Source organism: Brachyistius frenatus, unplaced genomic scaffold (assembly GCF_029030835.1).
Source record: "Brachyistius frenatus isolate BFR_SWC_R1_liver_20210118 unplaced genomic scaffold, ASM2903083v1 Contig_44, whole genome shotgun sequence".
Lineage (NCBI taxonomy): Eukaryota > Metazoa > Chordata > Actinopteri > Embiotocidae > Brachyistius > Brachyistius frenatus.
This window is the reverse complement of record NW_027210643.1, coordinates 1,136,208-1,207,426: the sequence shown is the minus strand read 5'-3', so window position 1 is coordinate 1,207,426 and position 71,219 is coordinate 1,136,208. Positions and strand designations below refer to the sequence as shown.

General features: G+C 42.1%; 4 protein-coding genes across 11 annotated transcripts in view; 3 read left to right on the top strand and 1 right to left on the bottom strand.

Moving 5' to 3' along the window:
- Positions 1-6,814, bottom strand: part of hnrnpub (heterogeneous nuclear ribonucleoprotein Ub) — a 9,144-nt gene extending 2,330 nt beyond the window's left edge. The window contains exons 1-10 of the mRNA XM_069703100.1: positions 6,156-6,814; positions 4,613-4,727; positions 2,556-2,632; positions 2,280-2,419; positions 2,053-2,152; positions 1,110-1,222; positions 586-849; positions 344-463; positions 111-239; positions 1-6 (exon numbers count right to left, since the gene is read on the bottom strand). The exon at positions 1-6 is cut by the window's left edge and continues 163 nt beyond it. Coding sequence (XP_069559201.1) covers positions 1-6; positions 111-239; positions 344-463; positions 586-849; positions 1,110-1,222; positions 2,053-2,152; positions 2,280-2,419; positions 2,556-2,632; positions 4,613-4,727; positions 6,156-6,657 — 1,566 coding nt within the window. The 5' untranslated portion in view covers positions 6,658-6,814. The remainder of the gene's footprint in view (positions 7-110; positions 240-343; positions 464-585; positions 850-1,109; positions 1,223-2,052; positions 2,153-2,279; positions 2,420-2,555; positions 2,633-4,612; positions 4,728-6,155) is intronic.
- A 4,400-nt stretch (positions 6,815-11,214) lies between these two features.
- Positions 11,215-37,534, top strand: kif26bb (kinesin family member 26Bb). Of its 7 annotated transcripts, none has more exons than XM_069703096.1 (15): positions 11,215-11,455; positions 11,662-12,024; positions 14,097-14,576; positions 17,331-17,452; positions 17,553-17,724; positions 21,320-21,529; positions 21,966-22,059; positions 24,260-24,531; positions 26,243-26,420; positions 26,616-26,754; positions 27,014-27,173; positions 27,375-30,540; positions 32,687-32,842; positions 35,329-35,479; positions 37,075-37,534. In XM_069703096.1, exons 1-15 carry the CDS (start codon positions 11,396-11,398, stop codon positions 37,199-37,201), a joined length of 5,850 nt encoding a protein of 1,949 aa, XP_069559197.1. In that variant the 5' UTR covers positions 11,215-11,395; the 3' UTR covers positions 37,202-37,534. The 7 variants fall into 7 exon arrangements, with proteins under 7 accessions (XP_069559197.1, XP_069559195.1, XP_069559196.1 ...); XM_069703094.1 differs by having other exon boundaries at positions 32,687-32,856; XM_069703095.1 differs by having other exon boundaries at positions 17,328-17,452.
- A 3,933-nt stretch (positions 37,535-41,467) lies between these two features.
- cnstb (consortin, connexin sorting protein b) lies at positions 41,468-60,214 on the top strand. The gene is made up of 11 exons (XM_069703147.1): positions 41,468-41,749; positions 46,071-46,561; positions 48,275-48,384; positions 50,842-50,872; positions 52,765-52,851; positions 52,989-53,100; positions 53,767-53,788; positions 53,884-53,944; positions 54,614-54,870; positions 57,966-58,110; positions 58,352-60,214. The coding sequence occupies exons 2-11, from the start codon at positions 46,474-46,476 to the stop codon at positions 58,558-58,560; spliced, it is 1,122 nt and encodes a 373-aa protein (XP_069559248.1). The 5' UTR covers positions 41,468-41,749; positions 46,071-46,473; the 3' UTR covers positions 58,561-60,214.
- Positions 60,215-60,940: 726 nt separating this feature from the next.
- Positions 60,941-70,168, top strand: sccpdhb (saccharopine dehydrogenase b). Of its 2 annotated transcripts, none has more exons than XM_069703138.1 (12): positions 60,941-61,154; positions 62,178-62,290; positions 62,780-62,860; positions 63,024-63,153; positions 63,388-63,437; positions 63,871-64,001; positions 64,693-64,810; positions 66,376-66,495; positions 66,921-66,977; positions 68,316-68,427; positions 68,990-69,071; positions 69,229-70,168. In XM_069703138.1, the coding sequence occupies exons 1-12, from the start codon at positions 60,959-60,961 to the stop codon at positions 69,326-69,328; spliced, it is 1,290 nt and encodes a 429-aa protein (XP_069559239.1). In that variant the 5' UTR covers positions 60,941-60,958; the 3' UTR covers positions 69,329-70,168. The 2 variants fall into 2 exon arrangements, with proteins under 2 accessions (XP_069559239.1, XP_069559240.1); XM_069703139.1 differs by having other exon boundaries at positions 61,062-61,179.
- The last annotated feature ends 1,051 nt before the right edge of the window (positions 70,169-71,219 follow it).

Here is a 71,219-nt window from a genome sequence, read left to right as displayed (position 1 = left end):
GTTAGTCTGGAGAGGAGGAAGAGGATGCTCGGTCATATTATTGGATTTTACAGTCACATTTGTATAATATTTGACAAGTATGGCAAGCAGATCGAGCAGACGCCACTTACATGATCCAGGATGTAGTTCCTCTTCTTGCGGGCAGCGATCTCAATGAACTTTCCCAAGAAAAGTGGTGCTCGCTGGGAGATGGCGGTCAGTTTTGTGATGTCCTTTGACTGGCGCTTCAGGCTGTTGATCTGCATTAAAAGGAGATCAGACAACATGATTTAAAAAAAGAAAAAAGAGGAAGAGAAATTGTAAGATTATCCAGCTAAGCCAAAGAGCTGGAATCAGTACTGACCATCATCTTTTCCACAATGGTGTCACTGCCCAGGATGTAGTACTTCCCAGGGTTCTCTTGGACTTGGTTCTTGACCCATGTGGTCTTCCCAGAGCCAGGCAGACCAACTATCACTATGATCTGCATGACAAATAAGACAGAAATCAGATCACCGTGTCCACAAACTGACGTTAAAACTCAATACCATGACACTGTGAATAATAACTTGGATGCACATCTGATGATCTGATCCATCTGCCTACCTCGCAGTCAGCTTTGGTCTGTGGCCCCTTGAGTCCACGGACTCGGTCACTGACTTCGACCTGCTGCAGGAAGGTGTAGTCCTGAGCCTGGGGGAAATACGGAGTCTCCATCTGACCGAAGTTGAACTCCACAGCACAGTTGTGGCAGATGACGTGGGGGAAAAGGGCCTGGCCGTTCAGGGAGTCCTTGCCGACCTGGAAAGCGACAGCCGGCTCTCCGCCGTTCTTGGAGAAGGACATGACCACCTCGTCCCCCTCGAAGTCCTGAGCAAAAACAGAAAAATGGAAAGCTAGAAAAACAGAACACGTCCACTTTGAAACTTCATTTTCAAAATGAAAAAGGTGTCAATTCTTTGACGTGTATAATATTTATGATGTACATAAAACGTCGGAGCTACATATTCTGCAGAGCATCAGTCTATTCGTTTCCAATTTATCCCTGCGTATTCTCTGAGGCATGATAATCATAATCTTCGTTTGGCTCTTATAAAAACAAATACTATTTGATCAGAGTTATGTCTTACAATAAGGCAGCAGATGACATCATTCTCCTCATAGGTTTCTCCAAAGTCCTCCGTCACACAGTTGGTGGTCTTCTTGCCTTTCCCAGAGTAGGCGTAGGAATGCTCCTCCTCCCCTAAACATTAAGAGGAGAACATTCACTGTCAAAAACACTGGTGATATACAACAGATGACATCATATTTCTAAATTTGGAGGACACAATTTAGACACTGGGACTTCATCACTCCTGGTAGACCTCAGACATAAGGCTGGGCAATATGGACAAAAACAAATATCACAAAATCTTTAAACCAACACCTCAGTATGGCTACCATATTGTAGTGATTACTATTCGTGCTTTCACGAAATTTCAAAATATCTTTAATTTTTTGGGGGAAATAATCCTCAGTAATGTGAATCTAGTGGGTAAAGCAAATAATTAAATGGTCTGGAAAACAAAATCTAAGTGTCACACCACAATAGCAACATAATATTGATATATTGGCCAGCCTGTCTGGACATCATTGCCATGTTGCAGCCAGAGCTGAAGCCATTTTAAATGAGCATGTCATGCTGCTCACAGCCCTCCAGAGGGAGCTCTCCAGACACGTTATGTTTTACAGAACATCTTTGCAGCCTCAGATTGTAAAGCCTGTCACTGTTTTATTACAAGGCTCTCAGTCTTGCAGACATTTAATGGATGAAGCAGTAATTGTGCTTAAAAGTATGACTCACTGCAAATGGCTGCATTGATATAATAGTGAGGAGTGATAGAGTCAATGATAGCCAATCATGTTTTAGTCCTTACAAACATAAAATGGTCAAAACACTACAGTTTCCGGTGCACCAGACCAATAAATAAATGTTGCCAAGACTAAATGGAAAGTCACTGTTGGCCACAACCCCTTGTTCTGCTGATACTGAATGAAATAATTCAACTATATAATAAGTATGACGGTACTGACCCAGGAGCAGTGTCCCGGTTGCCAGGGACCAGCCGACCTGCACATCATGAATCTCCATGTTCTTGCCAGAAATGTGCTTCACTGGAATCTTCTCTGTGATCTGTACAAACAATGACGAACACGTTATCAAAATGTTGCCTACAAAACAATTAGGGATGTAATAAGAAAAAAATGAAGGTCTACAGCAGGAGGTGTATTGACACAAAACGTAGGCATTGTTATTGTACCTTCATCTCAAAGCAGGCTTTGCCTTTGTTCACGCCGTAGGTGGCCTTGCCTCCGGACCACAGATAAGCAAAACTCTCCATTGTGAGAGATGAGGCGCTGTAACGGTCTCGTGACACCTTAAAGTGCAGGTCACAGTTGTCTAAAGCACACAAAAAAAAGAAAAAAAAGTTTAAAAACAAAACACAACCATAATTCTCGTTACTTGTTATTTAGGTCTTTGCCAAGCCATTTATTGATCTTGAAATACAATCAACCCAATGAAATGAGAAACTTACAGGTATCCAGGCAGACTTTTGTGTCATCAAACTCTTCATCTTCCTCCTCCAAGGGGGGAACAGGGGACTTAAAGGCCCTGAAAAGAGATACCAACATGCCAGTTAGAGGATTCGCATGTCAGTGCTGAAACATATTGAGGGGTGGGGGGGGGGGGGGAAGAAGTGGAGAGACAGACTAGGGGAAACAAAATAAAAACAGTGAATTGGGCAAGAGAATCGCCAAACTTGTGGGATAGTCAGCTGTATTGTAGGCCGTGGCAGACAACGCTTACCTTGCAGCATCCAGCGAAATCTAAAACGTGAGAGATACACAGAAAGAGAGCACCTCCACTAGCTTTAGCATGCGAGGCTGTCCCTGGGTGAGAGTGATAAACTCAAAACAGACCTCTCCCCTTTCAGATGAGTGTGTTTGTGTCTGGAGGATCGCTGTGAGTTCACAGCAATAGTGAGTTATATTTAACTTCCTATGTGTGGAATTCTAGATCAAAAGGTCATGACTGATCACTTTCTCTGTCTAACTATGCAGTAGAAGTTGTCACCATGCTTAACTGCTTAAAAAGAGCAATAGCAGTGTACTGAGAGCTACAGCAACTTACCAACTCTGCAGCTTGAGTAGAGATCCCCAAATCTCTAATGAGAAGTTGTAGAAACTAGTCCAGATTTAGGGTAGACATTTAAATGATGCTTAAGCATGGTTTCACCTGAAATAATGATGCAACTGCAGTGGAGTAAATACATAGTAGGAAGAAGCAGATTCTCATCTGCAGCTGTGTTAACATCTCCAAGTCCAGAGGCATCTGTCACTGTCATTTGTCCCCAATCAGCCCTGAATGTTGTACAAATAGCTGCAGTGGGGAGATTTATGGCAGCTCTGGACAGCACACAGCCTCAGCTTGAGCATATGGTCAGTGCAGGCTGCCAGCAAGTCACATATTGGCTGCCACTATGGACCTGTGGCTGTTTGGGGGGCACTGGTTTTACACACGGTACATTAAAGCTCTACAACTTTATTAGGGTAAAATCAAAAAAAAAAAAAAAAAAAAAAAAAATCAGTGATGGGTTAAAACTGGACTTTCAATTGTAAATGAATGAATCCTTAAAAAAAAAAAAAAGTTTATGAAAAGATCCAGATTTCTCCAAGTTTAAAAAAGCAAAAACAAACAACAAAAAGAAAAATCCTAAAAAAGCTATTCCATTTTCTGCCCTTTAATCCTTACAGTGTGTCAACATCGCAATGAAAACAAAACACTGACCAGGAAGTAGGTACATGTACACACACACACCCATGCACGCCATGCATGATGCCACCTATGCAGGGATATAAAAAGAGCCTTGCAAACGCACACATCCATGCTCTCACACCATGATAACACACACACGCACACACACACACGCGCACGCACGCACACACACACACAAGACATGAGACAGAAATAGCAATTTGACATCATACAACCAGTGAAATAAAAGAAACAAAAAACAAAACAAAAAAATAAGACCATTGCGAGGCAAAACGATGGACGGTCAATAGCGAGTTCCTCCGTGGACGTTCCAAACACTCTGGGAATTTTGCTAGATCCTTGTGTGCTACGCTGCAGCAGTGGACCCCTCATCCCACACCTCTGAGCTATTGCTCCCCACCCGCCCTCAGTTCACAAGTGCACATCTGCTACTTTCCTCTGGGTTTCTCTGTGAGCAGCCTCGATTCACCTTGAGGACACAACGGGCTTTCCAAAACAATAAGTGGCATGAGGAACAGATGTGAAAATTCATAGAGACTTGATAGATGCACTTCTGCTACAGAATGCAGTCCAGTAAAGACACAATGTGAGTGGGCACTGTAGAAAGTAAATGGTAAGGCTCTTTAAGTAGTCAGGGATGACCCTCAAAGCATGTGTGTGAACATAATGTTATTAATAAATAGTATCATACTTGAAAATGAGGATTTTCCTCTTGCTAGTTATGTGCATTGGCACTTAAAGCCAATACAGTTCAACAAAGCTACTGATGGCGTTTCAGGGATGCTGAAGGCCATTTTTGCTCTGTCCCATCCTTACCAGCTGTATTTGTTCTCTTCAATAAATTCAAAGTAGCCCCTTCCATGTTCCTCCCGGCGTCTCTTAACACCCTTCTTATTCTTCTGATCAGCATTCGTGTCTTTGTCCGCATCCCCTTTGAAAATAGAACAAAGATATAGAATGAGGTGCTCCTTTTTGAGAGAGAGAGGTCGGACTGGCAGTGGGGTTCTGGCCCACATAGCCCGTTCATTAGTTACATCGTGTCGACCATAATCATCAATATTAAGGTTACCAAGAGGCAACACCTCATAATTACATTTAATACAAGACAATCATAAAATGTAACAGCTCTACAGACCAGGTAGTAATTACAATTCAAACTGGCCCAAATGAACAATGTGAACAGTGTTTACTGGGGCTGGAAAAAAACAAGTCTCTGAAAAGTAAAGGGTAATTAACCCTAATACAGGGCTCAATATATACTGTTTCAGTGAGGTTCAGATACAAGTCTAACTCATTAAGGAGGGCAAGTCTACTCTTGCCAGGGACAAATGAATCATGCAGGGAAACCTACTTAGACCTGGATTACCCTCCTCCTCCTCCTCCCCCCCCCCGCCTCCCCCGTATATTGCACTGAAATACATAAGAGGGCTAATCGTTGTAAATCCACATTGTCTATGTTCATCCAACAAGATCCCAATTTCTATTCAAACCACGAACAAACTAAACCACGTGCTAACGAGACAAACAGGTGAGCGCGAGCCCCTTCTTCCGCACAGAGGTTAGCTACTCAGACGTCCCCGGGCCTCGGACACGAGAGGCCGCAGTAATCCCATGTGACGAGCATCAATAAGAGGCCGACATTTGATTTTAACGGCGGTTTTTTTTTTTGTTGTTGTTGTAATTATTATTATTTATTTTATTTTGGGAGGGTGTTCACCAAAACTGCTCTGCGCCAACTGTAATTAACGAGACAGAAATGGAGGCTAGCTTTTGCATTCACGTTGGGCCGTGTTTCCCCCTCCAACACATCGGTCCAGTCAAACCTCAACGTGGGAACCTCTGAAGTAGCTAAACAACGTTGTTTTTTTTTAGTTTTTTTTTTTTTAGCGAGTTAGCACTGCACCTCAGACACAAAGGAAGAGATGCTAGCTGGCAAGCTAATACGTTAACCAACGAAACGAAACGAAAAGCCAGACGAAATTAAAAAACAAAAACAAAAAAAACCAATACGCCATTGCTTCCCCTCTTGTCTCTTAACATTAGTAAATTGTAAGTAACTGCATTCAGCTCCGAGGTGATAGGTTATCGTTTGAGGGACCGGGCTACGTATACGTAACGTTACAACATGACCGATGCTAAACTTAAGCTAGCTGGCGGAGCTAACGGTTTCAGTTTGAAGCTAACGCTAGCTCGCTAGCCTCGTAGTGAGGTCACGCTGTCTGCCTCAACATGGACGTCGTATTCACATCGACTCGTTCCCCTCCGGCTCCCTCCCGCGGTAACGTTATAGCCAAAAACCGACACCCAGCCACAGTCCATCCAACCAGTCACATTTTCAGAAGCCACTCGGTGGACTCACCCTCAGCGGCCTGGTCCTCAGGCTCACCGTCCTCTGCGTCTATTTTCTCCATGTCGTCCACATCTGCCTTTAGCATGGGGTCCATCTCGTCTTCCTCGTCCTCTTCCCCCTCACCCATCTCTTCGTCTTCGGCGACGGCGACGCCATTGCCGTCACCGTCGCCGGCCCCGCCGCCGCTTTTGCCCTCATTCTCGGGCTGCTGCTCTTCTTCCTCCTCGTCTTCCTCCTCCTCCTCCTCCTCGTTGGCCTCCATGCTTTCTTCTATCGGGCCGTCGCCCTCTTCTTCCTCCCCCATGCCCTCCTGGTCGCCCGCCTGGTCGGAACCATCGCTGGCCGCCGCATCTTGGACCAGCGGAGAATCTCCGGCGAGGGCCTCCTCGTCCAGCGCGGCCTGCAGGCGGTCCATCAGATCGGCCTTCAGCCCCTTGTCCGAAAGATTACGCTTTTTCAGCTCATCCTTCAGCTCGTTCACTTTAAGCTTTTTCACGTTAATTGCGCTCATTGTGAATATTTTTTGACGAAAAGATGCGTTTAAAATACGACGATGAATAAATAACTGGACGCCCTTTGTTAACGGATGTAGCTCAAAACTGCGCCAAATGGCACCCGCTGTCCAACCAATCCTTCACCGGCAGAGAGCTGCGCTGAGCTGCGGTGTGGGGGAGGAGAATGACGTCTCCGCCGTAATTACCCAGAAAGCAGCGCAGCTTGGTTACACGGCCCGCCGACCATCTGTCACTGCCACCAAACAATCCCGTTCTAAGGCATTGTTGTGGGAAAAAGTAGGGCTCAATGTGGAGAAAAACAGTCCCCGTAGACAAGTCGCAGGATATTACTTAGCTTTATTTGCTCAGCAGCCTCTTTTTTTTTTTAGAGAGAGAGAGGATTGTTATCAAGGCCGGAGTCAGACAAAAAAAAGAAAAGAAAACAAGTTTCCTGCCCCTCCAATATTTTTAAGAAAACCACCAACACATGAACGTATAGATATTTGTTTACAGCAATATCTAATAGCGGTTTGTATTACAGTTGTTTTTTTTCTTTTTCTTTTTCTTGTTTCATTGCATGTCAGAGATTGGGGATGAACAAAGTACAAGCAGAAACCTTCATTATTAGATAAGTACAGATATTGTGGTGAATAAAAAGAAAGCTGAACATGGCCTTCACTTTCACTCAGTATTGTTGCCTATTATATTTAATGTTGTATATTGAAATTGTAAACTAACAACCTACAGAAGTAAAAACCCATCAGCTCTTTTGTGTTTTATTGAGGCCTTCAAAGCCTTTTATCAAGTTAATCGTAAAAAGTATTTTGTCAAACTGAGTCAAAGAGAGGTGCCCAAATACACAGATTTCTTTGACTATGCAGGTATCATCAGGCAATTGTGTCTCAGCCCCATTTGAGTTTAGCAATAGTGTCGGTCATGGAAAAGTTCTGTCTGGTTGTTTTTTAATCTTTATATTGATGATCTGTCCCACTGATTGAAATCATGTAATACCTAAAGTATACCTTAGTAAACGATGTTATGTACGCAGATGATCTTGTTGTCATTATTTCATGTAGTGAGAAGCAGCTCCTTCAAATATGTTCCATGGTGTTGAACATGACATCAAATACATTGCCAGTAAGAGTGTTATTATGATCTGCAGAACCAAAGTGGACAAAAATCGAACATTTCCTGACTTGACATCGTCTGATAATCTTCTTGGTGTCTGTATAAGGTGAAATATCTCGGCCATTTTCTCACAGAACAATTGACTGATAATTATGATATTTATAGGCGATGCCGTATGATGTATGTGCACGCAAATATTCTTGTGCACAGATGAAGTGAAGACGTCTCTGTTCAGAGCAGCTTGCACATCGCTCTATACTGCACACTTGTGGGCAAACTAGAAAAAGACGAGCTTACAAAGACTTCAGGTAGCTTCTAATGATGCCGTGATAGCAGGCGGAAACTCAAGAGTGCAAGATGTGAAATGTTTTATGCAGGAGTCATTAAATAAATAGTAAAATTTTAAAAATGTTAACTAATATGACCAACAGTGATATAACCTGCGAAACACTCACATCTTTTCCACTTGTTGACACCTGTTGATTTGAAAGTGATGAAAGAGAGACAGTTTGACATTTATTATAAAATAGTGGTTGAGAAATGCTTCTGTTGGGGTATGTGAGGCAACAAAACTTGGGACAAACCACACAAGAACAGGCTATTTGAATATTGTGGAGGAGCTGGTGGGGAGTGTCCCCCTCGATATATATTATAATTACAGCTCTTGTTGTTATAAAAGCTGAGGAGTTTAAGATAGGCCCGCATCAGGCTTTCAACGATAAAAGGAGTCTGTTGTGGAATATTTCTTTATATACTCACCGATATCTTTATACTCAAGATTTATTTGAATATTTATTTTCATTGCTTCGTGAATAGGAGTATTGATTTTGTGTAATTCACAGTATAAGTCCTGGATATGTGTCAGTTACGAGTCAGCCACAAAGTCAGCTGTGATGTCAGTGGGTCACTCAAAGTGACAAGACCCATTGTGTCACTACACAGGAAACAGCAGTTAATGAGCAGAAGCGTGCATTTTTGATTATAGTCAATATGAATCATGAAAGACGTGTTGTCGTATGATTTACGACAAATGTGTTCAGTAAATAGGATTAATAAGAGCTGTGTGACGGCACATGACTGCCTGGGGGAAAGCCCATAATAGAAACAATGAGACCTGAACAGTTTATAAGGTTCTTGACAATTTCACATCAGTTGCTCTCGTGAGATCACTCAGTTTATTGAGACCCTTGATTTTCAATAAACCATCAGACTCTGAAAACTGTTTGATTATGACGACTGTGAGCGGTGTGAAGGGACCAGGCCAATTAAGACCGAAGAATTTACACCACACTATTAAGACATAGAATATCATAATGTACAATATTATCTACCTATTATCAATCTATGTAAGCTATATCAATGCAGTATTATGCTCCTTTTTAATGAATAAGAAACAAAGTCAGGGGCCTTATTCATAAATATTCTTACAGTCATCTCAGAGAACTCCTAACTGAGCCCAAACATTTCTGGCAGGGAGTCTTAATTTAGGAGGAATTTAAGAAACTTTTCAGAGCAACTGAGAGTAAAGAAGGACAGAAACTTTCATCTTAGTGAGATTTAGTTGACCCTGTTGCCAGGTATGATTGATTGATAGATAGATAGATAGATAGATAGATAGATAGATAGATAGATAGATAGATAGATAGATAGATAGATAGATAGATAGATAGATAGATAGATAGATAGATAGATAGATAGATAGATAGATAGATAGATAGATAGATAGATAGATAGATAGATAGATAGATAGATAGATAGATAGATAGATAGATAGATAGATAGATAGATAGATAGATAGATAGATAGATAGATAGATAGATAGATAGATAGATAGATAGATAGATAGATAGATAGATAGATAGATAGATAGATAGATAGATAGATAGATAGATAGATAGATAGATAGATAGATAGATAGATAGATAGATAGATAGATAGATAGATAGATAGATAGATAGATAGATAGATAGATAGATAGATAGATAGATAGATAGATAGATAGATAGATAGATAGATAGATAGATAGATAGATAGATAGATAGATAGATAGATAGATAGATAGATAGATAGATAGATAGATAGATAGATAGATAGATAGATAGATAGATAGATAGATAGATAGATAGATAGATAGATAGATAGATAGATAGATAGATAGATAGATAGATAGATAGATAGATAGATAGATAGATAGATAGATAGATAGATAGATAGATAGATAGATAGATAGATAGATAGATAGATAGATAGATAGATAGATAGATAGATAGATAGATAGATAGATAGATAGATAGATAGATAGATAGATAGATAGATAGATAGATAGATAGATAGATAGATAGATAGATAGATAGATAGATAGATAGATAGATAGATAGATAGATAGATAGATAGATAGATAGATAGATAGATAGATAGATAGATAGATAGATAGATAGATAGATAGATAGATAGATAGATAGATAGATAGATAGATAGATAGATAGATACTTTATTCATCCCAGCAGGCTGTGGAGGTTTTTTCAGGAACTATTAAAACAACCAATGGTTTCATCCCAGTTACTGTATCTCAGTGTTTGCTTGAGATTTAATATTTTGAACAGAAAGCCTTAATTACAAGTTAAGAAAATAGTATCTAACAAGTGTGATCCTGTGTGGCGTAAAAGGCACCACACGCCAGGATCCTCAGTCAGTTTATTGTTTATTTAGTGTTTTCCCAGAACTGTTCTCAAACATGTACTTTCAGAAATGCTCTCATCAACATTTTAAACTGGGAAGAATGTGTCATTAAAGGCAAACACAAAAGTGGCAGAACACCACACTACAAATACACACCTGTACACATGTGATAGGCTTAATGGCAGGTGGAAGCATTATGGACTGTGTTGTATATTGAAGTGCATTTTGGAAAATGTAGGATCCACTTAAGTATAAAGAGTATAAAGAGCACAATATGTGACTTTCTGTTTTATACATTTCTAAAATCTGTTTGTTGTTTGTCTCAACTTTATGAAGGTTCAATATTAGTTGTTTGACTACCCCTCTAGTATATATCATTTGAACACCTGACTTGTTTTAAGTTGTGATGTATTGGACATGCAGACCCTCTTGCATATCAGTAAAGCTGTTTGGGGAAAAAAACTGTTCCTTAAAGCTCTAAGTTGATAAAATAAAATTATAAGGAATGTATTATAATGCTATCATGATGTTTTCCGTAATTTGATATGTTTCTGTGATTTCACGTCATTCACGGACTATTTCGTTGTGAGAAGGAGCAGTGACATGAGGCACCGTTATGGACACAGCTTGTTTATGGATCATTCACTGCGCCCTGAGCACCCGCCTGTTGTTTTTGGATTTTGCTCTTTACTGCCTCCCTCAGGAGCTTCTAATAAATAGCCAAGTGAATTCATGAAGTGTTCTCCAGTGCGCCCACTCCTTCTCCACTGTGCCACTGTCATCATCTCAGGCAGACAAGTGTCTCCTACCTTTTAATTTGTGATATTTTTCACTTCAGCCTAACATGAGTGAGATCATTTTACTTTACATCCTCGAAACTGTGGCAAAATTCAACAAAAATGCTGCCTGCCTTTGTTCGGCTATCTTTTTAAATATTTACAAGTTGTCATGTCATCTGTGACGGGAAGAGGAGACAGATTTCCTGCCTCGGTCAGAAGAGCACACTGGGTGAGTCAGATTTATTCATTATGAGTCAAATTTGTTGACTTAAGTAAACGGCTAGGTGGTCTATAGAGTTTCATATAAGACTGATATTGTTGCACTGCCAGAACAAACATTTGGGTGTGGTTACAGTTGTCCACGTCGATTGATATCTAATTTCCCTGCACTGCCAAAGCCCACATACATCCTTCTTCAAATGATTTGTGTCTCAGGACTCAGAAGTGCAGCATCACTGTGAACCCGTTGGCTTTTCTACCAGCTCTAAACGGAGAGGCTGCCAGTCCACGGAGCGCCCCACTCCGGAGGGTGCCGGGGGGTCCCGGGGCGACCCACATCGGAATATGTGCCAGAGAGCAGACGATGTCCCGTCTAACAAGTCCCTCCCTGGGTCCGTAGGAGACCGCATCAGGAGTACCATGTCTTTCAGGACTATATGTAAGGGACCACTGCCAGCGAGTCCCGGCTTTGGGAGGTCTGATCGGAAAGTTGTGTGCTGTGAGAAGTGCTCAGCGACCCTTGTTGCTCTGAAGAAACAGGCGCTGAGTCTGGCTGTGCACCATCAGTTCTCCTGCAAGGTCAGTAGCAGTGATGCTCCGGTGGGAGAGCGGCTCAGCGGGGATGTACGGACCAGAGATGCCCTTATGATCAGGCTGCGTATACTTTTAGGCCGATAAAAAAAGCTTTAAGAGGACCAAAAAGATATACAGCAATGTAACGATATACAGCAATGTAACGAAAAATATATATATATGTAAATGTAAATATAAAACCCCCCGAAAAAAAACCCCGTTATTTTGAAAACATAAACGTAAAACAATAATAATAATGATGATAATTTAATAAAATGGTCCCAGCTACTGAAAAGTAAATATTTTCTGGATTCCTTTGTTTTCTGTAGACAATTAAATGTATTTTTTGATTTGGAATATTGGTTGGGCAAAACAGACAATATGGATATTTCAACTGTAAAAAATTGTAATCTACATTTTTAAAAGCGATTTTCTGACATTCAACAGACCAAACAATCAATGAAATGTGAGAAAATTTATTGATAATGCAAGTAATCATCACTTGCAGCCCCACATGAACACACACAGCAGACTTTGTTGCTTTTGACGCATTATCTGCCAAGTGCTTCACTGTATATTCAAGACGATTAACAAGTGTTTCATGTGGGCCCATCAGTCTCTGCGGTGCCTTTTAGAGGAACACACATCCACACATCATCCTTCATTTGGTCTCCAATCGACAAAGTAAACCAGTGACATTCTTGCGCGAGTGGTTTTAAATGGGCATGAATATTTCATCTCGACATCCTTGTGGCATCTCCACGGTCCTCCCCGCTGGGGGGGAAGGCTATTTATGTTTGTCCTCTTCAGTGATGGGGCATGGCTGCCATCATGTTCTCGGAGAGAGACCACAGTGCGAGCAGAAGGGAGAGAGATGGAATCTTGCGGCCACAGACATGGTCAGTAGAAATCTGATAAGCCGGCCAGCTCCTTGCAGGTTTATTGATCCTGATTTCTCAAAAGCATCATGGCTCTACAATATCATCTTTTCAGACAGGCTGGCTTAAAGTCCAGTCACCCGTCTGGCTGCTGCAGGACATTTCTGACTCAATATATACTTGTCATCAGTTGTCTTTATGAAATGGAGGCCACTCAACCTGAAACTGAAAGTGGCAGATGGTAGAGTTTGTTTAGTTTGATGTAGACTACCAGGAGAACACTTTAATATTATTTAATGGAATAATTTAAAACCTGCTGTTTCAGCACTTTTTGAATACTAGTTGAAAGCTTTTTTAGCACTCCTCCGGGGGAGCATGGGTCCTTGGCAGTGTTGGAGGCCTGTTGGATGGAGAGGGTGCATGGGCAGAGGCAGGCAGGGAGTGTGTGTGCTGGATGTTGGCATGTCACACAACAGTGTGTCTGTCAGGATGAAAAACGAGATGGTGGTTTGATGTTTGATTCCATTTTGCTCGATTTGACAGCCGGGGTCCAGGCTGCATCTCAGGTGTCAAAAAACTACTTTTAAAAGTTGTGTTTTCAACTTTTTCAAACCTCCTCTTGTCAGTCTTTAAATGAATTTAGATTTTTGCCCACTATCTGGATAACAGTTGTCTCTAACGGGGACACAGTAATGACATGACTGTACAACATGCTAATACTGAATGACTGCTGCTGTCACTCAGAAAAAAGACAGTTTTTTCCAGTTTATTATTATTTTATTATTATTGTTTTATAGTAGCTTACCAAAATAAAATGCACATTTTACAAGTTTTCCATGATGGTATGTTGTTCTCTAAGATTTATGACATGTTTCATCTGTTTTAAAGGTGCACTAAATACATTTTTTACAGCACATATAAGGATTATAGGGGCAGTATTAATCAATACTAACTCCATGATTACTTCACTCAGTGCAGAGATTGCTTGCAGTGCCTTACTACAACTCCATTCTCATATCAGAATTAATAATTTTCAAGACAGATATCAAACAAAACAAATTACCTTCATTATTATGTCTTCACTGAGGTACATTTGTGATCTTATTTTTTTTTTTTTAACATGGATCAACAGTTTTGTGCAACAATACCAGGCAAGTTATTTTCCAGTTTGTAATTTTAGGATGATTTCTGTTTCTGTAGGACTCGAGTGACCTGTCAGCGTTTCTTCATGACAACCTCCGCGTCCACAGTCGGTCCGCCACGGAGTCCAAGGAAAGAGAGAGGGAGCAGGGCGAGTGTGGAGCTTGTGGCACGACCCTGAACCAGCTCAAACAGGAGGCTGTCCACCTGGCTCTGAGCAGGGGTCAGTCCTTAGCTAAGCCTTCTTTTGTAGCCAGCCTCAGCTCCGGCACACTGCTGGGACAAAGTGAGACAAAGCACGGAGACAGGGCTTCACAGGAGGCTGCCACGGCTGTGCATCAGCCACGCAGTCGCACTCACAGTCCTCACAGCCCGCGGAGCCCCAGAACGCCTCAGAGGACCCCGCAAACCATCAGACGGAGGGGGCCGGCCAAGCCCCCCAACACCGACATGGACCGCTGGGTAGAGGAGCAGCAGCAGCTGGTGGCCTCTAAACCTGTATCTAAAGCTGATGGTGTCACCGTCTACACTTACCGTCAGGTACCCCTAAAAGCCTTCTCCTACCACTAAATCACACATAACACATCCCCTAGTGTGCATCCCCCTTTTAATGAGCGTATGGGTAATGTATGTCTTTTATAGGTGCACATGTCAGCAAGCCAATGATTCAGAGTGCCTAATCAGAGCCTATTTCGATCCCACATTGCTTAAAAGTACTTTTGCTAATGGAATGGAATTGGGTCATGATTTACCCTCGTCATAAAAGCCACGCAGTCAAAAAGCACTTGTGATCAATAGGGGGGACGGTCATATTTAACATTGCAGCTGGTGAAATATACATTACTGTGATGGAAGCCAGCTTTTCTCAAAGTTCCCAATGAGAAATGCTTCTGGCTGAACCTGAACAAGGTGAGTGAGAACTGTTTTAGATTATATTGATATGATGTTGGCTCAGTTTTGGTGTTTTTTTTTTTTTTCTCATAATCATCACAGCCAAAAGGGAAATCCAGAAATCCTACCTTTCAGACTGTTTGTAGATACCCTGTGACCTGTTTGACAGACAATATTTCAATCATACCTGAGCAGCTTTAACCATGTACGGCAGTTCTGGCAACCTCTGGAATTCTCTACATAACTAAGTAGTGTGCATGGAGCTCTGTTAAAAGTGATACTGCATACAAAACAAGTTATATGTGATCACACCAAAGCGTGTGCTACACCCGTCAGTCCACTTCAGGATACCGTGTCCTTGTCACATTTTGCCTCCCTTATGCATGAAAAGTACACACATGTATAAGAAGGGGGTCATGTGATGAAGGTAATGTGAGGATGAACCAAAAATGATGAAGTCCAAGTAGGAGGGAAGGCCTCTAGAGGCCCCGCTTGAGTCTGCGAGAGAGCAACGTGGATTTCTTTTTAGCTCAGTACATCATGTAATGTGCGTTAAGTAACTTACGTTATAATTTTACTTACATAAAATCCCTTATTTCAACCCAAACCATGATCTTTTTCTAACCCACACCATGTAGTTTATGGCGCCTAAACCACATGTCTATACTTTTCATGCCTCGGCGAGGCAAAACGTGACACTTACACGGTATTGTCTAGTGGACTGACAAGTGTATTACACGCTGTGGTGTTATATTGGTTTGCATATATAGAAAAACTGTGTTTAAATGCTCTGAACATTAGCCTGTTCAGCTAACTAGTCAAGGAGCATTTTTAGAAGTTGCATAAAAAAAAAAAATCATGATGTCACATATTCTGTAGGCGCTGGTCCATATGTTAGTGTGCCTTATGTTGACGATCATGTATGGGGGTTTGTTCAAGAGCAGAAATGAGTAGGCATAAAACAGTGTAATCATATGTATAATAGCAGAATTAACAAGTTCTAAACTGCAAAACAAAAGCGATATTTCAATGTCTTCTACAGGAATTATCCGTTGGTAAGTCTTCCAGGACAATATCGTTTAGCCATCATGTACCTTTTTAAAATCCTTTAAACAGAGTTTAAACAAGTCAGCACAAAAACACTGAGTCAGCTGTAGATTGCAATTTCATCCAACTCATGGAGTGAGTGCCACCCTAATTAGCTAGCTGATAAAATCTGCGAAAAACAGTCAGCAAAATTGATGGTCTCAAGCCAGAATCGAGAGGCCTGCTTTTGTCTTCGTCAGTCTGAATTAAAAAATTACAAAGAATTTTAGTGGTTTATCTGCTACTGTTTTCATTATGTGCTGCGTATGAATAGAAAGCTGAGGAGCGCCGGGCTGAATGAATGCTCAACTGGACACTTTCATTCATTGTAATTAACCTGTGAATCATAATCAACTTGTCAAATTAAATCTACCAATAATGTCATCCACAAATGAGAATATCCTGTGCTGGATAAGAGATTAGACAGGGGAGTCCAGTGTGAGAGTGGATCAATACAAGTTTATGCATCTGAAGTGAAATAATATGAGTGAAAGAGGAGGATGAGGAGGAAGGAGAGAGGAGACGAACACGAGGATGGAAGCAGAAGAGGAAGAGAAGTGAAGTGTACAAGATGGGAGGCTGGAGGATAGCATGGAGGGTGGGGAAGGGAGGACAAAGCAGGAGATAAAAAAAAAGGACATATGAGAGTGAATTCAGAGAAATTAGAGCAGAGGGAAAGAGAAAGTAAAGATATACAAAAGGTTATGAAGATAAAACGAGAGAGGAGAAGGGGCAGAGAAGTACATACGTTACCCTATTACCCAGTCTGATTCCAAACTACTACTGGCGCTAATTGCCAGTTTATGATTGGATGCTATTCAAAGAAAAGAGAGTCAACGTCGTTATTTTGTCTTCAGAAGAGTTTGAGACACTGATGAGACGTGGAGACACGGAGAGCGGTAATACAAAGATGTTGGCTCTCAGGCCTGCTGCGAGGCTAGGTGGCTTCACGTTGAGATGCATGTTGAATAGATAATGAGTGCAAAACACACCTTGGAGCTACAGCTGAAGTGTCGGAGTATCTTTACGTAAGACTGCCTGACTGATCACAGGCAGTGTGTTTACTGTGCCTCTCTCTCTGAGTCACTACAGCCTTCACAAACTATTCATCATGCTCCAAATGCAGCCAGCCACATCAAAAATATGACTGATGATGTATGTTTAACCCAATGTGCTCTTAGCCTAGATACCCTACTTACACAGATGCGCCCAATGTTGCTCCCCAGAGTAATTCCCGTGATAATAGCCCCTTTTGGAGTAGGTACTGGAGTGCAATTACAGATTTGGATTTTTATAATGAGCTCTGTCCCCCAGCAGGCTGCAGATGATGCCACACTGAGCGGTGGTGACGTCGGGACTGTACAGACTAGCTCAAAGATCCCTCACATTTCCAGAGTGGTGACCATTGCCAACACCGCCGCCATGTCCTTTTTGTCCAGGTAAATCTATGGACATCTACATCGGAACAAGTGTTTTTCTTTACTGGTTACAGCACAAGTTTCAGAGAAATGACATGCCCCCCTGCTTCCTTCCCTGCAGGGCAGCGGAGAAGCTCAACCTGACGTTGAGGAAAAAGGGCCAGGCCTCCGATGCAGCTCCCTCTCATCACTCCACCTGCTTCAGGGAGATCATCCAGAAAAATCCACCACCAGTCCCCTCCTGCCTGCTCCAAGCTGCCACCAGAACCAAAGACTCACCCAATGTTGGCAAGGTAGACCTCAAATTTGATCACATGTAGATGCAGAATTATCAGTTTTGCAGTGAACCACATTTGTTTTTTGTGCAATTTGTTTAAAATTACAGCGATTATTGGAAACGATCCAACTGCTGAGTGCTGTTGAACTTGGATGAATGTTACACAAAAAAAACAGAGAAACATACAGCACTTACAAAACAGATTTTTTTTTTTACTGTATGTTTTACAGTACACAGACATTACATATATAATTTCATAAATCAAAATAAAAAATGTACAAAAGTTCCACTGAAGTTGAGGTGCGATCAAGAAGTTCAGAGACTTTTTGTGCACAAACAGAGCTCAGCACAGTAATGCGCACCGAGCATGGGAAGCAATGCGTTTTGTCACCAAGTGTTCCACGTTATGCTGCTTGATCAACATCAGCACCTGAGTTATGCAGCTTTGTGACCACTGGTACATGCATATTTTCAATTAGACCTGAAACTGGAAAGAAACAGAAAGAAATCACGGCGAGGGGGGCGGGAGCAATGTTTCTGTTTCTTTGGGTCATTTGTGCATTTTCATCACACTACAAGCGAGCACATTGTCATGTTGAAGAACCAAAGTGCCATCTTGCAACAGTTCAGGTTGTAAGTGTGATCTGGTGGGACGAATTCACAGCACAACCCTGCAAATGTCAAAGAAAAAACACCTGATTGCACTCCTGGCCTGACGTGCCTTCTTCGGTCTGGGACAGCGATGTTCTGCCCCTCTTGAAAACATGAACGCCACTCAAAACATCTCGCCCGGTTCATTGCTTCATTCCCGTAGACTTTCTAAAACATTTCCAGGTTCTCTGTTGCTGAACTTACCAACACAAAAATAACACAAAATTCTATGAGTGCCCTCTGCTCATGTCCATAGAGCAATCATACACATTCACATACAACTGTTCACTAAAAGTGTGTAAGACTGGTGCTGATGTTGATCAAGCGATGTAACTTGGAATAATTATTCACCAAAGTTATTGCTTTTTTTTTGTCTTTTGCTTCATTTCTTGTTGATCACACCACATTTTACATGTATCAGAAAAAAATGCCACTCACTTGATGAAGACCAACACAGGGACAACTTTGTACCTAATATTGCAATGTGTAAATATGGAGAATAGATCAAGGTTAGTGATGTGTCTTTAAAGAATATGGTACTATCCCTGCCCACAAACACCACCATGGTGTTTTTACCACCCGTGATGTGGAGTAAAGAGATCTCAGTCAATTTGGGGGAGATCCTATATCACTCCTCCTTCATGATACACTGTAATGCGGTGCTAATGTCTCCATCTTGTTCCTCCCCTCCATTCTCTTGGCCTCCTTTGGGAGACAAAGATCAATATGGCTGCCTGCCCTCCTGTTGTCTCATAGATGGACTCTTGGATTACAGATAAGGGCTCAGATGGACCCCGCCGCCAGCCGCACCTGCCCGAGCACTCAGCTTGTTGTTTGCCTCTGTGTGCAAAAAATATGTATGTGTGTGAGAGCCGAGGAGGATTTTCTCTGCCTGTAAATGTGTCTCTTGAATTATTGAACCCTCATAAATAGAGTTTGACACATGTTCAATAGGGTTAGGTAGCCACTTCTTGCATAAGGTATTCAAATAATGAAAAGGAGGAAAGAAATCCTTCACAGACACTGGGAACGTATCGTGTGGCAGATGGAATATGGCTCTCAGGGTTTCAAATTCAGTCAATGAGGGATGATGTCATCATGGTGTAATGATGTCCTGTACAGTTTCAAGAAAACCACATTGGACTGGGTGTCATGGTGCCCCGGTCTACTTGTAATCTTGCAGACCTGAATTCTGAACAAGCATAATTTTATAATTGGTTTATAAACCTGAATCGGGCTGATTATGTTTTCTGTTGCTTCGTCTTCCTGCAGACTTTGACCTACGAGTCTTGTTAAATGTCTGTCAGAGTCAGGATGTAACTTAATTTAAGACCTTCAGGCCTCTAAATCTCAGGCTTCCTGTAGAGAACTGCATTAAGGAATCAATGTCAGGACATGCAGAAATATTGCAGAAGAAGGCATGCATCGTCATGCAGCTGTAAGTGCATGTGTAGTTACTGCACTAACTGAATCTTCACATCTTTTTGACTGTCGGTATGTATTTTTAAATCAGGATGACTATGAAGCCAAAGGACAGATTGCCAGATGTGTGGAGAGTATTTATCTCACTTTTAAGTGATGTCAGTTGCAAGCATTCACAACGGGAGAGTACATCGTCTTTAGCCCTTCGTCGCAATGGTCAACCCTGATTCTTTTTGACATTTACCACTCTGTTCTGTCAAGGTTTTCTCTTTCCCTGCTGAGGTTTCTCAAAGCCTACATTGCATGAAATAGTGCCTCAGCTTCCCATTGCTGCGCAGCAGCAGGGGCTCAGTTGGACTCTTTCTACGTTATTTTGCAGTTATATTTGATGACAGGCTGCAGTAAAAAAAAAAAAAAGAAGAGTTTTGGTCAACATAAAGTCTCAAAACACAGCTCAAAAGTATTATTTAAAGAGATGCAACAATCATATAGTTTTTCTCAGGATTCGGGATGTGAGGAGTGTGTGATGGCTAAAACCCTGAATTTTCTATGAGGATATTTTTGAACCCTGTTGTTTTGAAACTCATGCATTTTTCACGAGCTTCCGTTTGTTGCAGGTTTTATTTTCAAAAGTCTGGATGGGGTCCCAAATCATACGTGCTTCTGAAGGCACCAAGTCTCCATGCGTTTAATAAATAATGGAGTTTTCTTGTCTCAGAGTAGTTTAAAGTGTTTGACCCTTTCGGATATAAATGTATACAGTGTGTAAATCAGGTGGGCTCAGTGAAATAGTGCTGCTCAATCAATCCCTTGTAAAAAGCATTTGGCCCCATCCCAGATGACTGCCCAATAGCTGCATGCAAACAGTGTGCTGGTAACAGCAGGTAGCATTTGTGTAGGTAATTTAAACTGGACAATGTCAAATTAGTTTTGTATAATAATTCATTAATTCGAATATTATTGCATCAAGCATTAGAGTTAAGGATAATTAGGCTACAGAAATATACGTTTTATAATGTATCTATCTACTTGTATTCGGCCATGCGGTTTATAGGCTCTGTCCATTTTTTCAGATATATTTGTCTCTCTTTTTCCACTTAAAATGGAGATGATTGTGATTTCATTACGTGCAGAAACTGTGGTGTTGTGTTGACATTTTCAGAGATGACAGCAGCCTTGGAAGTTAATTTTCCAATCGGATGATAAGTTAAAATACTGTCATTTTGGTTATAGTGTTTTTAATGTGTTTTTAATGTGTTTTAAAGTGTTTTTAATAATACATCAGAGGAAGATGTTGATATTCCCAGGGACCCTTATCTCTTGTCCCTCTGTCATTGTGCCTTTGTATCCTGCATAACATTACCCGCCTGCTAAATCGCGAGCCTCTGTGGCTTTTGGATGCTGCCAGTAACATTAGTGTGGCAAACCATTGAGTTTACTCTGTCAAATGAATAACTTCAAATGGTGTTCAGCAGCTTATAACATTCTGTATGTAAAATCTCAACATGGTTCTGTTTCCCGTTTTCTTCGGTTCGCAGGTCAAAGTCGTGCTGAGAGTGAGCCCAACGCTGTCGGGAGGCCAAGGCCAACCACCTGTTCTCCGGGTCGACCCGTCCAAGAAAAGAGTCACCGTAATGGAACCAGTCACCAGAAGCCAACCTCACACTACGATGACGCTCGGCAGGGACGGCAAAAGTCCTCTGAAGACCTTCAACTTCGACGCTGCTTATCCACAAGAGTCGAGCCAGGTTTGGTTCTTCATCCTGATTACTGCTGAAAAATAATCTAAATATGGTTTTAAATGTTTCTATTCAGGCTTTTAATACTGATCTATCTTAATGAACTTAATGAACTGTTACATAAACTGGTGTGACATTTGCCTCATGCATTATGTGTTTTCTCAAGTATTCAGCATATTTTCCCTCTCTGCACGCTACACTGGCTCACTCTGCCTGATGACCTGAAAACTGATAGGGCCTCGATAGCCACCACAATTACACAGTCCATCAGTTATATTCAACTTTCTCCGAGCTCTGCTAACAGTATCTAAGCCCAGGGGCGGAATCTACAGAATCAGTATGCGTCCCTCCTCTGCTCCGGTTCCTCCGCTGAACTGGATGCACTTTTTTCAGCGTGGAGATGAATCACAAGATGCTCGCCCTCCTTTGTTCACTCTCTGACTAGGCCGAGGTGTGTGCAGGCGTCTTGACTGACGTCATCCGCTGTGTGCTCAGCGGCAGTGATGGATGCGTCCTGGGTTTAGGATGTGCTGATGTGGGTGAGTAATCGGTCGCTCTGAGAGGCCACAGGTTAAAATCTGAAGATGGGACTGGGACGCTTTTATCTTTGCTGATGGGCATCCCCCCTCCTCCTCTTCCTGCACCTCTGTCCCACTCCTGCTATCTATCACTCTTCCTTTATCACTTAAACGTTGTCTCCATCTTCTGTCTCTGTCCTTGTATCAATTGTGATACATATCTGCAGCCTCCTTGTTCCTTTACTTTCACTCCTGCTCCATTTGTCTCTTTACTACCTTCTTTTTTTTCAGTAGTGACATAAAAATGTTATGATTTCAACTCCCTCTTTCTTCCCCTCCTTCACCTGTTACTTTGTAAAAAAAAAAAAAGAAAAAAAGAAGCCTATTCATCAATTATACAACACGTATGTTTTTTTTTTAAAAGCTTCCCATTGCCTGATATTTCAACCTACTACACAAAAAACACAAAAATTTGATTTCATTCTGCTGAGCTCAGAGGGGGCAGTAAACAAAGTGGACTGTAATATGTTGCTATTAGAGAGATGGAGCCCTGCACTTAGCGGTGGTGTAGGGCTTTAATAGATTTGTGGGGCGCACACACACACACACACACACACACACACACACACACACACACACACACACACACACACACACACACACACACACACACACACACACACACACACACACACACACACACACACACACACACACACACACACACACACACACACACACACAGAGGGTAAGGACAGGGTCTCCTTGGAACTGCTTTTTCACATGACGCCACTCTCCGTAAACCTGATTGAATTAGTTGGCCGATACAGAGTCCATGTGGCCCGCAGCCAGGGGGGCATCAATCTCCTCCACAGCACAATACTATTCTCTCTGAATAACGGCAGGCCGCTCTTTAATTGGAGTAAACCAATTCTCTTATCCTCATTCAATTAGAGTTTGGATAAGAGGAGAGAGAAGGTAAAACAGGTCCATAACTCAGAACTATTGTTGGACAAAAGTGCACAAGGAGACACAATATGACACAAGTCCATAAAAATGTGTCTTCTACTGAGTTGTGTTTTGTTTGTGTCGAATATATGTATATATACATCCATGTTTCAAAACTGCCTTACAAAGATGTTCTTCTATATGTATTGCACGTGTGTGGAAAACACATTTCTATTTTTAAATATCTACTTTCTCATGATATAAAATGGCCATTTCTCGATGCACTTTGGTTAATGTCACTTGCTAACTGCCAGCCTCTGTGACATGCAACGTTGCCATAGATGATGCCACAGAAGTACACGTTGTCCCCCACAGGCTCAATTTAGAAGGTCAAGCTGGAGGCACACAACTCACTCCCATGAACCTCCCAAAAACCATGTTTCTTTTGAATCCAATAAATTCTTGGCCGGCACACAGTCCTCTATATACAAAACACAACTTGTAATTATCATGCTCTTTTTGTATAAATCAAACAAATTACACCAAGCGAGCTGTTTTTCTTGGTTTCCAGCATTGAGGCTATGCTAAGCTAACTGCGTGTTGCAACTTCACATTTATCCTACAGATAAAAGGAGTACCATCAACGCTGAGACATGAATGTGAATATGCCTGTTTCTCAAAATGTTAAGCTATTCCTTTAATTGAATTGCACCCTGGGAGGTTCTGCAAAAACAGCACTCAGAACAAAATCCAACCAGATATGGGTTCAGTTTTGACTTGTCACATTCAACACAGTGAAAACTAAACAGTTAACTCCAAGTTCCAAGTTAGCTGAGTCAGTAATATACTTTTTAGGTTGCTAAAAACCTGCCCAAGTTAATTATAGCCTTTCTGGAAAATGATACAAAAAAAAAAACCTTTGGCAAATGAGGTCATCATTAGAGTGAACTGCAGGCATCTCTTACAAAACACAAGTACAGATCTGTAGTGCAGTGAAGCAAAAAATTACAAGTTGCAGAGCAGTGCTCCATTACCATTTTCCAAAAACAGTCCAAAATGTTCCCATTTGCATTCAAAGCATCAGATAGGGTAACTGACACACATAATTGATTCAAATAGTTCTCAAGCATAAATAATGTAAACATTTAGCTTCTCAGACTGTATATATGTTTGCATGTGGTGCACGCATGTTTACAGGCAGCATGTGCATGTAAATGTTTGTGTACTGGATTTGTATGCACTACACATGGAGCATACATGTTGTCTGCCTCAGGCTCCTGGTCCAGCATGGTGGGGAGCGGGGAGAGCATCCAGAAGCTCGGGCTGATCCCCTGTGCCATCTCCTGGCTGTACAGCGCCATCGAGCGGCGCCGGGAGAAGACATGGACCGATCTGACTGTGTCCGTGTCGGCTGTAGAGCTGTGCTGCGGGGAGGAGGACACGCTGAGGGATCTGCTGGGGGAGGTCGTCCCATCCATAGGCAGCATTCAGGACAGCCCAAAAGCCCATATTAGAGTCCAAGAGGACCCTGTCTATGGGATACAGGTAAAAGGAAAAAGAGGATTGTTAAATTACCTCTGCTGTGTTTCTGTCAGTCGGTCTGTTGCTCTGCCTAAACACACAGTGATCCAGTGACCCACATTGAGCAGCAGAATCAGCATTAAAATCATGATTTAGATATTGTTACTGGCACTAAATATATCGTTTAATCAATCTTTGTAAACATCAACAAGACACTGCCAAATCCAGAACTAAAAGAGTTGCGGCTACTTTACTGCCCATAATTGACGTCTTTTTGGCTCAGCTACTCTGGCAACACATCAAACACTCCATTTAAGAATTAACACCAAAATAAGTGATATTTTACTGTTTCTGTAACAGGTTTAAACAAGAAAGTGTTTCCAGAAAACCTGGCAGAATATTTTTATTGTCCACAAAACCAACTAACTGCTCACTGATACTCAGATAGTGTGTCAGATTTCTTGTTTGTGTTACCTCTAAGCTAAAGTTTAGTCTTTGTATTCAAGATGTGATAAGATTACTGTGTATTAATTGTATTTAGACAGTCAGTTTATATAATGGTCTTCACTGTATTGAAGAAGATAATGCTGGTAGTGAGTGAAACCAATTAGACTGCATAGCAGATTACATCTGATTACATTATGATTGTGCAGCTCTGTCCTCCCTCGCACGGCTGTTTGTCAGCTGCAAGCCAGCAAGTCATTGTGTAGGTATGCCAGTCTCTCTTTTTATCCAGTGAACACTTGGAGAATTAAATAAAATCAACAGAGCTATTATTCCTAAAAATACTTTTTACTATTGTGCAACTTTCTGCCACAGCTAAGCAATCCTCTTATTTTGTTATGTGTATCAAAATGAAACTGTCATCCTCCAAAAAATGATCCCATAGATGTTTTGTGCAGACAGCTTATTACGACCCACAATTACGTTTTCCAGTTAAGCATCGAGTTGTTGTATCAATAATGACCATATTTTATCCTGGAGAAGTGACACAGTTCGGATGACATATATCGCAGGTCGGTTGGGTGAATGTTAGACACAACAGCAGACTTGGGTGCAGGAGACCGCTGGGACACAAAAAAATGGCCGTAGCTTCCGGGTCTGAAAAATGAGGCCGATGCTGAAGAGCCTTAAGCTGCAATACCACCGAGTGCCATGAGAGGTTGGTTCCAAAAAACCTCCTCCTCCATGGGCTCACATTCAACCAGTCAACAAGTCGATAACATTTTTCCAGGAGTTATCTCGGTTTTGCTAAAGTCGCTCCTTCTTATTAGTTTTCTGGCGGTCCATCTGAAAATAATCAATAATTGTAAAATAAGCCTCAAAAAGCCATGTTTTTGGGGGTGTGTCTGTTTGATTGACAGGCCTGTGGTGCAGTCAGGTTAAGGCTCCTCCCCAGCTCGTCCGAATATGGTCACTACCAGCTCCAAACTGCTCAGGACTAGCAAGATGGCACCGGCAAATATCCGAACTCAGGGCTTCATAACAGCCGTTCACAAACCAATGGGTGATGTCGCTGCTGGTTGCCGCTTGGTTGTACGTGAGAGTTGGAACAAACTACCCATGTGGTTGCATGGGTTGGAGGACTTGTTGATCAGAATACACACAATGACATACGCATAGTAACAGAAGTAACATGCATCTGCCAGATTGAAAAAAAAAGATAAAAATCAAGTTGCTGATTTTATGAAAACTTCACTCCATATACGATTTTATATCTCTCCCCTCCTTCCAGCTACGTAACCACAACCGAGTGAAGGCCCCCACAGCAGAGCGGGCTGCTTCCCTCCTGGATGCCGCCATCGCAGCACGTCGACACAGTGACTTTGTTACGTACCTGTCCCACAGCTCCATAATGTTGTTCACTCTTCACGTCCAGCCTCCTCGTACAGAGAGCAGCACCATCGGAAAAGGTTGAAATGAAATATTCAGCTAATAGCTTGTACCTGGTGAATTCAGCATTTTCAATCAGTTATTTTCCAGTTATTACTTATGTAATTCAGTTTATTATATATTTTATTATTTATGTGTTCCTTATTTTCATATTTGAAAACATGTTAAGCTTTTTACATTTCTGGTTTCCTCTACTTTGTGATTTCCATCCTTAGGTTCACGTGGCCCCACTAAGTTGACCATGATAGACGTGTGCAGTGGTATGAGGGGCATGAGCAGAAATAAACCTCCTCATTCTGAACTCGGCCCTATTGTCTTGTCTCTTCTAAGTGGACATAAAACCACCCCCAGCAAGTAAGAATGTTATTGGTATATAGATTTAATACTTTGGCTTGGAGTCAGCTGTATTGACTTTTTGAAGGTCAGGTGAAGTGGAAGTTGGTCTTGTAACTTGTTTTCTTTGAATAGTCAGATAGTCAGATGCCTGTACACCCATTTATACTGGTTAAAAACCTTACATTAGTATGTAGAAATGAACAGATTCAGCTCAGTGAGGACCGATGTATCTCTCAAGTTAATGTCTGGACACTTGTCTGTCACTGTTTGTGCACAGGGGCAGTAAGTTGACGATGCTCCTTCGAGAGTCCTTGGGCCATGCAAATGGCCACACCGCAGTGATCGCTGAAGTTGCTGATTCACTGGCACACCTTCAAGAGACCTTCTTCACCATCCAGATGGCTTCTCGCATTCGCAAGACACAGAAGAGGACAAAGGTACCACACATATCCGGTAACATCTTTGTACCAAACAGTGTGACAGTGTTGGCACCCTTTACGTAAAGGAGGTGTGAGTTCATCTGATTTAAAACTTACTCCATAAACTGTATTGCCATGTGATTGACCCCAATGATTATTGACTGGTATTTCAGCTCTCAAACGCTAGTTCTAACAACAGGATTTGTCTTTACCCAACAGCAATCCACCTCCTGTTCTCCTTGCGGGAGGAGTTTGAACAGAGAGAAGAGAGGACCTCAGCCTTTGTCCCTGCGGGCGTTCCACTCCACCGACGAGGTAGATGTTGATGTCCGTCCTTTCCGCCTGCGTGGCGAGCTAGATGAGCGCTCCAGTAGTGACCAGTCCTGCGACACAGTCATCCAAATAGACTCAGACGGCTTGTTCCACTCCAAAGCAGCCCCAAGGCTGGCCCAACCTGAGTTTGTGCCCATCATACCTTCTTTGCATCCTAACAAGGTGGACTTCGATGACCCAGAGTTCACCGCTCTCCTCCAAGAGCTTCTGAGAATCCCTCAGCTGCAGGGAGAAAAGAAGACAGAGGAAACTGCTCAGGGACATATTGAAGCTGTGAATGCGGAGAGGAAGCCGCCAGAGAGGGACTGCCTTAAATGTGACACGTTTGCAGAACTTCAAGAACGTTTGGGTTGTATTGACGGAAGTGAGATGACGATGGAGGTGCTAAAGTCTTCCTTAATGGGGGCTTCTCTTAACAACATCATGAGCAAACCACTGCCCCAGAAGGACACGGGGAAACAGGCTGAAGCTTCAGAGGCACCACAGACATTGCTCAATCAGAGGTTAGGCTGCAGTCAGACCTCTGCTGGGGAAACCCAAACAGATGGTGCCTTCCCTGGAGACCATTTTCAGAGAGAGGACTCGGGTCTGTATGACTGTGAGGAGTGTAGTGCAGCCAGTTCCAGTGAGGAACTGCTAAATCAAACCCTCAGCCTTAACAAGACATGTCGGTCTGAGATTCCTAACACTGGAGCTCTTAAGCCAGGTGATGATCTCTCCTCCCAGGGCTTCGATGCGGATGATCAGGGAAAGACTGTCACCAGTTCCCTTGGACTTCAGCCTCCAGAAAAACAGGAGAGTCCTGAAACTGCTGACTGGTTCAAATCAGACCAAAGGACCTCACCAGTTGGCAAGAGCTCTCCCATATCTCCTTCCTCCACCTGCTCCTCTTCACACTCCTTGGCTAAAAGTGTTATACTTGGAGATGTCTTACATACTCGCCCCACGGAGGATAGTAAGGAAATGAAGGCCACCATCACAGTGACTGTTCAACAGCCACTGGACCTAAAAGGTCAAGATGAACTTGTCTTCTCAATGGTGGAGGAGGTGACCATCAGTGGCGCGTATGACAGAGGGAGGACAGGTGGAAACATTATTTGTATCAGAGACAGCGCCCAGTCACAGGCACATGTTCAAGGCTCTGCCAGCTCTAAACCAATCAGAATAATCAGCAATATCAGTGAAGAATCTACAGCTGCAGGTTCCGCTAATACAACCAAAACATCTGTTGTTCAGCCTGAATTCACAGAGGATAGCACTGAAAAGCCCCAACATCAATTCACAAGGGAAAAAAGGTTCCTGCCCTCATTTATAAATCCCATGTTAATTAACATGGATGTAGATTGTGATTTGAATGGTGCCAAAGAAAAAGAAAGTCCTCGTGAAACTTCTGCAGGAGTAAAATCAGAGTCTGAGCTCAAACGAAACAATGTTCAATGCCCAAAAGAAGGGAACATTGTTGAGAAGAAAAGTGGGACTTTTGTTTCAGAGACACTTGTCAAAAAGTCTGATCGGCCATTTTACTCATTTTGTGGCCACATTTCTTATGATCCAATGGTGTTGGAAGATTTGGGATTCTGCCGCAAACCAGCAGAAAACAAAATGTGTGAAAAGAGACCACAAAATACAGACAAGAGTCACCCGAGAGATGGCAAGCATGTTTATTACACCAATTCTGCGAGGGTCTCAGAGGGGGGAGAAAGCGTTTGCAGACATGTCGGGAGTAACCCCATGAGAATCGGTGTTTCACCAGGTTGCCAAGAAGCCGCCCTCAGTTCCTGTAAAACAGGCAGTTTACCTCGGGGCTGGCAAAACGCCAACCACCAGGACAGCTTCCTTGGCTGTCACATGGCAGACGACCACAGAGACAGAGGGGTAACATCATCCATTCTGTGTAGCCCAGGGGCAACTCTGGAGAGGAGGCAGGGCAGACACCACTCCCCTGCCAACCACAGCCACCATATGTCCTCTCCTCGAAAACATGGCTCAGAGTTCAAACAGGATTCTAGCAGTTCTCTCAGAAAGGGTTCTGGATCCTTGTTTGAGACCTCCAGTCTTGCAATGAAACATGATAATACAAGCAGCAGGCAAAAGTCTCCAACTGAGGGCAGTGGAAGGCTTTTTAATGCCAAACTGGAGCAGCTGGCCAGTCGGACTAATTCCCTCGGGAGGACCCCGAGGGACTTCCCAACTCTGGAAAAAGGTAGTAGCAACACTTCTATGAGCTCTAAAGGGAGCTCTAAGGGAAGTGTTGAAGGGACTTGTAGGGCAGGTTATAAAGGATATCATGAGGGAGACTGTACCTTTCCAAGGGCCAGCAGGAGCCCCCGGAAAAATCCTCGGACTGACCACAGTCGTCACTTCTTCCCCTCTGAAAACCCTGTACCTCACTCTGCCAGGCATTCCCACTCCAAGCTCTCCGCTGTTGGGAAACTGAAGATGGCTGGCCCCAAAGTCCGTCGATTGTCCGCCCCCAGCATTAAGAACCTCAGTCTCTCCCACAAAAACTTGCAGCAGGCCATCAACCGTAGTGCCAGTCTTTCCCCAGATGGTAAAACAGTTAGCTTCGAGCGAACCGCCTCCTTTTTTTCCTCTTCGCCTCCTCGGTCTTTTCACTCCATCAGTCGGACTCCAAGCCAGAGCTCCACATGCTCATCTACAAAATCCGCCATCCAGGGGTTTGTCAACGGTCGGATCTCAGACCTCCTTAAAGAAAGGGCCTCCAGTCCCACCTCAGGAGGACCAGACCACATGACCACACTTCCCTCCCCTTACAGCCAGATGACTGCTCCCCGCATGCCCGATCACCTGAGTGGGCACGCGAGTGACACCACCAGCGTGTTGAGTGGAGATTTGCCACCGGCTATGGGGAAGACCTCCCTGCATTTCTCCAACAGGAACAGTTTGGTGAGCAGTGGCTACGACAGCATGGTCAGGGACAGTGAAGCCACAGGCAGCAGCACCTCGAACAGAGACTCTGTCAGTGACAGGAGCAGCTCTCTCCTCAGTGTGGCTCGCAGCAGCCGATCCTCTCGGAGGCGAGGCAACACAGGTAAAACACCTGGAGCTAAACTGGCCTTTTATGAACTGAACTGAATGACTTTCACTTCTGGAAACACTATAAACTTTCATCCAAGTGCTTTGTGCTCATAATTTGTTGTTTATTAGGGGGTAGTTTTTAGGGATGGGCAAAAATACTCTTCAACATTTAATGGGTATCATTAGACTGTTATTCTATCACAGAAGAAGGAGCTTCACACAGAACTGTTTGACAACTGTCGTAGACTTTGCATGTTTTGTATGTTTGTACAGTAGCATCTAATCTCACAGAGCCACACGTTTTACCGTAGCGTTGTAGTAACATGTTCTTCTTCTCTTCCTTTTCTTGTTTAATTGGTGGCTGGCAAACACTTTTTAGTGCATCACTGCTACCTTCTGGTGCTAATCACGCGTCACTACCTGGCGCTGGTAAAATCAAGGGAGATAAGACGATAGACACATAAACGATTTGATTTAACGGTTATACAAATATTTGAAAATCATGACCCATCCTCAGTAGTTTTTCTTATTTTATCTCAAAATATTTGGACCAGACCTGCAAACAATCTAGGCAGTTCTTTAATCATTGCAACAATTTGGGCATTTAAGATTGAGTAATGGCAATTTCCTGCCCTAAGAGCAAATAATGGTTCCATTTAACTCTAGTGGAGTGCAAATATCAAGTGGGATTTATGATTGTTGATGGATAATCATCTGGACCAACAATGTTTTCTTTCAACTTTGTCATTATTTAATAACCATTGCTTAATAATGCAGCTGAGGACAAAGCTTTTTCTTTTACTAGTAATGACCTTATGGCAGTATACAGTATGCCGTATACATGACAGGTGCTCAAAAGCTGCATCTATTCCTGAGATTTTGGTACATGCCAGTTCAAATAAATGCAATACATGCAGTAGTAAAATATTTGGATTAAAGGCCCATGTTAAATGTTTAATTAAAAAAGATTTCAATATAGTCTAAAAGTAAAGCGTTTGAATAAATAAATTGAAAAAGAAACAAAAGATTTTTTTTTTAAGATACTATATGGTGTTTATGCAAATTATACAAATAATTACTTCTCAAGACAATATCTAGTATATGCAACTTGCTAATCATATACACTATTTTTACATGAATGATGGTTCCATCATGACATTTTGGTTTGTAATCTGACCACATAACATATTAATGTGGCATTAATTAGAGATGACCCACATCTGGAGAATGCAGCCAGACCCAGTTTCCTTCCTGGCATTAAAAGCTTATTGTGTAGGAGGCACCATCATTAATATATGAATCCGGTGGTGGCACTTATTAATGTAGACATACATGCAGAAAATTGAGAGTGCTTGGCTGGTACAGTAAATTACAGGATGGGTGTGAGCATACTAACAATACTTGCTAATGGAATTACTAACCTCTAACAGCATTTGTTGAAAACATGGTTAACATTGTGATGATACTGCTAATGGAGCAATAAAACCAGAACACAAAGCTTATGATGAAGGGACGTATCAATTCTAAGTCCCCTGAAATAATCTACTGTTAATCAAGTGATTAAATTCTGTCTGTACTTAATTTCTCCTTAAGTGTCCCCTTCTGTAATTAACTCATCTCCAGTTTGATGACATTAAGCACAAACCATTTTTTCTGCACCCGCAGACTGAGTCAATTCAGAGAGAGAAATCATGTCCTTGGTCTTGAATCTTATAAACAACATGGTCGCTCTGCCAGCTGCATTTTTCCTCAGGTAAAATGTTTTCTCAGTTTCCCAGAAGAGCCAATGGTCTGGGCATCGAAGGTCACGTGGGGACACAACCCTTCATTTATCGTACACTAATGTAGTAGATCATGAATAGTGCAGCTGTAGTCGCCATGCAAGCCCATAAGCACCATTTCTAAATAGTCTAAATTCAGTTTTTTAAACAGTTGCATGCAGTGGCTTCTCTTTGTGCTACAATTTGATACCAAACACGAACATGGGAATTAGAAAACGAGTAAAAACAAGATTAAAAGTCAACTGAAATGCTTAAATATGGTTTCATTCGCTTTTTAAATTGAAATAATTTCGAAAGTTTAAGAGAGAGAAGAAGAGAAAAAACAAAAACCTTGGCAAAGTTGAGATGTTGCATTTCACTGCCATCTCCCTGCTGTAGGTACTCACCAGCGGCATCTTTCCCATGATGCACCTATGTCCCTGAGACGCTCGGCTAGTGGTCTGCGGTCTCGCTGGATGGATCGGGGAATCCCAGAGGCCTACGAGATCAAGGTCTATGAGATCGACAATGTGCATAGGATGCAGAAAAGAGCAGGTGCTGGCAAACAGGTGCTGGATTTATTTTGATTTGTTTTAGGAGGTTAAAGGGCATTACGTGATATATGATCTTTATCAACCTCTGTTGGCTTCCAGTTGGAATAGCCACACTGATAAAGGATCTTGGTCACACCGCTCAGTTAACAAAATACCCAGATTCATTAACCTCTGATACAAAGAAAATCGCTCGTCAAATATTCAATTTCTTCTTGCTCTTTTTAAGTTTAGCACAGCGTAGAACACATTCAGCTAAATTAGTAGGCTATCTTAGTTTTAGCTAATTAATTGCTATCATGAAACTGGTTGTTAAAGAAAACTGTGGGTATTTTTCAAACTGATTCTTACAATAATGGCCTGTTTCACTGTGCGTCACACTCACCAGCTCTGTTGCAAAGATTCAGGAAACACGTCTCCAGCTAGATAAGTATTCTGAGGCAAGCAGCGTCTGGAAACCTTTCTCATACATGTCAGGTACACATCAGTCATCAAATACTTGTCTGTGAGAGTGAAATAAAGTAAACAGAGTAGTTGTGGCCAACTGGTTCAAGGGTTCAAGATAAAAAAAATTGTCATTCCGATCATATCCATATTAATACAGTGGAACGAAATTGGGTAGAAGTGCATAAAGATGAAGCGACAACCCGCCGCAATGTCAGTCAATGGTTTGTGACCTACAGTCCTGAATCTGGCATTTCCTTCAGTCATCTTTTTTTAAGCCTAAAATTATCAAATTTGGACGAGCTGGATTAAAGACACCATGTCTACCCATCTATACCGGAAACCAGGCACGCCCCAAAACATAGCTCTCTTTGAGGCTGAATATCTAATTAATGATGGAATTATTTTCAGAAGAACCACCAGAACACTGATCAGAAGGAGTGAATTTAGTGAATGACAGCAAAATGACTTTAGGAAAAAATGTATTGACTTTGTATTTCATGAGAGAAATTCACACTTTTGAATGGGAATCTGTTGGAGCCAGAGGTTTTTTGGAGTCAGCTGCTGGTGGCCCCCACTGGTATTGCACTTGAGGGCACTTTCACATTTGATTATCTTTTCAAACCTGGAGACTGTGTTCATTTTTAAATACAATCTATGGTAAGGATGTATTTCAAGGGCAACTTGCTGGCTAGCCAAACTAGCTTAGCTGGAAGCCGATCGATCAACTTAATAGTTAGTCATATCCAGTATTTCAAGTTTATAGAGTTGCTTGTGAAAAAGATATAAAAAAAAACAACTTTATTTGAGTGTGTTAGTTACATTCAGTTGTGATTTCACATCTTAATCATATGAGCACATCTCCAGAAATGGTCTCATCTCAGTAATTTGATGGGCAAGAGTGTCCTAAAGGTGACTGATCATCAGTCAGTAGTTCAATAAGTCAGAGGAAAATCTGGTTGGGGAAGTGAAAGACTGACACTGACTGAAATTCATCCATCCACAAACCCACTATCACAGTGATGTAAAGCCTGTGGTTTTACTATACAGCTACCAGGTGTTCATGTATGTGAACTGATGTTATATATATATATAGAAGCGGCATGTTGTTAAAGAAGAGCTGCATCTTAATGAACTGACCTGAGTAAGTAAAGCTTAAATAAAAGAGTCCACCTTGCATCTACAGCTGAAATATGCCCAAGAGCAAGATGTGGTGCATGCGATGACGTAATGTCCCCCTGATGAAAGGTCTGGCCTCATGAGACTCTTCCCTTCCTCCACCAGTCTCAGGCGCGGCAACTTTGATACAATTTTAATGACCACATGGGGGAAATTGGGTCAATGCTGCGTCAAAGAACAAAGAGGTACACTAGAAGTAGAACAAACACAACACGTTGTAGATAAAAGATAATACATGATTTCAAAAGAAATTGCACATATTGATTGAAATTTTAATGGGAGTATCTCCTCTTGAGTTTTATTGATTTTGTTTTTTCTTTCGGAAGGAGAGAATTTCTAAACCACAACACTCAGGAAGGAGTGTGTAATATATATATATAGGTCTATGTTAGATCACTGGTAGTGCAATACTTCAGGTCTTTGTCCTTTATATTTAAAAGTTTTGTTATGTTTCCTTTAAATATATTCACGTGTTGACCTTTGAAATGGTCCCTTCTGTGTAATAAGGTTAATATAATGAGAGTGACTGTAGCCTACAGACCTGTGTGGTTTCAGTCCCCAGAGGAGCCCCATCATGGTGTTTATGAGTGTGTGGAGAGAAAGAAAGAGAGCAGGGAGGTGGTGTTCTTCATCCAACCTCTAAAACACCCTGTGTGCATTTGTAAGGATTCAAGTGAATGTGTTGCAGCCCATGCACCGGGCAATATTATTTATTAATAGGAACGGCAAAGAGGTGAGTGATTGGTGACTGCTTTATTCTGGGGGCAGCTGAAGATACACAAAGCCTTTATAGTACAATCTTTTTTTATTTATTACTGTGTACAACACGAATAAAACAGTGAAATGTGTGTGTTTGTGTTTCTTCAGGGGCCGGCATGCTTCAATGCCAAGCTGAAGTTTTTGGAGCACCGTCAGCAGAGGATCTCAGAGGTCCGAGCCAAATACAACAACCTGAGGCGAGAGCTGGAACAGGCCAAACACAATCTCATGCTGGAGCCTGCCAAGTGGAACCAAGAGTGTCAGTGACATTTATTTTTCTCTGGCTTGAACTTGTTTTTAGAGATGCCCTGTATAGCAAGTGGAGGCCATCACAAAAAAGGCTGAGATCATAGACTATATAAAAGTGGATGTAGCTTCTGAAAAATGAGGCCGATGCGGAAGTGTCTTAACCTGCAATATCTCCGAGTGCCATGAGAAGTTGGCTCCAAAAAGACTCCAGCTCCATGGAATCCCATTCAACTGCTCTCATGAACTTCAGAGTCAATAAATTGAAAAGTTATTTCGGTGTTGTTAGCTAAAGTTGCGCCTTCTTATTCGTTTTCTGGCAGTCTATCTGAAAATAATCCTGTCATTAATGAGAAAATAAGCCTCAAAAAGCTGTGTTTGTGGGGGCGTGTGTGTTTGATATACAGGCCTGTGGTGCAGTCAGGTTACAGCTATCGGTGGGCGGGGCGTAGTAGCTCTGGGTTTCCAATCAGATCGACTCAGATCCACTGAGCTCCTCCCCAGCTCGTCCAGATATGGTCACTACCGGCTTCAAACCGCTCCCAACTAGCAAGATGGCGCCAGCAAATATCCGAACTTGAGGCTTCATACCGGCCGTTCACAAACCAATGGGTGACGTCACTGCTGGTTGTCACTTGCCTTAGATGTAATGATTATTGAAATTTTTTCTGTTAATCTGAAATACTTTTTCCTCCATTAATTAATAAAAATGTTGTTCTTTCCAAAATGAAAACAAGCAAACCAACAAAAATCTAAAATTTTAAAATAGCTATATTTCTGATCAACAATGAACAGGAGGTGAACAACTACCTCTATAAAAAAAAAAAGAAAAAAAAAGAACAGCTTTAAATGTTTCAGAGGATCATTTTCTGAACTCTGGACAAAGTCTGAAGATTAGGATTTTCCCACATTTCAGCACCAATATTGGTCCGAGACATTTCAAAGAACGCAGACGTGTCAGTGTGTGTGGATTTAGTTGTATGAGGTGCACACACAGACCCTCCAGAATCACTGGACACCTTTCATGTATGTGTACCCTCTTTCAAGTTGCTGTGATCAAGAAAGCAGCTGAACACACAATGGAGAATCTGGAACAGGACAATGTTTTCCATTTTTGATTGAAAAATAAATAAAATAGCTTATTGATTAACTGTCTGATAGTTAAAGTTCTTCTTTCAGTGAATGGGCAAATAATGAGTTTGTGGTGTGACAGCATTTCAGCAGGGGGCAGCATCCTGCTATTACTGGGACAGTGTCCGCAATTCTCCATTAGGAATATCCTGACCAGTATTGGTCACATCATTACATTATTTATTTATATATATTTATTTTGTACTCAAACCACGAGGTGCTGCGGTGCATTGTGGGACCCATCGACTGAGGAGTAGTCAGACAAATAAAGTGCAAAGCAAGTGTTACTGTATGGGAGAGCCTTCAAAACCATGATGAAATTAAGAAATCTCAGCGTTCAATGCAATGTCACCCTGCAGATATATCATGGCTAATTTTAGATAGCAAAAAAAAAAAAATCTCTTTAATTTCATGGTGATATTACCTACAATCCCCTGATACAGTAATGTAAACTGCTACCCTGTTCTCCCTCCCCAGTCGACCTGTGGCAGACTTTCGACGTGGACTCCCTGGAGCACCTGGAGGCCCTCGAGGTGGTGACGGCTCGGCTGGAGAACAGGGTTGGTCTATGCAAGGCCAACGTCATGATGGTCACCTGCTTTGACACCGGCACCAGGAGACGGCGCAAGAAGCATCGACGACAAGCTCCAGAGCAGAGAGCCTTGAAGGGATTTAAAGTGTAGTGAGAATTAACGCTGCTGTTATGTTTTGCCAGGTGTCTCCTACACACTTTCACTTTATGCGCACCTTCTGCTGTGAACGACCACATTGCCTCTGGTCTCTTTAAATGAACCATTTGCCAAGTTTGGGGTCTTGTACATCCATATCAGCCTTCACAGGGAGGTCAAAGGTCACCGACGGGAGCTACTGTCCTCTAGCACTTATTTTTTTTTTTTTCACTTTATTAATCCCCGAGGGGAAATTTCTTCGCTGCAGCAGGGGGCTCTCAGGGGGGGAGCTGCTGCAACAGGCTGCCACTAGCGTGGTGCCAGGTAACCTGACCTAAGGTGCATGTTTTTGGATGATGGGAGGAAGCCGGAGAACCCGGAGAGAACCCACGCAAGCACAGGGAGAACATGCAAACTCCGCACAGAAAGGCCCAGGACCGGATTCGAACCCCGAACCTTTTTGCTGTGAGGCGACAATGCTAACCACTGCACCACCGTGCCACCCTAAAGAAGGCTGATGGTTTCAGGCACATTTTGGACTTTAAAAAAAAAAATGGTATGAACTTTTGATTAACTCTTTTTTATGTTACCAGACATTAACACTACACTACATGTACAGGTTGTCCTTTAAAAAAAACTATAACACTGTGTTTATGTAGCATTGTACAGTATATTCAAAGCCATCAGTTCAGCTAAGTGCAGCATTTAATGCTAACAGGACATTTCCGTGTAGCTAAAGGACAATGATTAGAAGCTGTCCTGTTCATGTAAAGAATCTGCTGAGTGTTGAATGCTTTTTACATTTTGCTGCAAGGTGATAAACTAAAAGACACTCTTGGTTCTTGAAACCTGCCTCTCGGGAAAGTATTCCTCCGGGTTAAAATCTTTACAGACAATATATTGGATAAAACTACCATGGCTGCAACTAGGTATCCATCAGAAGCGTGTAAAACACCCGTCAGTATTTGGGACGATATCATGTCAGTGTCACGTTTTGCCTCGTCCAGACATGAAATGGTGCGTTAGGTTTATGCACCAAAAACCATGCGGTTACATTCAGGAAAAGATCCTGGTTTGGGTTAGAATAAGAACTTTTACATCAGTAATGTGACATGTATGTATCACATAAGTTACTCAAGGTACGTCACACAAGTTATGTTTGTCTGTTACTACCGTGGGTCCCCTCAGCACAAAGACACTGCACCAGCTCCAGTATGTGTTTATTTAGGCCACGGTATCGATCTGTCACAGTCTCTGTGCTCTCCTGCCGTGCCTCCGAGCACACGCTCAGCATCTGATCCTCAGCCACTCTCCTGCTCAGCATCCCCAGGAGTGAGAGCCGTGCTACTGCTGGACTTTATGGGGGGAGAGAGACAATCAGTGATTCGATGCACCTGCGCTAATTAAGTCTCTCCCTGGCACCGTTCCCTGAACCACTCCCCCAATCAGTCCCTCCTGCAGCTGACCCAAACCACGCCCCGCTACCACACTTACTTACGTTTCTCACGGATCCGAGCACCTGTCGTCCAGGTGAAAGTCCAATGATTGTTCCATCCAATCATCCCCTAACCCTTCAAATCACTTTGTACTTCACCACATGACTTCTGCACTCAACCTCCTTCTTCCACCCTGGTCAAACACGGGTGTACTTTTCAGGCCTGTGCGAGAAAACGAACACGACACTGACGTGCTATCCTGTAGTGGACTGACAGGTGTCTTACCTGCTTTAGTGTGGTACACATCTGGACAGGGTTACTCTGGTAATTACAGCCCCAAAATGAAGCACTTTGGTAAATTTGTTAATCATCTGATTTCCCTCTGTTTGAGAAATTTATGGGGAAATTCACAACCTAGATCTTAAGTACACACATTCACTCACTGACAAGCAGCAAAAGCGGACATCGTGCTTTTCTTTAGATTTAGAATACATAAACATTTTAATGTGATCTTTAAGTTCTTTCTGCTTCTTATATTTAATATTCCTCTTACTTATGAATCATTGAGCTACAGAAAATCATAATTTTTAGTTAGTCAACATACTGTACTTGAACAAACAAAGTTTACTGCTGCCTCACTAAGGAAGTAATTAGTCATCTTTTATTTGGAGGAGGTTTGTCCATCACAGTTATTTTCCTACTGGGTGTTTAAAAAGGAATAATAAGCCGCCTTTGATGCCATTTTGTACATAGACTTTGGTGCTAAGCAATTACAAATGTGTATTTCATTATTTGAAACTGATGTAAGGAAGGAAGTTTCCAGAATCAAACGGCTGCTGGTGGGAAGCAAGGATTGAAGGACACCGTCAACGTTCTGAAGCTCCTGGACACAGAAACCAAAATTGTGAATCTTGTCTGTTTCTTCAGAAGAGGGCTGGTCGGTGATCAATAAACCGACTGTTAAAACACATTAGAGGGAAGAATAGAAAATGTGGATTGTACTCTCAGTGTAATGGAGGAGTAATTACTTTAAAGGAATAACGTCATTATGTCTGATGAGCCAATGAGAGACAATGCGCTGATGCATCGCAGTGAAGAAGAATTTCTACCTGGATCGATGCACTTCAACAAACATCAAGAAACACACACACATACACGCACACACACACAAGCTGTTTGTTTTGTGAATCCTATTAATCAGCATGTTGTACTTCACTGTGAATGAAATGACCACACCTCTGTTAGTTTCTGTGTTCGTTTAGAGACATTGGAACCTGTACATCCTTCGATTAGCAAAAATTAAAGTCGTCATGATGTTCCTGCTCGAGCTTCCGTCACATCTGTGTGTCTGATTAGAGGCATTTTTTTATGTATGCGTGTTTGTGTACTTAAGGATGCGTGCGCAAAGAAAAAGGGAGTGAAATCTCTCCTGCGTTGATGTGATGCAGCACAACGTCAACAACAGGAAGTGAAAAAGTAATGAGAGCAAGCAGAGTTCAGCCCTAAAGCAGCCCAATTATACAGTCGGAGTCATTAAAGGAGAGAAAGACAAACTGGAGCGAAACACACACACACACACACACACACACACACACACACACACACACACACACACACACACACACACACACACACACACACACACACACACACACACACACACACACACACACACACACACACACACACACACACACACACACACACACACACACACACACACACACACACACACACACACACACACTTTCTTGCCTGACTTTGCAATCCCTCTCTTTCTGCTCCAATTCCTCATTGTTTAGCCTCATCTGAAGTTCAAGAAAATCCTCTTCATGAGACCCACACAAGACAAACACACCACACACACACACACACACACACACACACACACACACACACACACACACACACACACACACACACACACACACACACACACACACACACACACACACACACTGAGAAGTTTAAAATTTTGATATGATTTAAAAAAAAAAGAAAAAAAAGCTAAAATATATAATGTAAGCTACAGGTTCAAAAATGGTTTAGAGTCCATTGATATCACAGATGTTAAGGTGCCTACAAATATCCCGTGATATTGCAGTGAGTATTATTTCACAAGCCGAGTGTTTTGATTCATTCAAACTCTCACTGATGAATGATGTGTTCATTTGGCACATTCCTCTAATTCTTTCAAATTTCTTTCCATTACTTATATGATACCACATGTAACAAAACTATTACATCTTCAATCTAAATATTTGGCCGAAGAACATGGTGTTATTTCCTGGGATTTACCTGAACTATAGCTACAACTAATTTGCTTCTTATTAAACAATATTACATCTTAAAATGACTTGTGGGGCTGATGTGTTCAGAGGAAAGTGTCCCCTTAATATCCAGTCTCTGTATGAAAGTGACAAATTTTCACATATCAAAAGGACAAAGGATTTGAGGTTGAAACATTTGATGTTTGCTGTGTATATAGACTTACAGTGAGACCATGATGACAAAGAAGAAGAATAGACGGATTCAGAATATATACCACAATTAGTATGACTGACGTGTAATTCATAAATCTGATCAGTTTAAATAATCGATCCATTCTGATTATATAAACGTGACAATACAACGAACAGGCGATGCACATTTGGAACATTTCTCCTTGTAATCCGGTGCACGGTTTATCATTTTAACATCACCCCATCATATGACCGCTTTATCTGCGGTTACATAACCGCTGACACAGCCACGAGCCAGTGGGACACATCTGCCGGAAGATGGCAGCCTCCGCCACGAGCACACGTCAAGAAATAAACATGTCATGTAGGACTTGTGTTTTTCTGAAATGAGGGGAAGCAGAAATTTAAAAAAAAAAAAAAAATCCGTAAACAAGAAGCATGAGAGAGTGTGATAGGCGGACGGTTGACAGAGAGAGGTCTGCGGGGCTGCTGCTGTAGGCCGACGGGGAGAACAGGGGGGAAAACACCGCGACGCTGTTTCGGGGCGTTGATGTCCAGACGCGAAACTGAGAGACATCACCCAGCAGTGAGTACATCTCTCCATCCCTCAGACCCGAGCTGTGTATTCCGTGTTATTACGAATTTACAAGAAGACGATAGACGGTCTCTTTTAATAACAGCTGGGTAATTTACGTTTTAGAGGGGTTTCACAGCAATATGGGAAATTTGTTACGACAATAAAGAGGAGTAACGCCAGAAACGCAGTAAAGTCTACAGCCTACTTTACAGACACGCGGACATATAGATGCTGTGGTGCTCTTTCTGTAAGATCAGCCTCTTCACAGCCTTAATGTCCATGTCATGTGTGATACAAAATAAATAAATGAGGAAGACTCGTGGAAATGTCATCTGGGTAGAAACAAAAAAAAATTACGTTTAATGAGCGCGAGGGTTCGTTGTGCACGAAAGCGTCAGAGACACGTGCACAACACGCACGCGGCCACCCAGTTGTGCGACATTTGTTTTAATGGGAAATAATTGAAACCACTCGACAGTCAACTTTAGTAAGAACAGCACAAACTAAATGCTGCGTTTGTTCTTCGCAGCTGCGAGAGGCAGTAACAGCAGCAAGATGCATGTAGTTTTGTCAGGATTATATCAAATGCGCATATTAATGGTGTTTTTCTTTTTAAGCAACATTTTTTTTTTTTTGGAGAGTTCTTTCTACCTTTCAGGCTGCCGTCATTGTTATTTATTTCAGAGGCGTTTGAAGCCAAACTTAAAGGTCCCATATTTGACACTCTTTTTTTGCAGTCTTGACATCCATCCAACCATCTGAATACATTTTTACATCTTCTGTCTTAAGCTTCCCGCTGAATCTCTACCACGACTAGGCTGTTTGTGTCTGTTTTGTTTTAAGGTAGACTTCACCGATATCAGTCTTCTGATTGGCTGACTTCCTCTGAGTGATGGACGCCTAGGCCAGCTTTTCTTCGATCTGGTAACTTGCTAGCACCGCGACTGAATGACTGCTTGGTATTTTCTTCTGCATAAATGGTTGGACTGTGGGTTGTGCTGTGCACATATGACATGAGTGTGGTTTTGTGACATCACAAACTTGCAGAAGTCCAGACTGCTTGTCCAAACAGCATAGGCGTTGAATATGGACTGTGTGCTTTTCTCCGTGGAATGTTTTGACACTTTCATAGTAGGTATCTTGGCTACTGTGTGACTTAGGTGTTAGTTATGATTCCAAATAACTTGTTAAAACACCACAAAAGTCACTCAATAGCACAAACAAACAAACTGACTGAGGCCGCGGTAGATCAGCAACTCCCGTGTTCTGCGAGGTAAAATGATCGTTTCTATCAAATGAGTCTGGTGGCATTGAAGAGCGCGATTCATTGTTGCAGTTCCCCGTCTGAAAGGGCTGTGTGACAGAAAGGTCAAGTGGTGAAAGTATTCTAAATATAACATACACTTAAACTAACACAGATTGTTTTAGGTGGATCTTTGGTCTGTTGGCTAAAATATGATTTGTTGCAACTCTACAAACTATAGACCAGCAACTCTCAAGTTCTGCCAGGCAAAATCACTGTTTTTGACAAAGGAATCTGGCGCCTTTGAGTGATGTAACGGTTTTAGTTATTTCTGTGATAAAGGCTGTCGGATGGCAATGTAAAGCAATGAACCAGTCACCATATGTCCTATAGGAGCTAAAAAAGTCCCTCAAGATGAAGTTCTAACTACAATGGTTGTCGGTTTCAGCAAAAAAAAAAAAAAAAAAAGCAGGTACTTCTTTCTGCAGTTCTTACAACTATGAAAAAGTTCCTGTTCTCTGGAACCACCTCATGTTGCACCACCATGTTTCTACAGTAGCCCATAATGGAGAAACCAAACCTGGGCTCGAGAGAGGGCTTATGTGTTCATCATGGCCACCATCGGTTCCTTTATATGCTTGGCGAGGAAAAGTAAAGGCAACAGCAAATGTCACGTGGAGAAGAGAACTAATTAACATTCAAAAGAACACAAAAGAAAATTGATGGACAAGAAAGAATAATTTGAGATATTTGGAACTATGTTTATACAAAGATCAATACCATTTTCATATCTTTACAGTAAATCTGAAGCTAGAGCTAGCAGCCAGCCACACTGTCAAGTACTGTACAAAGTAGAAGGTTTTAGTAAAGATAGTTTTCAGCATGAATCAATTCAGAAGGCAAAAGACTGTAAAAGTAAACCCACAACTGTCGCAACATATTTTAGTACAATTAACATCGATTTTCAACTTGACCTTCCCTCGCATCATTCTTAATGTTATGCTAAACATCCTATGAGTCAGTCTCTGCTCCCGGCATTTGTACTTTGTGTCACATTTCATGTTGCAGATCTCACGACGTTCACATGACTGCTAAAATGCTGCGTGGAAGCTTAGTATCACACAGCTTTCGTGCTCTCGGACCACTCGGGCTGAAAATGCAAGTTTCATGAGGCGGAAATATCTTTTATCTACAGCATGGCAGCCATAGTTAATTCATTCTCAACCAATGCAGAGATGAGGTCACTGTATTTGGGAGCCTGTAGAGGAGTTTGTGTGTGAAACTGCACCAGGTGTGATTTGAGCAGATGGACGCAGGTCTGTAGCATTAAAACGGTGATCGCCTCTCAAACCGTCATAGGAGGAAAAACTAAACTGGCAAGATGGAACAAGGTCTAAAAAAAAATCCCAAAGCCTTCACAAAGCCGTGTATGGTTTCTCTGGATAATTGTCAGTGACAGGACTGGTTAGAGGTTAAAGCGACTTCCCTGTAAAAGGTCATTCTTCCTGATAATGTCAGCCTTTTGTCCACCATTGCAGGTAAACCCTTGGGAACTTGATGGGAAATAGCTGTAGGTCAAACACTTAATCCCTAGCTTGTCAGGCATCATGGATCTGGATGAAACATCAGTTTATGGCCTTTAAATGGAGCTTTTATATATTTGACACTTTCATGCAATACCATATATGATTTTGTATCATGTATCACAGCAAAGTGTCTAATACACCCTTCAGTTCACTCGAGGACACTATGTCAGCGTCATGTTCTGCCTCGTCTAAGCGTGAAAAGAACACGTACTGTATGTATGACTGTGGAGGGAGGAGGTCATGTGACGGAGTACGAAGAGTGATAAAGTCAGTGTCGGGAAGATATCGAAGGTGTTGGATGGAGCAAGCGCAGGACTTTCACAGAGGAGACCTGCGTTCGAGTCTGTGAGGAAGCAAAAGTCAACCTGGATTTTTTTTTTTAATGAAATGTAACTTTACTTACATAGTAAAATGTATTTAACTTGCGTAATGTACATTAAGTAACTCACGTGATGTATGTAACATTACTTTACATTTTATTTAGAATAGATTACATAAGATTATTATTCCTAACCAGGTAGTTTTTCCTGAACCAAACCACTCGTGTTTTGTTGGCTAAGCCGAAGGCACCTTACTGACACGATGTGTTGTAGTGGACTGATGGGTGAATTACACCTTTTGTGTGTTTGAAACTTCACTCGGTGAATTATTAGTTGCTGAGTTTAGGAAGATTTAGAGGGTTTCTATGAAATGCTGAGATGAGTACGCCCTTTGGTGCCAAGACATACAAACATGGAAAAATAGCTAGATAGCACTTTAAAACTCAACACTTATCAGCTGATTAACTAGCTAGTTGGCCGTACTTTGTATTTGGAAAAAAACCCGTATATTTGTTAGTTTGTATTAATATCCCATTCTTTGTTTTCAATTTTTTTTTCTATTTTCATGTTAAATCCATTTATTATTATAATGTTTTTTAATAATTGATCATTTCAGTCAACAAAATTCCAGAGAATAGTGGAAAGTGATCACGTTCTCGCTGTGCTACCGACGTGACATCAGGTATGCCCGTTGACATTGTGGGTCCTCCACTTAAATCCAGACTGAAATATCCAATTATGTGATGGACTGGCAGCAATTTTGTCCAAACATTAATGGCTCTCTACAATATTTTGAGATATTTACGGATAGAGCCAGAACACATGTCATCCTGAACGTTAAGACCTTTATGTTGGAAGAACTGACTCTGGATTATAAATAGTGCACAGAGTGCTGTCTGTCTGTGACATACTCACTGCTAATTGTTCTTCTACACAGTCGACTATGACGTTATTTTCAACCCAAGATTCATTCAGAAGGGAGCACTCTACCATGCCTCAGTTGGTAGTCATAGTTTAGACACAAAGACGACCCATTTAGTCAATGACATAACTGCCATTCACCAGCAGTCCTGCTTCTCTTTGCATCCAACTCTTTCTTCCTCTGTTCCTTCTGACAACGCGTTGCATGCATGCGGCATATGATGTTCTCTTTTTAAAAATGGCCTTAATTTTTTTGACAGCTTGCTGGGGAGAAGGAAAGGAAGCTACGCTGAGTCCGGTGTGGAAGAAAAAAATAGAAGAGGCGCAATAAATAAACCACACAGGACTGGAGGACGGCAGAAAGCCTGTGAGAGCTGGGAACTACATCCTCCACAGCCCTGCCTTCGTAGACAGTGGTGGACGTTTCAAACCTCTCTGTTCTGGCCACCCAGGGGAGGTGATGGAGGATTGAATCACATGCTCTGTCAAGACTGATCTCAAACTAAAACTACCAGTGCTCGAGGTGCCCTTGAATCTTTTCCGGGAACTTACTGCCGCACAAACTTTCTCAAGTAGTTCACTGATCTCTCTCCTAGAAGGAAGGCCTGGAAAAAAGAGAGCCAGCTGGAGGGTCTCCGAGCAGCTTCAGGGGAAGGAGAAGGGATGGGTAACAAAAACACCTGCCCGCTCAAAGGTCCCGAAACTGGGGCTACACAGAGAGCGGAAGGGGTGTTCATCGACAGCGACACAGGTAGAGTACTTGTCTTTCTCTTATTGTGTGCATTATACAACTGCTTTGTGTTTTTTCTCTTGGCACCTTGGAGGATTCAGCTCTTTGTGCAGTATATCAGCTACTGTGGGTGGGAATGACACTCAAAAAATGTATGGCTCATTCAATAAAATGCCTCTCAGAGATTGTACATCATCCTTTAACAACCCTTGACTGACTTTATTAATCTCATAGCACAGTGGAGTCACAGCAAAGTAGAAGGAGAGCACACAATCTGTACAGGAATACTGATTGAAAGGTTTTCATAACAACTCAAAGCTTATCATCCATCTGTGGACCACGGTTGGAAAAAGCAGAGCTTAAGATGATCAGGATGATACTAAGCTGTGAGGAAGCCAAGGCCGATACTCTTAGATGTGTGTCCTGTGCTATACAGCTGAAGTTGATAAGCGCTGTTACATAAGTGCTGCACTGTTTGGCTACAGCTAATCGTGACTAATTGTCACAGTGACGGTGGCAGGCGAGGGGCTCGCAGGCTGTCACCAATAGCAACCTGCTGAGGTTTTGCCCGTCAGGTTAGGCACGTAGCGTATCCCCTGGAGATGACACCCACACACACACGCACAGTGACTTACATTCATTTCCTGAAGACTTATTGTAGCCACAAGGATTTTCCCAACTCTAAACCTTAACATGAGCCTTACCCTAACCGTGAACCAAGCCTTCGCTGAAAAATGGAGTAGTGTTCTTTATGATGAATTTCTTTTTTGTCAGTCAAGCTGCAAAAATGCTGGATCCTATGATTCCCATGATTCAACCGCTAGCATCACGTTGTCAGACATCCCCTGCCTGGTAGATGCTCAAGTCTTTCAAACTCCCAACACCAACACCAAAACTGAGATAACCCTGATGACATCATCGCGGGGGGAGGAGACTTGACAAAGATACTCTAGAGCAGAGAGTGTATATGAAAGTGGACGTAGCTTCCGGGTCTGAAAAATGAGGCCGATGCAGAAGTGCATTAAGCTGTAATACCACCAGGTGCCACTAGAGGTTGGCTCCAAAAAGCCTCCAGCTCCAAAGACTCCTATTCAACTGGTCTCCTAAAATGATCAGTCAATAGAATTTTTTCTAGCTAAACTCGCTCCTTCTGATTAGTTTTCTGGCCGTCAATCTTAAAACAATCCCATCATGAGTTTGAAAATAAGCTTTAAAAATAGGTTACTTTGGAGGCGTGTCTGTTTGATTGACAGGTCTGTGGTGCAGTCAGGTTACAGCTATTGGTGGGCAGGACGTAGTATCATTGGGTTTCCAATCAGATTGAGTCAGATCCACCGCTCGCTCCCCCCAGCTCGTCCAAATATGGTCCAAACTGCTCCAAGCCAGCAAGATGGCGATGGCCAATTTCCGAACTTGAAGCTTCATAACGGCCGTTAACAAACCAACGAGGGACGTCACTGCTGGTTGCAGCTCGATTCAGAACCATAGAAGACAATATACAAATGGTTTAGGACTATTATGAGTTATATTGGTAATAATTTCATGCTAATACATTCTGTAAGTGATTGATGACACCAACCACAGATGATTCAGCAAGTGTAACACAACAGCAGAGATCCTGGGATCAGACATTACAAGGTGAAGATGCTGCAGGTTACTGCTATGATGTTACTTAAACCTTTGACACATTTGATATGTTTCATTGTAGAGTTTGTTTGTGTTTTATGTTTCTAGGAAGCGTCTCCAGAGATGGACCACAGGGCCCCAGCCCTGAGCTGCTGGCCTCCCTGCAGTCCCTCGGAGAAAACAGTGACTCCACGCTGCTGCCACACTCCCTTCACCAGGTGTGTGTGTGTGTGTGTGTGTGTGTGTGTGTGTGTGTGTGTGTGTGTGTGTGTGTGTGTGTGTGTGTGTGTGTGTGTGTGTGTGTGTGCGCGCGTTGCTCAACAACCGAAGATCTTCTCCCAAATCCAGAGGGAAGGCTACGCGTCTTTATTTAGTCTGACAGAAAAGCTTTGTGTGTGTGTGGGTGTGTGTGTGTGCATCCTCATATATTTATTACAGCTACAGTATATCTTGTTTCTGCGTGGCGGTCCTTCTGCACTGCTCATAAAGTCTTATCTTTTCTCTGTTAGCGGAGACAAATATAACAAAGCCGGTGCCTCGGAAATGGATCAGAAAAGCCTGGTAGAGTTTCACCACCAGCAAATGTAATAAGATACGGCTTGGTTTACAATTTAAAAAGTCCGCTGTCTGAAAGTCACCCTCTGTAAATGCATCGCTCAAGGAGACATCAGCAGTGGTTAGTGGAAGTAGAAAGGAACATTATGTTCTACTGTGCAGGTGCAAGGAATTGAACTGGCAACTCTTTTGTTCATGTGTTTGTCGGCACCCTGCCTCAGATCACAATGATGGTGTTCAACTGACATGCTAATTAGCAGTGTGATAAATATAGTTTGCCTCCGGCTCTGTGTCGTTGAAAAGGATCACCGCAAAACATCAGCGGTTTCACGTTGTAATCTCAGTTTCCTCACAGCATTGTGGATGGGATTCGTTTGTCTCACTGTTGCAGAGCTTTGAGGAGCTTGTAGTTTACTTTGCATCGCTGCCAACTGCAGAAATCATGGTACCAAAGATAAACGGTTTTGCTTCAAATAGTGGGACAGAAAAGGAGTGGCAATGTGCAGCAGCCGAGGTCAGTCTGACTCGGAAAAAGTAGTTTATATGATCCAGACTGTAAGAGTCAGACACGTAGTGGGAGTTGTTTTCACAATGTCAGTCAAATGACAAGGAAGTTGTGTTGGTGTGAGCGATGCTACATGTAACTACGGCCCTCCTTAAGCAGAAACATGGTCAGTGTCTACGATACTCTATCAGGAATTAAGCTCCATATTAGGTCATACATGGGAGCACCTGCTATTTTGGTGCACAGAAAAATGTCAAAGGCTCATTTGTCTAAAGCAAAAGAACTAGTCTTTTCACCAGGGATTTCAGCATGGACTTGAGACAGCGACCATCAAACTTTATGTTAAATTGGGAAAATCGGTGACAGAGACAGTTGAAATGTTTCAGAAAGCCTGCAGCAATGAAGCGATAAGGTGGGCGAGGTGTTTTAAGTGGCATTTACGTTTCAAAAGGGCAGAATGTGACTACAAGACCAAAGAAGGTGCGCCAGGTGCGGAGCACCCGGGGTGGATTTTCTTGGTTGTGAATTCGTCCCCTTCGTCAGACTGTCAACACCGACTTCTACTGGGATGCTCTGTGACATCTTTGGTTCTCCAACTACACAATGCGCCTGCTCAAAGTGTGTTGCCCCTAATTGATGGATTAGAGTGCATCTTTCTATTCCCAAAACATTTGACACAAAGTTTTATGTGTGCTCTCTCTGCTCAAGTTTCAGATCCTTGCTGATGTCACAAATGCAAACAGGAGAGTCATTGGTTTTGGATTGCCCCTCGTATAAAGTAGAGATAGGTGTAATAACATATTCAAAAATATGGAGAAACTACAGGCCACTGAAGACACAACTGTATGGTACAAAATAAATGTAGAAATACTTAACTGGAAACTAACTATACCTAAAATGATTAATACAATAATTGATTTAGTTGACTAATAGAAAATGATTTATTGGTTGCAGTCATTTTTCATTCAGTAATACCGAATATTTTTTTGTTCCAGAATAATTTTCTTTCTTTGATGCATATAAAATAGTATATTTAATATCTTAGGATTAGGGTCTCATAAAACAAGCAAAAAGTCATGTTGTCGTGTGTTATTGGCAGTCTTTATTATAAATTAAAATACTTATCAGCTGCAACCCTGAAACTATGTTGTGTCGTGGAATTACAGATTTATATTCAGGAAGGGAAACTTTTCCATTTTTTAATGCACTAAATGAAACAGTGTCCTGGTGATGGAGATGGGAAACAAGGCCACAAAAACATGTTAATCTGGATCATAAGTAGTTACATGTGACTTCATTTCTTACAGGTTGTCTGCATGGCGCTGGTTCCTGGTCTGACACCGCCATGTGATCCTCATCTTTGATGGGATTTGGTGAATTTCAGACAAAAAACATCTACATTTTGTTGAACGCCCTAATTAGTGTTGGACGACATTTTTCAGCACAAAGACGTGTGGTTTAAGACCACTCGGTGCTTTGATGAGTCATGGGTTGATGACAATGGTTCACCGAGAAATGCCGTCACATGACTTCGGTTATTTTATACCACAGAGTAGGTTCAGTGTGACTCAGCTTACTGTACCTCCCGTCCAATCAATTATCTTTTTTTTTCCAGATTGCAGAGGCCTACTCGGTTAAAGAGGACTGTATCCTTTCTGGTGCTCGGTGAGTCTTGTAATGCATTGTGACGTTTTCCAGAATTTAATGCATTGTGACATTTTTCCCAGCTGAGTCAGACGGGTACATGTAATGATGAAAAAAGATGTAGGAGAGTCATGTCAACTCTGTTGTGTAAGTGCTTCGACTGTGTTTGGCTGTAAAGGGGTTTACCTTTGGTGAGGGTCCACAATAAAAGCAGATGGGGGATTTACAAGTTGTTGTTTTTATCCTGTCCTGGTCTGATGAAGAATGAATTTGAACCTGTAAAGATGTCAGAGGAAAAAAAAACCTCCAGTCATCTGTTCCTCTGTTTGTCTGGCTGGCTATCGGTCACATCATTGTCTGTCATGTTGTTGTTTTCTATCTGCTCATTTGCCTCTCAGGCACTGGGTGTTCCCCATACTTTGGCTCAAAGCCCTAAGGGCTTCCAGTAGTAGTTTCCTCTGGCGCTGTTTGTGCTGTTGCCCCGGCAACATCTGTCGGCCTGTCTTGCTGCAAGGAGGATGGCGTGCATTTATGTGTACGTGTGAGTGGAGAGACAGAGAATTCGTAATGTATAGATGGAAGAGAGGAATCAGGAGGCAGGAAAGGAAACATATCCAGCAGCAACAGCATGGCAGACTGTTGAGGGAGAATCTGGGAGAACAGGTTGTTGATATGTAAACGTGACAGGAGAATCCCACTGAAGCAACAAAATGGCACGACTTTAACCTTTTATCGAAACATTTGGTCAGCATCACAGTGATCTCTTCCAGTACAGCTTACAGAGCCTCACGTTACATCACAGGTATCTAAGTTTTGTTGCATTCCTTGTCCAGATTGATGCGTTTTCACACTAAAGAAAACATGTCTGCTGCAGATTGTTAGCTGTGGCGGTTTTACTTTTTTTGACACATGATTCTACCGATGTTTCATCTATTACCACAGCAGAAAGCTTTGAGCAGTTACTTGAGTGTTCTTTGATTTTTTATTTTTTTTATACTTTACACTTTTACTCCACTACATGTCATGTTTGACCAGCTTAGTTAAAAATGACTTTGCAGATTTAGGTTAAGCTCCCAAAAAAGTGGCACATTAACCTAAAAAAACAACAACAGCCCTACTTTACCAGCTGTAGCATTAAAGTAAACACATGAACTCATTTCTAATTACAACCCTACATTATAATTGTAAAATGGACCATTCGCCATGATTAATTTTGGTAGCGGATATTCAGATGCCAATACTTGTGTACTTTTACTTTTATTTATAACATGTCAACACCTTGGTCTATACCTCTTCAAAATGACCAGTTACTATTCACATGTATCTTGGCGGATGGTTGATTTGCTCTGCCTCTATTCTTAATGGTATCTGGTGAATAGACAAGTTTCTTCTGTCATTTTCTGTTCTTACATATTAAGCTGCTGCTAGCAGTCTGATACCCAGACTGACTTAAAGTCAAGCTTTTGATGATGAGCCAGCTGAGCCCTTTTTCTCTGCTGCCAATGTGCTTGTCTTTGTTTATAGTTATTGTTTTATAGAAAGGTGCATCTGTGAGTCACCAGCCTGCTAAATTTTAGTCCAAATTTGCATTTAGTTGTTTTGGTGTCATGAAAATGAACACTTCTGCACAGGATAATGTTACATGAATGTTGTATTCTGCATCTTCTATCTTTAAAATCATTCTGGATTTTTTTTCTATTTGTGTTTTAAACATGACCGAAGACATTTGTACTGTCAAAATAATTTATAGGTAATTAAAGCCACTAAGTCTTAAAAGCCAGCATGATAAAACTAATCTATGTAAAGGTGTTGCTGATCAGAGATTTTTACATTGATCGTATCACTGTTTGTGTAGTAGAGTGTGCTCTGTATCTTTAACTGGTGATGCGACCAGATCAATGGGCCATCCAGTTCCTGCAGCTAGAGAAGCTCTACCATGAACGTCTGCTCTGCAACCTCGCCGCCCTGCAGGAGAACTGGGGTACTGAATGCATCCGTTTCCTTCCAAATATAAACTCTGTTTAAAAAAACCTAAACATAATTCATGGCCATATATATATAATGAGAAGGTATGTATATTTATGTTGTGTGCACCTGTACCTCCATATGTGTTCCCAGAGAGCCAGTGGAAGGAGAAGGAGGACACTGAGAGCAGCCGGTCTGATGAGACAGACAGTTTCAGTGAGAAACACATCGAGAGGCTGAGCCAGATGTGCAGAACACACCTCAGGTACTCCACAGCAGCAGACGTCACGCACATTTTGACATTTCTATGTCATAAATACTCAGATCATGTCACATTATGTCTTTCTGTATTTGGAGTTTTCGTAAGTTTTGACTCGTGTGCAGACTGCAGAAACTCGAACCACTCTCACTATCTCCAGTAAATTCTTCTCTAACATCACTTCCTCCCCTTACTTCCATCACTGTCAGACAGAAACCTTTTAGCCTCCATTTTGCCTTTTTGTAATTGGCTTCGAACACATCGAGGAGTCATACACCAGAGAAGAATTTGATAATGTCTGAGGATGCAGTGAAGAAAACAAACACACAGGAGTGAATGGAAAAATCTATATTTCTGACAGGACAGAAAAGATTTCCGCAGTATAGTAATTTCCGCGAGACACAGACAAATACTGGAGGCCTGCATGCCAGACGCTGTTGTGTCCCACCTATGCTTTGACTCTGTTGGTATGTTACTGCTGCCCACGGTCATGTGATGCAGGTGGGTTTGATTTGGGCTGAAGAATAGACGCCAGTGTCTGTTGCAAACGCTCGATGAATGTTCAGAATAAGTTTTTAGTAAGTTCGGTAACAAACCATTAACTTTGTTTGATCTTTCTCCACCTCTCTGTCCCTCTGCCTGCCTGTTCTTGTCTTTGTCTCCATAATTCAGACCATCTATCAGTCTGGAACAGGTAAGACATGTGAGCCTCCCTGTTTTATTATTGGGGTTTTCTTAATCTCAGACTTTTTCTTTGTGATGAATTGTTGACTTTGTTTCATTCCACAGAACATGACGCTGAGAGACAGTCAGACCAACAATGAGACGCTAAAATCCCGGCAGGATAAAGGTAAACAAGTCGCTGTGGCTCAGATGGGCCAGAGGGTTGTCCACTAATTGCATGACCTTGCATGGCAGCTCTGTCGTGTGTGTATTTGAATGTGTGAAAAAGAAACACTGTAAAGCGCAGACTTGAAGTTCACTCATCTGTTATTCTAACTTATGTTTGTGTGAATATAAAATGGATCTGAAAATAATGTCAATAGTTAAATTCCCTCCTGATCAGTGTTCTGATGGTTTATCTGACAATAGTTCTATAAGTGATTTAGATATAAACCCTTAAAGAGAGGCAGTGTGGGGTTCATCCAAATTTGATTACTTTTGTCTCCAAAAAAACAAGACAGTGAAGGCCAAAGGGCCTGATTAGAGGTTTCAAAACAGCCGTTCAAAACCAATAAGTGATGTGACGGTGTTTCCTCATGGTGCAGGACTGTAAAAATACAAGAATACGCTCCATTTGATCACTTCAGCTCATTATTTACAATGGAAAAGAGACAAAATTGTGTAAATTCTGGTTGATGTTTATAAAAGATCTCCTCCGTGTCATGACCTTTTAATCAGGGACACCTCAACATACATGGGTGTGCTCCTTCAATATACAGTAAAGTCACCAACTACCCTAATGCTTCATAAATAACCATCAATCGCTCAATGGGCGTTTGTTTCTTCCACATTCCAGACAACACGCCTGAAACACATGGGGATGAAGAAAAAGAGAAAAGCACGACCTCAGAGTCGGAGCTTCCCTCACCGCCGACAGAGGAGGAGGATGGAGGAGGAGGAGGAGAAGGGACATATGAGGAAGGACAGGAAGTAGAAGAGGAGGAGGAGCAGTGTGGTGAGACGCCGGAGGAGGAGGAGGTGAAGGTGGAGTGGCCGACGGGGGTTACCCAGGCCTCAGAGAACGACCTGGACAAACTGTCCCACACAGACGGGGTAGGAATCCATTTTTATTTAGTGTCTGTCTATCTGCCTTCACAGCTGATTAGTATAACAGGAGGAGGGGATGTCAACTTTCTAATATTATTTGATGTAAGTCAATGAGTGGACTGCAGAAATTGTATCAAAACAAAAATGCAATGCAAACATGATTTCTTTCCTTTCTCTCTACATCTGCATCCATCTTCCTTCCTCCTTCCCTCGCTCGTCTCTCTTCTGTTTTCACGCTCTGCTATACTCTCCGTCTGTGGAAATGAAGACTTTTTCCTTTCAGCTACACATCCTGACCAGCTCTTTGTCTCTGCTGGGACACGCCCTTCAGTGATCTCTGCGGTCCCTCCGTGAGATCATCGTCCTCCACCCATGCTCACTGGTGTGGCCTCACTCTTGGGGATGTCCAACCAGCCAAATGTGTTAGATTATTGAGCGGCGGCCTGAGCCAAGATATCATGTCCTGGCTCAAACCCCTGAGCTGGAGGGGCCTGGCTCTTCCTGGAGGTGGGGATGAAATCAGAGTCCAAACAAGCAGTCCTGGCTGAAGGCTGAAGCATCGATGGCTTCAGGACGATGACTGTTATGCAGTCCAGCGGAGGGTTTTACAGGGAGGGACTCCTTTTCTTTGCAAATGTTGTATCACATTTTATGAGTGGCTTTGGAGGGCTTTCTATTTGCAAGATTGCACTTCCTCCTTTGTCTTAACAATTCCCCCAACATATTTTAGAAATCAAAACTCAGAGGAATGAGCTGCAGGCAAATTCCAGCTGGGAAGAACAGCAAAGAGAGTAAAAAAAAAAAGTAGCCCTAATTTCATGATAAACAGCTGCCAGGCCTGAAGGAATAGTTTGTATCTACATTTCTATGAATTAGTTGTACGTTTTTGGGAACACTGACATCTACTGGGATTTTGACAAACAGCAGCAAACAAGGCTGAACTAACGCAAACGTGTCAAGTCGAAGTGTAGTAGCTCTCAAAAAAAGATATATTCAGTCCTCGGCCAACCTAAACACCTAAACTCTGACCTGCTGAAGAAAACTGAGCTGCAGGCAGCAGCATTAACTTATAGCCATTAATATAATAGATCACTGTTAACAATGTGATGTGTAAAAAGACTGTGTCCTCTCAGAAGCCCAGAATAAAGCATTAGAAACATATGAATGACGTGACGTTTTATGATGCTTTGGTGGCTTTGAATGTTTCTGTTAGTTCAGTTCTGTTTGCTGCTCTTCTTTCCTGTCCGGCAGACTCCGGACTTACAGCCTGTGCTAACACTCGTACATAAATAACCCAATCACTAACTCAACACCGTCAGTCCATTATCTGGACCCGCTTCATCCTGTGCGGGGTCACAGGGGTGCTGGAGCGTATCCCAGCTGACTGTGGGAGAAGACCTATATCGCATTCGCAATTTAAAATCACCAATCAACCCAACATGCATGTCTTTGGTTGGACCAGAGCACTCAAAGAAAATCCACGCAGGCGCAGGGAGAACATGCAGAGAGGCCTCAGCCAACTCAGCAGTTTCAAACCTACGACCTTTTTTTGATGTCCTGCTTCATGTGCTAACCCCCTCCCAAATATATAAATATGATTGGCTGGATTTTGCCTGCTAGCTTCATTGCGTTAGGGACAGCGATGTCTGCCTGTCTGTTTGTCCACCAGTTTGATCTGGACTGAAATATCAACAAATGATGGACAGATTAAGATGAAATTGTGGACACTCACAGGATAAATGCCAGAGATTTTACCTCCAGCATGATCGCGAGGTTGACCTGTACAGTTCTGGGTGAAATCTTTCTCCACGTGATAAATTTCCAGACGTTTACGTCCCGACAGATTCCTCAAACGAAGCAGATTTTCATTTAATATCACAATTTCCACCGGCAGAGAATTGTGATTTGCTCCCAGAGCGGCTGACGTACAGGCAGACATCATATACTCACGTGTCTCTGTGCATGAAGCGAAAGTGATGACCAGTGCAACACTCAGCATGTTATTGACCCACTGGCCACGCAGAATAATTGACCTATAAATTATGGCAGCACATGAGGCCGACAGCTTGAGAGATTACTCCATTTGAGTGGCGAGCATACGACGGAGCAGCGAGTCCTTTCTGCTCTGCGGTTTGTTCAGAGGGTTCAAACAGGTCAGAAGCTCTTCATTAGGGTGTTTGGTCTGCAAGGCTTTTCTCCTGTTACTGCAGGCCGAACCTCACACAGGAGCTCTGTATTGCAATGAATGGTAATAATGTACGGAGCTTCTCCCGTCTGATTTCGACCCCCCTTTGCATACTGAGCATGCTCCGTCGTGATTAGTCCGTCCTGCTGAGTCTTTCCAACACAGAATAATTTGTGCTCGTGTGCTGCTGCACCTGTGCTTCACCAACGCTGCGTTTACTCGTCTCAGCCAAACTTCTGTGGCTCCGCTCCAATTCATCTAAAACGCTGCTGGGTTTCTGTTGACCAGCGCCGACCATGCTGTAGGTCGGCCATTCCCCTGCTGATGGAGCCTGTTCACGGAAAACCGCTGACTATGTTAGATCTCGTATTTCATTCTGGGGTTTTAATGTCCTCATTTAAATAAAATTCAAGTTCATTGCGCTAAGGTTGAGACATGATAAAGTCTCCTAGTCAGAATCAGACGTTACATCTCCAAAGACTTTTCAACTACAGTTTATAAAATACGATTTAGACCTCAGTTTATGTTTTTTGATAGATTTCTTTCTCTAAAGACTCTACTGAGTTCTTACATGTCACTCAGAATGACAATGACACAAATGAAAATGGTGCAGAGAGATTAAGGCTGCACTTTGGGTTTTAACTTAAAAAAAAAAAAAGTGGGAGCTATTCTGGCGTCACTATTGTGGCATTATTACATCATCTGTGTTCATTTTCACTGTTGGATGTATTTAGAGATGTGTCGGTCTCTGTCATTACTTTGGTTACCTTAATACAATCATTACCAACAGCACTGATGAACAAAGCTAAAATAAAACCAATCCGTACAGAAATAAGGGATGATGGAGTTGATGGATAATGTGACCAAACTTGCTGTCGACGAGTTCTCATCGTTCTCGTCTCTTTGTCACCGTCAGAACTCGTCCCCAGACGGTCTGGTGTCCATCCTGAAGAGGAGGAGAGCGTCTCTGGATGGTTTGCCTCCAACGAGCAACACTGCTGTTAAACAGAACTCCAAACGCAAAGTTCGCTTCAGCGAGCCAGAGGACGGCACAGAGCAAGGTAGAGGAGAGCAAGCGTAAGATCGGTCATGAACATCGCACAGCTCCATCGTTCTGGTTTTATTAAAGTGTGTATTGATTGAATAGAGAAAGCAGCTTGAGAATCATCAACATTTATATACAAACATTGGAGGGTTCTTTAAAATGCCTAAAAAAAGGACTGATGGTGAAATCTTCATGCTGCAGAAGGAAACACTTTGACACCACACACAAATTAACGGTTGTCCGTTTCCTACTTGCAGATGAGGTCGGTGGGGATTCCTGTCTGATCCTGTTGCTGCTGTGTTTGGTCACCGTGGTGATCAGCATAGGCGGGACCGCGCTCTACTGCACCCTGGTGGACACTTACTCCAACATCTGCACCGACTTCACCCACAACGTGGACTTCTACGTGGTGAACGTGCGCAGGTTCTTCGAAGGGCTCGGACACTGGCTGCCCCTCCGGACGTAGACTCTGCTGAGACCTGCGTTACAGACAAGAGCTCCTTCAGACATTTGAGCTGCGATGGACAGAAGCTGCGGTGTGGAGACAACAAGCATTGATCTGAGGCCTCCATCCAGAGTGTTTGAAGCTGTGATTTCTCTCCGGAGAATGAAACGGAGGGCTCTGAACAAAAGAGCTCGCATCCTTTGTCTCACTGAGACTTGTGAATCGGCTCGAACGGACTACGATTAATGTTGAACTGAACTGGTGCTCAAAGCAACACCAAACAGTAAAAACTGTCAGAGGTCACATTTTTTCACCTCGGAAGAAAAACGTGATGACGTGCGCATGTTTACTTTGTGTGTGTGTGGCCATTACAGAGACCACACAAAGAGGGCTCACAACTCTCAGCTATATATTTATATTAAAACAGCAGCAGTAGTTGATCTGTGTTATATTGGTTCCCTCACAGTTGTAGCAGATGTAACTGTGGATGCATTTGTCTTTTGTTTTCGGCAGATTTTGCTTTGACTTATAAAAAATGTCGTTCGAATTAATAGAATCATACCTGTGTGATGTTTTTTTTAGTGTCATCGATGGACCAAATGACCCCCCCCCCCCCTTTTAATATCTTATATATTATCTTTTGCTCTGTGCAGATCCATTTCTGCTACACGAGTACACTGCAGGGGTGTACTCTTTTATCAGGCACAGTAAACTGGTGTTTCACATTTTGAAAAGCAAGAAGGATTTTAAAGATCTTAATATTTTGGATAAACAGTGATTCCAGATGCAGACGAGTCTTTATGATCCTTTTATAGGAGTGATTTCATTACTGCGTGTTTACCTCAGTACATTCCTTGTATCATGGCAACGTGACCACTTCAAACAGAAGCTTTATACCGTGTGTGTGATATCGATATATACAAGTGCCCTATTAAAAACAAGGCACAGCATCATATTACAGCCTGCATGAATGACGCTTTTTGTGTAGATTCAAGAGGACTCTAGCTCTTGGTATGAAAATATCTAGTCTACAACTTTATAACAGTGCATTCCAGTGTGGTCATCATGGTTATCAGTATGCAATGCAGTGATTTAACAGCCGCTCCACAAACTCAGGCACTTACCCCGTGTTTGTACTTCCGGTGCTCAATGTTTTCATGTTCATCCTCTCGTGTGTGACCCTAAAATTTATGTTAAATCCCGTCTTTTCCCCTCAGTGTGCAAATATTATACACAATGACATTAAAAGAGAGAAGAAGTGCCTGTGCTTTGGACATCATTTTCAAAAAACAGGCATCATTTATTTGATCCTGAAGCAGAGCTTTAGAGGACCAACAGTTGCGTTTCCTGGCTGGCTCAAGTAACACAACATGCCTGCAAATATTAATATTTCATTGGAATAGAGAAAATTCAATTTGACCAGCATGTCCCTTTATCCATCCTTGCTTTGTACTGATGTTTTTGTTTAATTTATTTTTTATTTTAATCTCTCCTTCTGAACTGTAGATGTTTTCAAAGTGACAACTGTTACCTTTGTATTGTCACTGGGGATATTGTTTACCAACGAATGTTGCACTTGTGCAACCCAATGTTTCAATATTTATGTTCAATTGTGTCCACAAGGGAGTCAAAGAAACAATTAAATAAGGAACATTTGTGAGTTTTCTTTTTTAAGGCTTGGTCGGATTTTAAATATTAAAGTAGTCATCCTTGAAAAAAACCGAACATACTCAAATTAATAATAATTACGATTTTTTTTTTCTTTTTTTTCTACAATTTGAGTGTTGCATGCAGGCAGCTCTTGAGGATTTTCAGTCCACAAATTCCCCAACTGTCATTCCAGATCACCACCGCCGGATGTCACTGTTCACCACGGAATCAGCAACCATTTTGTCTGAATAGCAAATTCAGCCACATACTGCAGCAGTCCTGCATGGTGGAGAAACACCATGTGTCCGGGCAGATGCAGGCTGCTAAGTGTCTGCAGTTTATCAGAGGCTGACCCACCTGTGTGTCCCACCTGTCGTATGTCCCAATACTTCTTTTGAGGAAATATTTAGACTAATGTGTAAGACTGAACTCATTGCAAACATGTTTGTAGTGCATAAATGCTGAATTGTGGAGGGAGACGTTTAGTTGCTCCCCACACCTTCCAGTTAGTGAACTTTTCTTCGTTGATTAAAATGTTATATTAAAATGATTTCAGCTAATTCTCAACATACCATTGTTAGACGGTGGTAAAGCCTGCAGCAGCTCTGTAATCAGTGGTAATCAATCAGCGGACTGACAGTCTCGGCACTGCGGCCACCACAGGTGTTCATTGATTGCTTCCTGACAGTTACGTTCGCTGCGCAGCCAATCAGCGGACAGAACGGGAACTTACGTCACCGAGACGGGACCTTGAAGTAAAGCGTAAACAATGGCGGCAGTAACCCCAAGCAGACCTTACCACATTATTATATTCGGCGCCACGGGCTTCACCGGACAGTTTGTGGTGGAGGAAGTCGCCCGGTGCGCCGCAGAGAGCCCCGGCGGTGGCTGTCTGAAATGGGCCGTGGCCGGGAGAAGCAGACGGCGGCTGGAAGAAGCGCTGAAGGGAGCCGCGGGGAGGCTGTGTACGTGCCGGACAAGTTGGACAGGGTGTGCTGGAGCTAACTGAGCCGAGACTGATCGCTGTCAGACTGAACGATTTCATGTCAGGCTGCCGCAGGGTCCACTGAGAGAGACAGCAGGCACAGCAGTTGATGTTGTTGTTATTGTTGTTGTTTGTGGCTGGTTTTGTAGCCAGAAGTGAACAACGTTTAACTTGACCTCTAAATAAATATAAGTCCTCGTTGTGCTCCAGACCCGCGAGCTACATTTAGGAGCCGGCAGGTCGAGTTATTGATCCGTGTAGCTTTCAGCCTGACTGAGGATAAGAAACGGACATTTCTTATTTATTCTGTAGCCTATGGAGGACTAAAAGTGTCAGAGATGTAGTATTAAAAACCCATTATTTATAATCTAATTGTAAAATAAAAACATCCATTCATACATTTCTTTACAAATTGACGTATTTCCAAATAATCTATTTGATAAAACCTAAATTACAAACAAAATATGAATCTGTCAATAAACACTTCTATTAACAAAAACTACATGTTAACCATCAATAAGTAGGCTATATCCACAGACCTTTTTCCCCACAGACATTTTAATTTATCGCAGTATTTAATGCCCAGGTGTAATAATGATATCTCAGGGCCATGGCAGTGAGCCAACATGCACGTAAGTAGGACCTCCTCAAAGTGGGACGGAGCCACATTAATACATCTGTTTCTATAATATATGTATAATATATATAAGTCAAGATGCTTGTGGCCCTCCATAGAAGCTACATGAGTTCACACAGTATTTGAGGACTTGTCAGATTCTTCCAACCTCACACATATATGCAAAATTAGGTTATTATTATCTGACATTTCAGCATCGTTGGTAATATCCTTGAAATATTGTCAAAAATGCTTCTCTGACGACTTACATGTAACATGAACAAATACCAAACCACTGAGGTTACAGCTATATAAGTGTTTAAGAGCTTTATAAGGGTTATTTACTTTACAGTTCCTGACATTGATCTGTGTCTCCTCTCTTGTCAGCCATGCCCGAGTTGAGGACAGACATCGAAATTATTGTCGCCGATGTGTCTATCGAGGAATCTCTGGCCATCATGTGCCAGCAAGGTGTGCTGATCCTCAACTGTGTGGGACCAGTAAGTATCGTAATCCAAGTTCTGTCAAGGCATCAAACAAAGACAACGCAGAGATGATGTTTAGCAGATTGTGAAACTGGATTAGAAACTGCGATCATGTAGTTTGTGGGGAAGCGCGATCGTATCGTATGATGTCATGTGAAGGTTGCAAAATGAAACATCGGCACCGGCCCAAAATGAACACTTTACTGATATGACAGGTTGATTAAATGATGCTTTAATCATGAGTTCATGCTCGATGCCATGTTAGCAGCGCAAGGGTGCAACGATATGTATTCAGTGTGTGAAACAGACAGCGAAGCTGCTGTTTGCAGTGATTGCTCAACGGCAGTCTTAAGAAGGAGCCACATCTTCAACACTACAAATTTAATTAATCAGCAAAAAGTGTTCGAAAATATCGGCATAATGGATGTCGGCAGAATATCGCACATCGAGCATCCTTATTGGTTTCGTGTTTGACCACATTTCTTTCTGCTCTTCTCCTCTCAGTACAGATTTTATGGTGAACCAGTGGTCAAAGCCTGCATTGAAAATGGAGCTCACTACATAGACATCTGCGGGGAGCCTCAGGTAGGATCTACAGGAGGTAGTTAGAAGTCCATATGTCAGGTTTTAGGAACTGGTTCACCGCGTTTGTCTCTTTCACAGCTTACACTGACAAGTACTGAATATATTGAGCCTAAACAGACACGAGCCGTGTTTGATGAGTGTGGACGGGTCTGATCCTCTGCAGTTCTTGGAGCGCATGCAGCTGGAGTACCACACCAAGGCCGCGGACAGAGGAGTGTATGTGATCGGCAGCTGTGGATTTGACTCCATACCGGCAGATCTGGGTATTCTCTACACGCAGAGGAAGTTCAAAGGTCAGAAACAAAACAGCTCATTTAGCAAAGCAAACTTCAAAAATCGATCTTCATATTTAAGCTGCAGTAGCTACACCGAGCAGTGTTGTGTCATGTTTTACTGTCAGATTGTTGATTTTTTATTTTTGCCAGCATGTTTGTGAAATAAAAAAAAATATGTGTGTGTATCTGTCAGTGAACTCAAGAATTTGAATGTGTTTAGAAAATTTTAACTTTGGTTTGCTCTGATTTCAGGAACTCTGACAGCAGTGGAGAGCTTCCTGGAAATTAGCAGCGGGCCTGAGGTACACTTAACAAGCACAGCTTCTGCAATGATAATATAAATATCAAAGTAATACAATATTAATAGTAAAGCGATGTTTGTTTTGGTGCAAATTTTATTAAGGTGTGCCATCCCTTTCATATCACACCATGACGTGTATAATATTTGGTAATAAAGATTAGAAAAAGCAAAATTGTTATATAGCCATTTTTAAATTCCTTTGAAGATAAATATACTGACGTTCAACCAAAACATGCCACAAGTTAGTTTTCAGAATGGAAATTTTTCCAGAGTGAAGCGTTCCCAGCAGGCTCAGGTTCCTGCAGTCTGTCAATCAGAAGAAATTAGCTGTTTATTCAAGTTTAAACCTTTAATGAGCTCGTTGGAGGGAGTCTTGGATAGCTTTGGTTTCCTGCATGGTGACGTGATTGAATGCGCTCTCTCGACCCTCGCAGGGGTCGTCGGGCCACGATGCCACTTGGCAGTCGGCTGTGTACGGCTTCGCAGACAGCGGATACCTCCGCCAGCTCAGGAAGAAGTTTGGCCACAAGCCGCTGCCTGTGGTCGGAGCCAAAGTCAAGAAGAGGTGAGTCCGTTACAGAGCGATTACTGTCTGGCTAAAACACTTCCGTTTAAGTAACAGTATTTTTATTGGTGCGTGAAGTTTGGCAGCGGAAAGCCTAGAACAAGTTTCGTCAGAGCTCAGCAGAGATCTCCCACTGAAATTAGTGGATTTTTTTTTTACACTTGGCCTACAATTTAATAGGTAAAAGTAAAAGCCGGCTTACTCTTCTAATTACAATTGCCTTCATTTAAAAATGTTTTGAGTTAATGCAGTCATCATCACCACATAAAGTAAAACAGCCTTGAAACACGCTTAACAAGTCAGCTTTAAGTAAGTGTAGAAAAACACAGCACGCGTGAAGGTACAAAGTTTCTGCAGGACTGCAGCCATTTGCAGACTATTACTGTCTGGCAGCGTGACTTACATTCAGTGTAATGAGGTTTTATTGGACGGCGGGTCCCGGCAGAGATGGAGAGGCAGATTTAGGAGACTATCAGTGGATGGAATGAGCTTCAGTACGACTGTGCTGAGGCTGCAAGCAGGGATGGATCTGGTGGGTAAAGAACACTTTGCATGCTCTTTGAGTAATTTGGATGTATCTTTGTGTGTGTGTGTGTGTGTGTGTGTGTGTGTGTGTGTGTGTGTGTGTGTGTGTGTGTGTGTGTGTGTGTGTGTGTGTGTGTTGTGTGTGTGTGTGTGTTTGTGTGTCCAGGGGTTTTCTGTTTTTCTGGAAGGAGATGGAGCAGTACGCCATCCCCTTCATGGGTTCGGACCCCTCGGTTGTCAAGAGAACCCAGCGCTTCATGTACGAGGAGGAACAACGAACACCAGTAAGATCATATAACAGAAGAACTGACGTAGTGTTTCCTATTACAGCGCAACCTCGTGGAGTTTTCTTTTATGCATAGTTACACTCTAAACAAACGTGTTGCCTCCTCATCAAACATGTGCAGAGATTTTTTTTTTACAGATATTTTGAAATCCTTCCCTCCTTTTTCTGGTGCTTTTGCTGACACTTTCTGCCCTTTAGTGGATCAGCTTGGAACAAGAGGATGTCGTGTAACTTCCGCTGCACACTACACATGCCGTCCCGCCGTGAGAGGCAGGAATGTGTATGTCATGTGTTTTCCTGCATATAGAAGCACAGCATCATTTCATCGAAACATTTCTAGACAGCACCAGTGGTGAACAGCTCTGTTAATTGTCATGATTTCCAAATTTAAAGCTGAGCTAGCTGACTTCCTGTTTAGCCTGATGCTAACTTGAATGGGAATTAAGTTACGTTTTATTCTGTTTTTAATACTTGTGGCTGTTGTTCAGCAAAAGTTACATAACCTTGATTTAAACTCTATTAAAAGCAAATTCTCCAGCAATTTTCCAACAATGCTGTAATCGTCTGTTCTATTTGGCTGACCGATAATATTTAATGTAAGAAAAAAATCAGCTGCAATTATAAGTACATTGTGTTCGTAAACACCACACGTATCAGAGGACTTGCTGTTAATGAATGTAACGCGAAGGCTCGAGGTCACATTCAGACCCACAGACTAGCTCTGCAGGCGTTTTATGAAGGTCACGATCACCTCATCATCTCAGCTGATGTGACTTTTCTCACGTCTCCGAGTTCTTTCGAACCCTGAGGTACAGTCTAACTCGACACTACAGTTTTATGTGTAATCAATAATTGGCCGTGCCCTGTTGGACGCGGTGAATAACGGCTCCGTGATGTCCTGCTTCTTCCTGACTGTGCCTCAGGACCAGAGATTGAGCAGCGCTAATATCTCGCTGCTATCTGCGTCCCTCAGGAGCACGGTGTGGTACGCTGCATGAAATCACTCAAAGGAGATTCAGTGTTTAATATTAAGATCTCCCCCCCACACACACACACACCACCACCACCGCTCTCTACCTTCTGTAACTAGGTCAGCCATTTCTGCAGCTGTCACTGTTTTTGATCACAGCCAGAGACTCAGGTCTTAATGAAACTATCTCATTATGTTGTTTGGACTGCCATCCACTACCTGAGTGGAAATATGATGAGTCATCTGTAGTGATTCATCACTTTCTTCCCCACTGCTCATTACTCCCTTTGACATTTCATCTCCGCTTCCCTTTTTGTTTTTCCTCCTCTGACTCTCTCCTTCTTCCTCCCGCCACCTGATTGTTGCTTCTCACCTTCGTCCCTCCTCTTCCTCCACCACCTGCCTCCCTTTACTCCTTATCACTTTCATCTCTCACCCCCCCCTCGCCCCACCACCCGTCCCTCCCCCCTCCTCTCTCGACATACCACTTTCCCTTCATCTTTCATTTCCCCCCTCACCTGCACCTGTTATCTGCATCTCCTTATCATTTTCCCTCCCTTCCCATACTCCCCCCCCCCCATCTGCAACCACAGGTCCAGTACAGCTCCTACGTCGGGGTCGGCGGCCTCTTCTCGGTCATCAAGCTGCTCTGTGGCGGCCTGCTCTTCTGGTTCATGGTGAAATTCAGGCTGGGCAGGACACTCCTCACGACGGTAGTTCATCAAACAAGCCTCTCCATGTCTAACGCCGCCGTTCACAGCACGTAATCTGAGTGCCGTCAACGTGGAGGCAGCAAAATCTTTCAGACTTAAGTTGGTTCCTCCCAAGTATTTGAAAATGTGGATGAATGTCTCAGCACAGTGTATGTGTGTGGTGACCTGAAGGGTTTATGCAAAGCTACTCATGTTACTGTATATGCAGCGGTAGAGAAGCAGAGAAATGATTCCAAACAACCTGGATTATACAGTTTCAACGTCAATTATTAAACAAGAGTTATGGAGTAAATACAGCCAATGTATTGATATTATGTTATCTGTACGATCACACTTCTTTTCAAACTTAGTTTTTATTTCTGATCTAAGCAAATTTTGTGACTGCTACATATATAACTGATTTTTTTTTTTTTTTTTGCCCACAGTTTCCATCTCTCTTCTCCTTTGGTTTATTCACCAAAGCTGGTCCAACCATGAAACAGGTAAAACAAACACTGTGCCACTTTAGATATTTGTATGATTATGATACCATTTCCCATCCCGTGACCCTATCCCTCGTTCAGGAGCGTCTACTGGGAAGTGGCCCATCAGAACAGAGCTAGAAGGGGGCGGGGCTTAACATCTTAAAGTAAGGAAATGGGACAGCACTCGTTGCGTCAACAGTAGCTGCAGTTGTCCTAAGTTAATTATTGATAAATTTGTATGATGACATATCAAAGAATCCACTATTAATGCTCACAAACGAGACTTAATTTAATCTGTTTGAACAATATCTGGTCTGAATCTGTTTATTCTCCCAAAACTTCAGATTACAAAAATATTATTGAAAACAATCTACTTATTTGATGGATAATTTTTTATGAATCATGTTATGTTGCTTCAGTTTGCAAAGCATTCTTCTACCACTCCGTTCAGAGTCTGCGTCTTAAAACAAGAGGCGGAGCTTGTAACATTGGAAATGGCAAATTTAGTCAAAAATTTGGATCCTGCAATAACCTGTTTAGTTCTTTTTGGTCTTTGGCAAGAAGTTAGCTAATTTAATGCCAGAGCTTGTGCAAATATTCCACCACAACAACTTCCTACTGACACTATTTTGCGAGGGGCACTGTCGTTGTATTCTCTAAATTAGCACTGCCCCAAACGATCATGATTGGTTAAAAGAAATACAAACAAGCCAGAGTGTTTTTCTCCCGTATAACAATGATATGTGGACGTTGCCAGATTATTCTCCAGCACTGGCACGGCGAGGTAGTAATAGGTCTGGTGATGTAGGACTAGGGTTGATTTATTCTTGTTGGAACCGAGCAACACTTTGTTGGAAAAAAGTTAATGTCACACTTTTTAGCACTGATGGGGATTCAGCTCTGGAGTTGTTTGCTTGTTATTCATGTTGCAGGAAGAAATATGATCAAACCACGACCAATAAATCCTGATGGATTATCTAATCAGACATTTTGGGTTTTAAACCTTTAATGAATAATTTCTAAAAATGTTCTTTTCACAACTGTGACTTCGACTTTTGCTTATTTAGTCATGAATACATTATTTTTTTTAAATTAGTCTTAATGGTAATGGCATATTAATTCAAATTAAGCAACTGTAAATTACAGAAAAACATAATATACTGTAAAAAAGAGAGTACATATGAAATAAATGTATTATTTATACTGTATTTGTTATGATCTCTCAGACATGCCTGCATATATTTTCTTGGGAGTTTTATTTGATGTGCAGTAGGTTGTGCTGTGAAATCTTGTTTGATTTTCCTCGTCCTGTCCACTCGTTCAGCTCCTCTCTCCCTCTTCACTCTCCTCTCACAGATAGAAGACACCTGCTTCAGCTTGACGTTTTTCGGGGAGGGTTACTCGGAGGGAGCCGATCCCTCACAGGGACGACCTGACGCCAAGATCTGCACTCAGGTCATCGGAGCAGGTAAAGCTGCCACAGGCCGTAGTCATCACACTGCTCCTGTGGGTTTCTGGACTTTGTAGTTTTTAACAAACAGAATTCATATCGTAGTAAAAAGTGCATTTGTTGGGTCTATTTTCAACTGCAGATTAATATCCATCGGTGAGCATTCACTGCAGCAAAGTGCTTAGCTATAAATCCAACAAAATAAATGCTTTACTTCAATATGTCAGCATATTGCACACGATGCCTTTAAATACTGTAATAAAAACATATTTAAGTGATTTGTCGTCCCTTCTGAAGTAACTTTATAACTAGCTCGTCCACCCGGGAAGCTGCTTTCAGACATGTTTGTTGCTCTTTTATGTATGTTTCCCACCTCAAATGTCATCATACTATTACGCTGTGCGAGTTTATGATGTCATTACGTTAAGAAGTAGAAATATTGCTTTTATTCTGATGTGATTTCACATCGGGCTTTGGATACACGACACTTCATTTACTTAACGGTCAGGTACAGTGTTGTAAATAGTTCTGTGGGCTGTTTGTGCTGTAAACAGACGTTTTCTGTGTTTCTATTTGTCAGAGCCTGGTTATGTAGCCACAGTGTCTGCTGTGGTACAGGCAGCTGTAACCTTGCTGAATGAACTCCACTCGCTCCCCAGGAGGTCAGTGAAGTCTATTTTTCTTCTCTCAATCTTCCTGTTCCTCCTCTTTCATAATCTGTCTGTCTTTCAGTCTTGTCTCCACCTGCCTTCCTTCTTTATTCAGTACCTCTTCTTTCATCTCTCCACCTCATTATTGTCTGTCTGTTGTTTTTGACAGGGGAGGAGTTTACACTCCGGGAGCTGCTTTCTATAAAACCAGTCTGATCGACCGCCTCCACAATCACAGCATCAAGTTCTCGGTCAGAAACCACCAGTAACCCTTTAGAGCCACTGTAAAGGTCACAGCAGCTTCCAGCTCCAGTGATGTCCACTGGAGACGTAACGTGACCTTTCGATCCAGTCGACATGACCGCCCTTTACCGTCCCTGTAAAGTCCCTGAACCCTGCATCACTTTGACTGCTTCTTGGTTTCTTAACATCACTCTGAGGTTTGTAATTTATCTGAGGACCACTGATGCAGAGGGAGGGTCGTAGTCTTGCTCGAGGACACTTCAGAAACACACCGTCCACCCTGGTTGCCACCCGCTGAGGCCAGCTGTGTCTTCGCCAACCTCCTTTTTTTTCTTTGCTTCCCCCTGCAAAGCAAACCTTTTTCAATCTGGGAGAAGAAATATGTTTTTAACTTCTCAACACCCCAGGGACTGATAACACGAAATATGCTTTTACTTTAGTTTTACTGCAGTTAGTAGAACAGCAAAATAGTTTACACATAACTTTGTCTGGGCAAAGTTGTTTTTATCAAACTATCGAGCTCATAAAATCCTAGAAAACGAGCAAATTTGCACTTGAAAATATGTAAAAAAAAATTCTAACGAAGCTAAAAACACCAGAAAATAACAGAAAAATAGAATAGAAGCTATTTTACAGGATTAATATGACTATTCTTATAATATAATTTATGTAATATCTGAAGTGTGCAATGCAATCTATGTTAACTATGTGCATGAGACAATCGAGTAAAATAAATTTCATACCTTGTTTTGGCTTCATACTTCTGTGTCACAGTTTTCTTCAGATTGAAGCTCATTATTGAGTCCACATGGTTTACTCTCTTCACAGAGATTCTACTACAGGAGCTGTAACAGCGGTCTCATACTTTTTTTTTTTAAATTAAAAAAAATAAATAAATTATGCCATCCAAAGGTCTCTTTCATAGAAGTCAATTTACATGCTGAAGTTGGAAAAGCGCAGAAAAGTAGTAAAATAATGATGCCTGAATTCCATGAAACAATTTCAAGGTCCTGCTATCGTTCATGTCGACTCACAGTCACGCTCGCATGGTTCACTGGGACACTTCAAGAGAATAAAACCATTTATGATATTATTAGTGGCACTTGTTATTTCCTACTGCTGGACTAGAGTAGGGTTATTTACAATACTCATTAAAGTATCCCCCAGGTGTCTTGTGTGTCTCTGAAATTCTTCCCTGAAAATGATGGTTTAGGCTTTTATGTATACAGCAAAATAAAAATTTAAATAAATCATCTGCTTTTTTTGGTCAAATTTGGAAAAAGCAAACATTTGTTTTCTTTGAAACAATGTCTACATATACAAGTGGTATACTTCAACACAACCACAAGGAAAGTTAACTTTTTCAACCATTTATTAAACAAAACTAGAAAAGAATAATATTCTTCTGTGTAAAACGTAACTACACCTTTGGCACCTGAAGCTATCATTGCCGCATTTAGCAGAATAAACTTCTTGTAAGTGTTTTGCAGAACTCTGCAGAACTTTCCACCAAATTTTGGACCACTCTTCCATTCAAAACAAGATGTTTCAGGGTTTTCTTTCTTTCTCTGTCCGTTTAAAATTCCCCTAAAACATTTCAACGGGATTCAAGTCTTTGCTTTGACTCGGTCGTTCAATCACCCTCCATTTCTTCTACTGGAGCCATTCTTTGGTGGATGTGCTGCTGAAGATCATCATCCTGTTGAAAGGTCCACTTCTTGTTCAACATCAGCTTTCAGGCAGATGACATCAAATTCTCTTCAGGCACTCTTTAATATGATGCAGAAGTTGAATCGGTGACTACAAGCTGTGCAGTCACTGAAGCAACGCGGCAACCCCCAAACCATGACACTACCACCACCGTGCTTCCCATCTAGAATGACACCAAACATGTTTACTGTTAGTGACCAAACAACT

Coding starts and splice junctions, on each gene's coding strand:
- sccpdhb (XM_069703138.1), top strand. CDS start 60,959: ATGGCGGCAGTAACCCCAAGCAGACCTTACCACATTATTATATTCGGC. Junction 62,291..62,779: donor TCCTCAACTGTGTGGGACCA/GTAAGTATCGTA, acceptor TTCTCCTCTCAG/TACAGATTTTATGGTGAACC. Junction 66,496..66,920: donor GCAGGACACTCCTCACGACG/GTAGTTCATCAA, acceptor TTTTGCCCACAG/TTTCCATCTCTCTTCTCCTT.
- cnstb (XM_069703147.1), top strand. CDS start 46,474: ATGGGTAACAAAAACACCTGCCCGCTCAAAGGTCCCGAAACTGGGGCT. Junction 48,385..50,841: donor TGCCACACTCCCTTCACCAG/GTGTGTGTGTGT, acceptor TTTTTTTTCCAG/ATTGCAGAGGCCTACTCGGT. Junction 54,871..57,965: donor AACTGTCCCACACAGACGGG/GTAGGAATCCAT, acceptor TGTCACCGTCAG/AACTCGTCCCCAGACGGTCT.
- kif26bb (XM_069703092.1), top strand. CDS start 11,396: ATGTCATCTGTGACGGGAAGAGGAGACAGATTTCCTGCCTCGGTCAGA. Junction 21,530..21,965: donor ATCCACAAGAGTCGAGCCAG/GTTTGGTTCTTC, acceptor CTCTCTGACTAG/GCCGAGGTGTGTGCAGGCGT. Junction 22,060..24,259: donor TTTAGGATGTGCTGATGTGG/GTGAGTAATCGG, acceptor TGTCTGCCTCAG/GCTCCTGGTCCAGCATGGTG.